The sequence below is a fragment of the Ylistrum balloti genome, unplaced genomic scaffold, assembly GCF_031769215.1.
Source record: "Ylistrum balloti isolate Yb309-2 unplaced genomic scaffold, AGI_CSIRO_Ybal_v1 Utg370070, whole genome shotgun sequence".
Taxonomy (NCBI): Eukaryota; Metazoa; Mollusca; class Bivalvia; order Pectinida; family Pectinidae; genus Ylistrum; species Ylistrum balloti.
The window spans coordinates 627,850-699,938 of NW_026782112.1; the positions used below are offsets into that span (position 1 = coordinate 627,850).

The 72,089-nt window shown below is 36.2% G+C and overlaps 3 protein-coding genes and 1 long non-coding RNA gene across 4 annotated transcripts; 2 read left to right on the forward strand and 2 right to left on the reverse strand.

The window, feature by feature from the left end:
• The first annotated feature begins 2,027 nt into the window (after nucleotides 1–2,027).
• LOC132549629 (uncharacterized) lies at nucleotides 2,028–10,813 on the forward strand. Its single transcript, XM_060213576.1, has 15 exons — nucleotides 2,028–2,203; nucleotides 2,907–2,996; nucleotides 3,322–3,481; nucleotides 3,741–3,907; nucleotides 4,607–4,757; nucleotides 5,001–5,191; nucleotides 5,652–5,747; nucleotides 6,046–6,196; nucleotides 6,446–6,603; nucleotides 7,924–8,077; nucleotides 8,664–8,830; nucleotides 9,013–9,100; nucleotides 9,417–9,641; nucleotides 10,092–10,221; nucleotides 10,719–10,813. The coding sequence occupies exons 1-15, from the start codon at nucleotides 2,028–2,030 to the stop codon at nucleotides 10,811–10,813; spliced, it is 2,199 nt and encodes a 732-aa protein (XP_060069559.1).
• A 296-nt stretch (nucleotides 10,814–11,109) lies between these two features.
• On the reverse strand, nucleotides 11,110–12,421 carry LOC132549637 (uncharacterized). Its single transcript, XR_009554186.1, has 3 exons — nucleotides 12,311–12,421; nucleotides 11,823–11,951; nucleotides 11,110–11,704 (listed from the first exon to the last, which is right to left on the reverse strand). It is a non-coding gene; the product is annotated as an uncharacterized LOC132549637 (long non-coding RNA).
• Nucleotides 12,422–12,485: 64 nt separating this feature from the next.
• On the forward strand, nucleotides 12,486–42,187 carry LOC132549635 (GRAM domain-containing protein 4-like). Its single transcript, XM_060213585.1, has 18 exons — nucleotides 12,486–12,586; nucleotides 16,697–16,847; nucleotides 17,358–17,484; nucleotides 22,198–22,307; nucleotides 22,691–22,853; nucleotides 23,973–23,998; nucleotides 24,404–24,495; nucleotides 25,911–26,002; nucleotides 26,265–26,316; nucleotides 26,522–26,587; nucleotides 27,200–27,243; nucleotides 27,870–27,976; nucleotides 28,807–28,961; nucleotides 29,345–29,462; nucleotides 30,990–31,080; nucleotides 35,135–35,216; nucleotides 38,194–38,259; nucleotides 41,143–42,187. Exons 2-18 carry the CDS (start codon nucleotides 16,706–16,708, stop codon nucleotides 41,353–41,355), a joined length of 1,746 nt encoding a protein of 581 aa, XP_060069568.1. The 5' UTR covers nucleotides 12,486–12,586; nucleotides 16,697–16,705; the 3' UTR covers nucleotides 41,356–42,187.
• Nucleotides 42,188–42,255: 68 nt separating this feature from the next.
• LOC132549636 (glutamate receptor-like) lies at nucleotides 42,256–58,620 on the reverse strand. Its single transcript, XM_060213586.1, has 7 exons — nucleotides 58,136–58,620; nucleotides 49,488–49,523; nucleotides 48,726–48,908; nucleotides 48,127–48,261; nucleotides 47,513–47,717; nucleotides 44,349–45,076; nucleotides 42,256–44,101 (listed from the first exon to the last, which is right to left on the reverse strand). The coding sequence occupies exons 1-7, from the start codon at nucleotides 58,193–58,195 to the stop codon at nucleotides 43,985–43,987; spliced, it is 1,464 nt and encodes a 487-aa protein (XP_060069569.1). The 5' UTR covers nucleotides 58,196–58,620; the 3' UTR covers nucleotides 42,256–43,984.
• Nucleotides 58,621–72,089: the final 13,469 nt, after the last annotated feature.

The following is a 72,089-nucleotide window of genomic DNA, read 5'->3' on the forward strand; positions in this document are numbered from 1 at the left end:
GAATGCTGTGCGATCCTTGGTGAACCGATATTTTATTCCTGTCATTGCTCAGACTCTCACAGACATACAGCCTTACCAGGTATATAATTATCTCTGTCATTGCTCAGACTCTCACAGACATACAGCCTTACCAGGTATATAATTATCACTGTCATTGCTCAGAATCTCACAGACATACAACCTTACCAGGTATATAATTATCACTGTCATTGCTCAGACTCTCACAGACATACAGCCTTACCAGGTATATAATTATCACTGTCATTGCTCAGACTCTCACAGACATACAGCCTTACCAGGTATATAATTATCTCTGTCATTGCTAAGACTCTCACAGACATACAGCCTTACCAGGTATATAATTATCTCTGTCATTGCTCAGACTCTCACAGACATACAGCCTTACCAGGTATATAATTATCTCTGTCATTGCTTAGACTCTCACAGACATACAGCCTTACCAGGTATATAATTATCTCTGTCATTGCTAAGACTCTCACAGACATACAGCCTTACCAGGTATATAATTATCACTGTCATTGCTCAGACTCTCACAGACATACAGCCTTACCAGGTATATAATTATCTCTGTCATTGCTAAGACTCTCACAGACATACAGCCTTACCAGGTATATAATTATCTCTGTCATTGCTTAGACTCTCACAGACATACAGCCTTACCAGGTATATAATTATCTCTGTCATTGCTCAGACTCTCACAGACATACAGCCTTATGCTCATACCTTCAGAAATGATCATGTCACACGTCCAGAAATGAACAAGTCATATCTCCAGAAATAATCATGTCATACCTTTAGGAAGAGTCACGCCATACCTATTTAACTCAAGTCGATGATTACAGTTGAACAAATAAATAACGAGAAAACAAGTTCTTGGACGACAAGGCTTTGCCTCAATAGCGACGACAAGGGTTTGCCTCAATAGCGACGACAAGGGTGTGCCTCAATAGCGACGGCAAGGGTGTGCCTCAATAGCGACGACAAGGGTGTGCCTCAATAGCGACGACAATTGTGTGCCTCAATAGCGACGACAAGGGTGTGCCTCAATAGCGACGACAAGGGTGTGCCTCAAGAGCGACGACAAGGGTGTGCCTCAATAGCGACGACAAACGTGTGCCTCAATAGCGACGACAAGGGTTTGCCTCAATAGCGACGACAAGGGTGTGCCTCAATAGCGACGACAAGGGTGTGCCTCAATAGCGACGACAAGGGTGTGCCTCAATAGCGACGACAAGGGTGTGCCTCAATAGCGACGACAAGGGTGTGCCTCAATAGCGACGACAAGGGTGTGCCTCAATAGCGACGACAATTGTGTGCCTCAATAGCGACGACAATTGTGTGCCTCAATAGCGACGACAAGGGTGTGCCTCAATAGCGACGACAATTGTGTGCCTCAATAGCGACGACAAGGGTGTGCCTCAATAGCGACGACAAGGGTGTGCCTCAATAGCGACGACAAGGGTGTGCCTCAATAGCGACGACAAGGGTGTGCCTCAATAGCGACGACAAGTGTGTGCCTCAATAGCGACGACAAGGGTGTGCCTCAATAGCGACGACAATTGTGTGCCTCAATAGCGACTGTCTTACCCTTTCTCTTATACCAGTGTTCTCTGCGTGATATGGCACTGGTCGACTAATGTTGAGATACATCTTCTCCTTTTTAGACTGACAGTATATATTTTCCATGCGTAATATTCTTTAATATCTCCACGGTATGGCATGGAAGTTACAATGCTGAAAAGTCAATGGCCCGACAGACAATGGTCTGAGCTTGTATTTTGTTGTCCCGTTTAAAGTCCGTTAGTCATTTATGCATTTGGGACTCGTTCTAGATTATTTCTATTTATGATGTGTAAATCATTAGACAGGTATTCGACTGTTTTGTTTTTATTTCTGGTGTAGGTGCTAAGATATTACTTAACATTTACACATGTCAATTGTTTCTCCCAGCTATAGTCTGATGCTGTTCAAACACTCTATTTTGTTTCCAGACGTATTTACCTTTTATGGTGTGGCAGTCGTCAGAGAGTGACCTTGACCTAGAGTTCTACTACGACCAGATTCGTAGAGACGTAGACGCTGGACGTGTTTTGATAACTCTTGGAGGAACACATTACTCTGTAGATAACCTGTACTACCAAGGAAGCTTCTACCAAATCTGTCCAAGACCTTGTCACCAAAAGTAAGCAAACGAACATTCTTTCTTCATGCGTTTTTCATACTCGTTTCTATTGGACAGAAAAAACATATGATAAAATACAAAGACATCATACTGGAAACTACATGTATCTTTTATCTATAGTTGCAACCATATCTCAATTAGGAATATTCTGTTATCATGGCTGGTGTCATCGATGAAGAGCAAGACGTTTTCCCTGCAGATAGACATGATCTTATTTTTTCCAGTGTTTTTCATGTACATCTTTCTCTTTTTTTCTTGTTCTGCCTTCGTTTCAAGGATTTTAAGTTTGGATTACAAATTTTCTATTTTGTCGGTATGTTCATGACATTTTTCTCATTGTTTTTAAATGTAACCTGCATGTGTTTTGTACTTACATACATACTAGCCACGTAACATGGATGTCTTTTATTGCTCTATTCCGACACATATACAGGGTGTATACCAGATATTTTTAGTTGTAAAAACAGACAAGCGTAAGTCCTATACAGCATATGACAACTCATATAGATATTTTGTACAGCTACAGCATGAAACCGCATCATTTAAGATAAGACATATTGTTGTTATTGAGCTAAATTGTAATGAGGCAATTTCCCTCGCGCTTTTCGGTTCATAATGCATTTCTTTAAAGCTCGAATTGTATAAACAACTGTAGTTCCTCACTCAAGCTTTGTCAACGCTTTTTTCCCGTGTTGTATTTCAGCCTAACTCGAAGTCTCTGTAACTCATTACCAAGCTGCAGTTGGTCACACCAGCTTGGACAATGTACCGCAAATGCCTTACTACCTGAAAAGTAATTATACTAATTGATCATCAATATTCTTTATCGTTTATATAATTCGAATATTTTGATTTGATTTCGATTTTATATTGTTGTCAAATTGATTAGGTTAAGATGCGGTAATGAATTGGATATATCAACATCATTAATCCCTGAAATTCAAACAAACCTTAGTGAACAGAGGGTCATGGAGACGGAAAACCTGATACTATCTGACAAATCAACGGCCATATTCATATATATCTTGTTTAAATGATCTATAGTACTGCTGATTCATTCATGTATATATGTATATTCTATTTAATCCAGTATAACGTTTTTCACTATTAACCTATAGACATGAGGTGACCGTTTTAGTTCCGTGTGATGTTTTACCTCACCAATCAGTCCAGGAAAAAGACGTCCTCATTGCGTCCTTCAGACAGAGAGTAGAGAGTGCCTTACATATGTATCCAAACATCAGCACTAGAAACGTCCACAGCTTCGGAGTCGGTCATGTAAGCTACTTGCTATCTGGAAGCATGTTCGGGTTACAACGGTTTTCTAAATGACTTAATAATCGAAGCCCGGTTTGCTATCATAATTGGTAAAGAGAACAAAAAATAGAACACAAAGAATCAGTATACTTCTGGTGACAACACAATAAATTAGGATCAGCTGTAACAAGATTTTTGACCAGAACCGGATCCACTTGTTATATAAATCACCTAATTCTCTAGCACGATGATTAAGTATTTCGTATGTGAATGTTTATAGGTGTACCCCAGCAGCCTGGTGTTCACGGTTCAGCGGTCAATGCAGAGTCCACCGCTGTCACGCATGGTCAAGGATCTCGAGGCCTGGATAGCCAACGGAGAGCTCAAGATCAATATGGGGCCAAATGGTACCCACATCACAGCAAGGGGTTTAGGTAACTTCACAGAGTAAGTAAAGTGTAAACCAACTGTACTTTTACCCACAACTAGAGGGTCGCAATGTTTGTAACTTTATAGTGTCAGTATTATACTTTAGAGAATCAGTATTGTATACGGCAACATTATTCTCCTCACATTTAGAAGACTACAATGTTGGTAACTTTAGAGAGTCAGTATTGTATAAAGCAACATCATTCTCCTCACATTTAGAAGATTACATTGTTTGTAACTTTAGAGAATCAGTATTGTATAAAGCACCATCATTCTCCTGGCATTTAGAGGATTACAATGTTTGTAACTTTAGAGAGTCAGTATTGTATAAAGCACCATCATTCTCCTGGCATTTAGAGGATTACAATGTTTGTAACTTTAGAGAATCAGAATTGTATACAGCAACAATACCCTTGCGATTGCAAGAGATATAAGTAACTTTTAAGAGAGTAAGCATAGAACAACTAGTTCAGAACTCTCTATAAAGCGATTCAAAAGTACTCACATGGAAGCAGATGCATTGAATTATGTAGCAACGTCAGAACAGAAAACAAGCATTAGTCACACAAAATGGATTAACTAGATTACTTCATTTTGAACAATGTCCCGACTACTTATCCGATGTATGTGTGTACACGTGTGAAGGTGTGTGTGTGTGTGTGTGTGTGTGGTGTGAGTGTGTGTGGATATTTATTTTTTTGCGTTTTGTTGTTGAAGGCTCGAAGTTTCGTTACTATATGAACTGATCGATTTTACGGATACTTCAAACTTGCCATTACGCCAGTCATCTGCTAAAAATATCACCAGGCTTGTCTCTGACGTGTTACCTTTGGATGCCATCTCTGTTCTTAACTTCAGATTTTCTCGGGTTTGCATTTTGTGATTTGTTTTGAAATGTACTCCATCTTATCTAAATTGTTTTCTGTCTTTGAATGACTGCAAATAATAAAAAAAAACCATCATGCTAAAGAAATGTACAGTCTAATATACTGAAATTCCGAAGCGATCTTGTTACATGATATGGTATCATATGATATGGTAATCGCAAGTTGCTAGCAACTTGAATGTATATCCCACAGTTCTTTTACATAGGATATATCGTTTTCTACAGAATTACGTCATACTCAACGCTGTAAAATCAGCGACAGGAACAATGAGCCTTAAAGATATTGAAAATGTCATACGAGATCTGTGGAAGCTCGGAGGATTTGGAGTAGTCAATGGCAACCTCAAACACATACCGAAACAAATTCTCTTCCAGGAGAAATTCTATAGTAATTGTACAATAGACTGTTCTACAAGGTATGTGTTACCCAAGCGAGTATGACCAGCTCCATATTGGACAGAACTACTTTATGGGATTAATATACAGGTTCTCTCAAAAATGTCCTTCTGTCTGCTGTTGAACATTACACTGGTTTAGCGTCAGAAAAGCTGATGGTCTAAACTTTACGGTAAACTTTGGGGGCTAAAATTCCAAAGTTGATAGCACATTTTAATAAAATTGAAATAAATAAAAATAGTACAAAATAAGGTGTTTTACTGCATCAAAGAATTATGTTGTCCCTTTAGACTCTGTACTGATGCTAAGGGCGAAGATTTCAAAACCTAGGAGGGACTGAGGAAAATCAAAATTGTTTGAAAGACATGCCAAACACTAGAGGGGGAGATGTACTAGCCATATCTTTCAATAAATTTCGTAATTTTTAACTGTATATTCAACTTTTTATAACTGTGTAGATAAGAAGACTTTCCTTTGCAGAACTGACCCTGATCACTGCAACAAATTGAAAGAGTGCGTTTGGTCTACCGAGAGAAACGTATCATTCTGTAAGACGGATCAGATGTTACCAGACAGGTAGTAAAACATTATTTCCCGAATGTTCACATGTATATCGACCAAATGTACAATATTAAGATATCACACAATGTACAGTATGATATGACAACGTACACCAGTATAATGTTCCCACGTAAACACATATCATATATCCCAATGTAAACCCCTACAATGCTCCAGTAATATATCCCATTGTAAACAAGCAAAATGACCCAAAGACCAACACCATATCCTATTTTGCACAAATACTTGTGTTCTGATATTATAAAAGTAATCTGTATATTGTTTCTAAGTGGCACTTAATATATTTATATAGATACCAGATTGATCTTTTCGCCCCTTGTATGGACTTAAACATGCTTTCCGTGGCCGAGGTAAATGATATGGAACGATTGCTTCTTGGAAACTTCACTGCCATTCTGGGTTCTCCTAAGTCAAATGTCATCAGAAATGTTACCATTACACAGGTAAGCTTTGATGGTAATAAATGACAGGAGTGATTTTTTAAGATGATCTACATATAAAATAAGCTCTATCAAAAGTTTATTAGACCAGGAAAAACGCCGTTAATACAATACCCGGGTGTTAACTGATGATTAATGTCTCGTTTGCTTGCATTCCTCGCAAACGTTATACAAAATAACCAATTTATATCATACTTTTACCTAACCCTGCAAATTCTCTCTCGAATCTTTCCGATTTTGTGTACCAAACAGAAAGGTGTGCGTGTAAGTCTACAGGCCAGCGTTCAGATGCCTTACTTAGATACATACATCGCCATTTTATCCAACTACACGGACTACAGAACTGGTTATAGATTTGGCGTCACATCACGTAAACCTCTGTCATTTAGAGACCCATTTGATTATACCAAGTAAGTACCATAGAACTTATCCAAATGTTACTGTGTTAACCATTTACATCTAACTGTCCTACCTATAACTGACTTCACCCTAACCACAAAATCTGGGCTAGTCACTAGACTGATTAGATATCAATCAGGCTGACGAAGTAGTTGTTGAATTGATCATATGTCAACCAGGCTGACGAAGTAGATACTGGACTGGGTATATGTCAACCAGGCTGACGAAGTAGATACTGGACTGGGTATATGTCAACCAGGCTGACAAAGTAGATACTGGACTGGGTATATGTCAACCAGGCTGACGAATAGATACTGGACTGGGTATATGTCAACCAGGCTGACGAAGTAAGATACTGGACTGGGTATATGTCAACCAGGCTGACGAATAGATACTGGACTGGTCATATGTCAACAAGGGTGACAAAGCAGGTACTGAATTGGTCATATGTCAACCAGGCTGATGACGTAGATACTGGACTGGTCATATGTCAACCAAGCTGACGAAGTAGATACTGGACTGGGTATATGTCAACCAGGCTGACGAAGTAGATACTGGACTGGGTATATGTCAACCAGGCTGACGAAGTAGATACTGGACTGGGCATATGTCAACCAGGCTGACAAAGTAGATACTGGACTGGGTATATGTCAACCAGGCTGACGAATAGATACTGGACTGGTCATATGTCAACCAGGCTGACAAAGTAGATACTGGACTGGGTATATGTCAACCAGGCTGACGAATAGATACTGGACTGGTCATATGTCAACCAGGCTGACAAAGTAGATACTGGACTGGGTATATGTCAACCGGGCTGACGAATAGATACTGGACTGGACATATGTCAACCAGGCTGATTACGTAGATACTGGACTGGTCATATGCCAACCAAGCTGACGAAGTAGATACTGGACTGGGTATATGTCAACCAGGCTGACAAAGTAGGTACTGAATTGGTCATATGTCAACCAGGCTGACAAAGTAGATACCGGACTTGTCATGTGTCCACCAAGCTGACGAAGTAGATACTGAATATATTAAATTTCAACTTGACTGACGACGCAGTTACTAGATTGTTTAAATATTAACTAGGCTGAAGAAATGGTCACTGGACTGGTTAAATATTTACTAGGCTGACCAAGTGGTTACTGGACTGGTTATATTTCAACCAGACTGACAAATTTGTGTATAGACAGGTTATATAATAACTTAAGAACTCACTCGTGTATTCCAAATATCTCGCTGGCTTTTATCAGTGAAGTCAACACACAAGGTTCTGTTTATAATATCTCAGCTAAGTATTGCATTTTTCATGTTTTATGTTGCAGTGTTCTAATCAAACTCACATTTAACAGCATTGACTTTGAGATACTGAAGATTAAGTACACTTACGATGACTTGACGGCGAAAGTTGTCCAAAGTCTCAATAACGTGTTACTGGGAGTGTTGGTGCAATCCTTGGAAATTGTTTCCATTTACAGGGTATGTTGTAAAGAAATACGTACCTGCAGGTTTGTTTCTAAGTGAATATAATTTTACAAGATAGTGTGCTTCCTTTCTGTTTATTAGAAATATCCGTTCCTTCAGAGTATAATGGAGTAAATCCATGATTTGCAAACTCGTCTTTCTGGAGACATAGTTTTTTTATAATTTTTTTTTACTTTTGAAAGATTTTGACACAAGTGCACAAAACAAGACATCCATACATCCATCCACCCATAGACACAGTAAATGAAGTAATGGCTTTAATGTAACATTACTTCTTCGTACGACTTTGTCTATGATAGATATATTTAACAGTTGCCATCAAACCCTATTTAGGATTATAATTTCTATCACATTAATGTTTTGCACCAATTTTATTCCTATATGGTGACTGATATTATTCACATTTTTTTCATCATGTTTGGTTCATTGAATGTTTCCTTTGTTCCATTTATTTATGCATTCATTTTCCCAACTATATATATATTGCCCTTCTTACTTTTGTATGCAATTACAATTGATACATCAAAAGTGACTTTTTTATTCAAAGAAACATGTGACATCTTATTTTGGATATTTTTAGGAAGTTGTGGAATTCACATTGCGAAAAGATGGGAATAGTAAAGTGAACATGGACAAGGAAATTCGTCTCCTATCCAACACGATAGAGAAAGGTGGACTCGTTCTGAATATACCTTTCGTAAGACCGGTTGTTGCCTCCAACATGTTCGTCACGGGCTCTTTTAAAGAGTGAGTTAGACTCAGAACTGTGCCCAAGTTATACAACAAATTGAACATATTTCTGTGAATAGCAAATTGATGTTTGTTAATGTTTAAACGTAGAAATATATTGAAGTCGATATATTGTGTAATAAAGTGTAGTAAATGATATTGTGCTATATGTCTATATGATTTATTTCTTTGTTGTAAAGATTGTGTCCTGATAAATACCCCGTGATCACTACAACGACAGTGAACGTTCCAATTACGGTCTCGGCAGCCAATATTACACCCTCACAGGTTCGTACAATTTACCATCAGATCATGATAGATACTTAAAAGTATTTTAAACACTTATTTATTCGCAACAAAGAATTTTAGTTCAAACACATGACTATGCCTTCGCTATACCATATTATAGAAATCTGTCTTATCACCATGTATACAGATATGTATATATATAACGTTGAATATCATTGCGTCATTAAAACTCACAAGAACAGGTGCGAGTATCTTTATATCTAAAGGTTCAATATGGATTGTTTTAGTCAAATAAAATTGATCGTGTGTACTTTTCAGTCACAATGACATTTTCCTTGTTTTGTTGATTTTACAGCCGATCACGATGACTTTACCTTTGTTACGTCCCTCAGTGATCCTCATCTACAATGACTCCGAAATTGACCGCTCCCGGTTAAAGAATCACATGGACAGCTATGGACTCAGCACGTGTCTCGTAGAAGTACATCGGTGTCCAGCTTGTTTGACCGCTTTTTCTCGAAACACTTGCCGTTTTGATTATTCTAATGTGGTCATTTCAACAACGCCTTCACCTGTTGTGGTAGGTTGTCTTCTACGTTCAACGCGTATACAGTTTACAATCGAACTTCCTTATTTCAAAGTTGGCGGGACCGTTGGAAAACTTCGAGTTATCAGAGTATTCAATTAAAGTGAAATCGAATGTTCGGTGAAACGTTGGACCGGTACGGACGAAATAATTCGAATAAAAAGGTTCTTGGAGTTATACCAGTTCGAAATAACGATGTTCTTCATTTGTAGTAAAACAGTAAGAGGGAAATTGATATTCACAAAATTTCTGTATTTTATTTAACTTTTAAAGAGGGGGATCGTTGAAATGTTTATTCTTGTTTTAAGAAAACATAATTCATTTTCATTATCATCGTTATTGATTGGATCATATTTTTAAATATCAAAATAAAGATGTTCATACGGCTTTAAGCTATCCGAACGTAATGACAAAACTGATCATGTCCTGTCGTACGTGTTCTAGACCACTCAAGATCAACCCCATGTAGTTCCTGTAGTAGAGGACGACTACCGCATCGGTCCGGTGGCTGCAACAACGATGGCTGTAGGAGGGATCTTTGTGTTGGCACTCCTAATGTGGGCGGTACAGTCGTGTACGTATCACATATGTTTGAACATACAGTAATGATAACAAAGAGAAGATAAATAAAATCATTTATATTAACATTAACTTTCATTAAATATGTGGATGATGAAAGGAGTCTAAATATATATCATCTTCAATTTCATCGAGCCCTTGGCCAATCTGTAATTTGTCATCACGGTATTTCATATTGATAATTACAAATATGGAAAGTATGTGTTGTATCGGCTATAGTAGGGATATCCGTGGTTATTACACTGTAGTATACTGGTTTCTGGGACACGTTTACCCTTGGTAAATGGTTTACATGTCTTTGACATTATTTAAAAGCTGCCGTCACCCGTATACATGTATACAATCATTTGGTCCTTGTCTGTCTTTCTACCTGACACTGTCTACCATTGCGTCTGGTACACACATCTGGTCTGGAACTAATTGCTCTTGAGCTTATTTAAGTGATACACATAAAGAATCAAGACTTTCTCACCACCTTCTTTCTACTTCCAGTACATAAAGCCATGAAGGAGAAGGAGAACAAGTCGGAATCAAAACCTGATTCACAAACAGGAAGAGGAATTGAAGAATTACCAGTGGATTACTGACAATATTATACTTGATAACATTTAATTATTAAAGCATCTTCTATTATAACCATTTTCGTAGTTTCTACATCAAGGAATGATCTACAAATCACTAAATGAAACGGAGTCTGATACTGGTAAAACCGTTAGTAATATTACGTATAATTGTGAAACGGAAGACAAGACTAGAAACTAACCCCTGTGACCCTATAAAAATCCATCCAATCAAGAGATGTTTAAGATGAAGGGTCAAGTAACCGGTTTCTACAAGAAAGAACCTTATAAGTCGAGATAAAAAAAAACCACAGAGATTATCATCATGGGGTAGAAATTGTTTAATAATAAATAACATTTATAAATAAAACATAAACTTCCATAATCACGTGACAGACAAGCTTCAGCAGCTGTTCCAGTGTCATAGCAACACCTTTATCAACAGTTACGTCATAATGTCGTCAGCAATAAGGAATATATGTATATACTACAAGTAAGAGTAAATGCATTTAAACTCTCGCCATCTTCATTATTGATTTCACTCTTTGCTCAACACATTTATTTGCACCTTAATTTTTTTCTAGTATTGAATTGAATCATAGAACAAAACATATTAATCTATGATGTTTGTGGTATTTAAATGACGATCTTGAAGTTTGCTGACTGAAGATAATACAGACTTTCAGGTTCTTAATCAAACTCTGCATCAAACCTATAATTTGACACTAACTTCACTTGATATTGCTACATCATTTTTCAATGCATGATGTTATTCCACGGTCGATTTTGTTTCCGTTGAGTAGATTTAGAACTACTGTGAGTGTGATAGATTTCCCGTGTCTTGAGCAATGGAACCATTGAACTGTCTGCCGTTGTCACAGTACTTGACTACGTCTGGACCTGGACTCGGCTTTTCTCCTGAAAAAGAAGAGCACGACACATTAGAGAGTTCTGTTCACTAACAACTTATTAATACTGATTTGAACTAGCGAAATATTTGACAACATTTGTGTTGTTTAGTTGCTGTTGTACACACCTGTAACGGTATCATGTTCTACTTTCCGCTCCCTGAAATCCTGTACTGGTGGTTTAGATTTTGTCATCTCCCCCAAACCTGAAGACCTGTTGACCACACGACCAACTTTGTTGGCCACATAGCGGCAGGCTGAAAAATAATATCGAAAACTTTACGATACTGTTGGAAGGGGGACAACTCTAATAAAAACAAACGATTATGAAACAGTCGATGCGATGAACCAACACATTTCTATCTAATGCTGTTTAATACCGTGCATATTGTATGATGTTCTCATCAGTACAGACGATCAACAGAAGAAAGGGTGTCTGTTTGATAAATTACAACTGTTTACTGCTTGTAAACTTACAACGATATTTAGTTACTATGATGTAAGTCGTGGCCAAGCATTCGGACCACGGTGCCAAGCGTACGGACCACGGTCCTGTTCCTCCCATGCTTGTGATAGAGGATCATGGTAGATAAATAATATAGTAATGTTTACTCACCATCAATTATTAATCAGACCATTCCGTCAAATAGTGTAAAACCTGTGAATACTAAAAACCAACAGTGCTGGCAGTTGTGACCTCTCTCTTCTCACGCTCTAACAAATGTTCCGAAAGCTTATTTGGATGTCATCGGGATTTTCCCTTTGAACACGTATATACAATGTAGTATTACACGCTCGTATTGTTTACACTCGGGTGAGAAACTTCTGATTTCCAGATGTGTTTTGTGTTCTATGGAGGACTCGAATAGTTTGATCCATTGAGTATATATAGGTAAGAGTATTGTAGAAAGTCTTTATCAGCTTGTTTTATGTAGATAGTTGTAGCAGTTGATCGTAAAGCACAATATTTCAAACTTTGACCCGCTGATAACAATACACAGTAGGCCTAAATGCTACATGTACAACCACCGGGTACATATACATGTATGTACGTACTAGAATTTGACCCAAGTATAGAACATAGCAAATTCGGATTGCAATATATATTTTCTGAACGGTAAATAGACTTAACGTACACATTGCTAATTCAGTAAGACGTTTTTAATTTATTTACATTATATTATTCTCATGGGGAAATCAAAGGGAATATATTAAGTATATATTGTATTATGTAGTCAGACCATGCTTTATCCTTCCTGATGAGGGTTGATGGGATAGTACTGTAAACTTAGCAGTACTATAGATAAGTGTATATGTAATAAAGATGGCAATAAAAAAAGTGTATATGTAATAAGGATGGCAGTAAATAAGTGTATATGTAATAAGGATGGCAGTAACTAAGTGTATATGTAATAAGGATGGCAACAAATAAGTGTATATGTAATAAGGATGGCAACAAATAAGTGTATATGTAATAAGGATGGCAGTAACTAAGTGTATATGTAATAAGGATGGCAGTAAATAAGTGTATATGTAATAAGGATGGCAGTAAATAAGTGTATATGTAATAAGGATGGCAGTAAATAAGTGTATATGTCATAAGGATGGCAATAAAGAAGTGTATATGTAATAAGGATGGCAGTAAATAAGTATATGTAATAAGGATGGCAGTAAATAAGTGTATATGTAATAAGGATGGCAGTAAATAAGTGTATATGTAATAAGGATGGCAGTAACTAAGTGTATATGTAATAAGGATGGCAGTAAATAAGTGTATATGTAATAAGGATGGCAACAAATAAGTGTATATGTAATAAGGATGGCAGTAAATAAGTGTATATGTAATAAGGATGGCAGTAAATAAGTGTATATGTAATAAGGATGGCAATAATATCGCAATATTTGGTAAATTTAAACAATGCTTTATTTAATAATCAACAATATAATACAAAAATGTAATATGTATTGGATAACAAGCTAATGTTAATTCCTTTCGCCATATTTATTTGGTGACCGTATATTGCAATATAAGTTTCAGTATCGCAGTCGGTTACAGGAAATTTCTACAACCTTTTTGAGGGATTGACCCACAGACTTTTGGATGATTTTATAGGGAACTTTTCAAGCTAAAATTTTACTAGTTAAATATATAACTTCAGAATTATGTATTTTTCAGGTCACTGCTTCATTGAAATAAGATAGTGCTCTCTTATGTACGTGTTTGTTATACAAAAGTTCATTTCAATATACTGAAGTGCATACATCAAAATACCGCTTTGAATTTCGCGATATGTTGCAATACTAAAACTATTAACAATACCCACTCTTTGTGTGTAACACTGCATGCATGGGAGTCCGTCAGTTTTTTCGTTTCTACACGTGTTGATGCACGTGTTACTGGCATTTAGTCACACTGTTGGATTCAATGATATACATAAGTTAAGTGGGTTTGACGGTATTACACACTAAACAGTTATGTACAGTATTCTTACACAGCATACTGTAATGGTACTACGCTACGTACCTGACCAAAACACATTATCTTACCAGGATGGGAGGAGGAAATATTGTGGATATTAGTCGTAAACTAACATAAATCTTAATATAAAATTGTACATGTATAGTATATCTTAAGTATGATACAAGATAATACTTCGTTACTCTGTATCACATACATATGCATGTATATGTAGTATGCACGTGAAAACCGTTGTTGAAATACCTACCGATACATATATGTATGTGTAAATAGTTATCTTGACATACTTCTGATGTTTACAAGTGACCTAAGTGTAAACCACTTGTGGCGTGAAGTCGATAGTAAATAGAAAACTTACATCTACATTTTAGTTGTAGAAAAATTAGGGACGATTTTATATGTAGCAGAAGAACGGAAATCGTCTTATCTATTTGTAGTGTAGATTTAGTAGTGGTGTTGATTTGAAAAAAAATACTTCCTGATAAAAATGACTTTCTTATTTACAAATTGTAATGTCCAATAAGATATTTAACGATTTCTGCAAGGTTAGATATTAAGTGACATAAATAGCTAAATTACATACAGGTTCCAACGTAGGACTATGATTCGCACAGTTATACAATCTATTTTATGCAAAAAGATGTGAGGAAATGACAGAATAGCAAAGGAAGTGCCACGGAACGTAAAACTTCCGTGATGTGAAATTTTTTTTCAATCTTTTTTTATCCTTTTTGCCATAATAAAGGCTGTTCGATATCTTTGGTGTTGTAAACCTGACGATCAGTAGCTACACTTACGGTCTCTTTTTGATCAATTTTACCAACTGATACAAATAATCTCTGCCTAAAATCAAGTAAAAGTTCAGGAAGATTTGTATATCAATATATGCTGTATATATCAATTTGAATTGCCTGTTCCGTGGCTTCACTGAGGTGATTTGTACTTCATTTGAAATGATTTTATAGCGATTTACTACAAACCCACTGGGCAAGGAAGAGTAGTGCCAACCTTATACGTCAGCTGTCAAATTTCCTGTAAATTTCGACCCGATATAGCGTTACCTAAATCGAGTGTGTATGGTTGAAGTTGAATACTTCTGGAAGATCGTTTTTATATGGGAGTTTCTATAGGCCCACCAAGGCACCAGTTTCTTCCTGGGTCACCCATTTCATAGATCTTGCTTTTAACAATGAAATATGTATTATATCTGCTGACTTAAATGTAAATATATTTAACGATAATTTGCTATGCCTACATAATTTAATTATCTAGTTTTAATCTTCCTTAAAGTGTTGTCAGTCCTACTTTCTACACTGAATGGTCTTTATTCCTCTTACATATAGTCTGCGCGAGTGATCCATCTTTATTTGACTTGTTTCAGTCGTGTATTTGTGTAACGTAAGTATGTACATTGTAAAGTCAGAATGCTGACGACTGGTCGAAATTCATGAAAGTCCGAAATACGTGTAGAAATGCCACTAGTAAATCTAAACTTAATCACTTTAACAAACTAAGTGTAAAGCTTAATTTTACTGACACGAATGGCGGGATCTATTTAACAAGTTAAATGGCAATTTCAGTCTTTTATCTTGTCAGTTAGATTTTAGATCTGGCGATTACACTATAAATCAAATTCTATCTAACTCTAATGATATATTTTCCGCATTAGATAATTGCCTTCTGTGATATAAGTACGACATATGACCGAATATGGTCTTCTTACTGGTAATTGATTTGATTGGTTCTCGAGCTATTTATCAATGTCACCACGTCATCGATGGTAAACAATCAAACTTGACCTATACTTCTGCTAGAGTTCCGCCAAGGTCAATTCTAGGACAATTATTGTTTCGTATTTTTATAAATGATATCGTCGGAGTTATTAGTTGTATTATAAAGTCTATATACCTTATATCGGATTTGCTGGACCTGAACGCCGATCTTTTGAATGATAATATAATACAATTCAGGAATAGTTTTAAAAAATGGCTTGTCGGTTTCAATCCCAGGAAGACAGTTTCAACATTACAGTAAGTAGAAAAAATGCCAAACCACTCCATTCCGCTTTGTCTATGAACAACATCTCACACAGGGAGGTATCGCCAACACCTGTCGTCATTTCGTCTCATAGACAGGCAGCCATCTTGGATTTCGCCTAGTAAAGTTTTTTATCCCTATTTCTTAAGAAGTATGAATGTGTCTCTCTCAAATTTCATGTGTAGGTTTCACACACAGCTCATAACTTCAAGAAAAGTGGTAGATAATCGCCAGCGTCGATGTGTAGGAAATATAGTTCTTTTGATATTTTTTTCTTTATTCATTGAAGATGAAAATACTCCAACCTTTTCTTTGAGGTTGTCAACATTTCATTTACCATATTTGGACATGTATCGTAACCCGAAGTATTATTGAATCTGTTTAGATAGTATTGGTTGAATTGGCGATTGAATAAATGTTTACATGTATGTGATATCATGTATATTTAATTACTACAATTTTGACAAGTATCAGCTTTGATTCCAGTCATTTGAGATGTCTGCCAACGGGAAGGTAAAGAAACCTGGACTAGCAGGTTCCAGCGGGGATGGAGAACCGGACTTAGCTGTGTTTGAAAGTCAGCTGATCACACTTCAGGAACAGCTGGTAGCAGTGATGATTGAAAATCAGGAATTACGTGAGTATTGGACACAATGTTTTGTGATAAATGACAACTTTTAATACTAGGGTTTTGTGTGCGGTAGAAGAGTCCGGCCTTTAACATAAATTACATTTGCCTTTATTATCATATATTGTAATATTCGAATAAGTTTTGCCATCATTTTTATATTCAGCGTTTGGATTGGTTTTTTTTTTTTTTTTTTTTTGTGTTTTTGTATATGTTTGGTGTACTTTCTTTCTCTTTTTCATTAAAAACACAAAATACCCGGATGATAGATATATTTCTTTTGAGATTCAGTCGAACCCAACACTTTACGTATAAGTGGTCCTCAATGATGTACCCACGTGTGAATTCCAAAGTATGCAATACCTTGTCCCTGAATAAAATGTATCCGATACATTGCTAGAATGGTCTGCAATGGTACTGTGTTACATCTGATTTCAGGTTCCAAACTACCTGATATATTGTCGGTGAATGATCGGGGATTGTATGATAATGTACATACATGTCTTGTATGAATTTCAGAATCCAAACTACGGGAATATGATGACACAACGTCAATGCAGAAGCTTCGACTAGAGATCGACATTGAAAGGAAGCGTTATAGAGAATTGGAGAACAGATACTCTTCCCTCGTGACGAAATCAGCCAGGTAATAGTATAATTAAAGAGCAGAGTGTCTTAATGATGTTAACTTCGCCAATATGTTCTCTCCTCTTGTGAAACATTCGATTAACTCTGATTGTAGAGAATGAAATTGTTCCTTGTTTGGTCGAAAACAAGATGGTTACTATGGCATTGAGTTGAAAGTTCAAGACAACACTACGTTACTTACCATTGCTATGCAAATTATTTTATCAATGTAATGGAATCGTGATGTAAATCAATAATACACTGATGGTCAGGAATCGTGATGTAAATCAATAATACACTGATGGTCAGGAATCGTGATGTAAATCAATAATACACTGATGATCAGGAATCGTGATGTAAATCAATAATACACTGATGATCAGGAATCGTGATGTAAATCAATAATACACTGATGATCAGGAATCGTGATGTAAATCAATAATACACTGATGATCAGGAATCGTGATGTAAATCAATAATACACTGATGATCAGGAATCGTGATGTAAATCAATAATACACTGATGGTCAGGAATCGTGATGTAAATCAATAATACACTGATGATCAGGAATCGTGATGTAAATCAATAATACACTGATATCAGGAATCGTGATGATACACTGATGATGATCAGGAATCGTGATGTAAATCAATAATACACTGATGATCAGGAATCGTGATGTGATGTAGGAATCGATGTAAATCAATAATACACTGATGGTCAGGAATCGTGATGTAAATCAATAATACACTGAATATCGTGATGTAAATCACTGATGATCAGGAATCGTGATGTAAATCAATAATACACTGATGATCAGGAATCGTGATGTAAATCAATAATACACTGATGAACAGGAATCGTGATGTAAATCAATAATACACTGATGGTCAGGAATCGTGATGTAAATCAATAATGATCAGGAATCGTGATGTAAATCAAAATACACTGATGATCAGGAATCGTGATGTAAATCAATAATACACTGATGATCAGGAATCGTGATGTAAATCAATAATACACTGATGATCAGGAATCGTGATGTAAATCAATAATACACTGATGATCAGGAATCGTGATGTAAATCAATAATACACTCGTGATGTAAATCAATAATACACTGATGATCAGGAATCGTGATGTAAATCAATAATACACTGATGATCAGGAATCGTGATGTAAATCAATAATACACTGATGGTCAATCGTGATGTAAATCAATAATACACTGATGATCAGGAATCGTGATGTAAATCAATAATACACTGATGATGAATCGTGATGTAAATCAATAATACACTGAATCGTGATGTAAATCAATAATACACTGATGATCAGGAATCGTGATGTAAATCAATAATACACTCAGGATCGTGATGTAAATCAATAATACACTGAATCAGGAATCGTGATGTAAATCAATAATACACTGATGGTCAGGAATCGTGATGTAAATCAATAATACACTGATGATCAGGAATCGTGATGTGGAATCGTGATGTAAATCAATAATACACTGATGGTCAGGAATCGTGATGTAAATCAATAATACACTGATGGTCAGGAATCGTGATGTAAATCAATAATACACTGATGATCAGGAATCGTGATGTAAATCAATAATACACTGATGGTCAGGAATCGTGATGTAAATCAATAATACACTGATGATCAGGAATCGTGATGTAAATCAATAATACACTGATGATCAGGAATCGTGATGTAAATCAATAATACACTGATATCAGGAATCGTGATGATGATCAGGAATCGTGATGTAAATCAATAATACACTGATGGTCAGGAATCGTGATGTAAATCAATAATACACTGATGATGTAAATCAATAATACACTCAGGAATCGTGATGTAAATCAATAATACACTGATGATCATCGTGGAATACACGTGATGTAAATCAATAATACACTGATGATCAGGAATCGTGATGTAAATCGTGATGTAAATCAATAATACACTGATGGTCAGGAATCGTGATGTAAATCAATAATACACTGATGGTCAGGAATCGTGATGTAAATCAATAATACACTGATGATCAGGAATCGTGATGTAAATCAATAATACACTGATGGTCAGTGATGGTCAGGAATCGTGATGTAAATCAATAATACACTGATGGTCAGGAATCGTGATGTAAATCAATAATACACTGATGTAAATCAATAATACACTGATGGTCAGGAATCGTGATGTAAATCAATAATACACTGATGATCAGGAATCGTGATGTAAATCAATAATACACTGATGGTCAGGAATCGTGATGTAAATCAATAATACACTGATGGTCAGGAATCGTGATGTAAATCAATAATACATACGTGATGTAAATCAATAATACACTGATGATCAGGAATCGTGATGTAAATCAATAATACACTGATGATCAGGAATCGTGATGTAAATCAATAATACACTGATGGTCAGGAATCGTGATGTAAATCAATAATACACTGATGGTCAGGAATCGTGATGTAAATCAATAATACACTGATGGTCAGGAATCGTGATGTAAATCAATAATACACTGATGGTCAGGAATCGTGATGTAAATCAATAATACACTGATGATCAGGAATCGTGATGTAAATCAATAATACATCAGGAATCGTGATACACTGATGGTCAGGAATCGTGATGTAAATCAATAATACACTGATGGTCAGGAATCGTGATGTAAATCACTAATACAGTGATGGTCAGGAATCGTGATGTGATGTAAATCAATAATACACTGACAGGAATCGTGATGATCAGGAATCGTGATGTTCAGGAATCGTGATGTAAATCAATAATACACTGATGGTCAGGAATCGTAATGTAAATCAATAATACACTGATGATCAGGAATCGTGATGTAAATCAATAATACACTGATGATCAGGAATCGTGATGTAAATCAATAATACACTGATGATCAGGAATCGTGATGTAAATCAATAATACACTGATGATCAGGAATCGTGATGTAAATCAATAATAAACTGATGATCAGGAATCGTGATGTAAATCAATAATACACTGATGGAAATCAATAATCACTGGAATCGTGATGTAAATCAATAATACACTGAATCAGGAATCGTGATGTAAATCAATAATACGTGATGTAAATCAATAATACACTGATCAGGAATCGTGATGTAAATCAATAATACACTGATGGTCACGTGATGTAAATCAATAATACATCAGGAATCGTGATGTAAATCAATAATACACTGATGGTCAGGAATCGTGATGTAAATCAATAATTCACTGGAATCGTGATGTAAATCAATAATACACTGATGGTCAGGAATCGTGATGTAAATCAATAATACACTGATGGTCAGGAATCGTGATGTAAATCAATAATACACTGATGATCAGGAATCGTGATGTAAATCAATAATACACTGATGGTCAGGAATCGTGATGTAAATCAATAATACACTGATGATCAGGAATCGTGATGTAAATCAATAATACACTGATGGTCAGGAAAATCAATAATACACTGATGGTCAGGTGATGTAAATCAATAATACACTGATGATCAGGAATCGTGATGTAAATCAATAATACACTGATGGTCAGGAATCGTGATGTAAATCAATAATACACTGGAATCGTGATGTAAATCAATAATACACTGATGATCAGGAATCGTGATGTAAATCAATAATACACTGATGGTCAGGAATTGTGATGTAAATCAATAATACACTGGAATCGTGATGTAAATCAATAATACACTGATGGTCAGGAATCGTGATGTAAATCAATAATACACTGATGGTCAGGAATCGTGATGTAAATCAATAATACACTGATGGTCAGGAATCGTGATGTAAATCAATAATACACTGATGGTCAGGAATCGTGATGTAAATCAATAATACACTGATGATCAGGAATCGTGATGTAAATCAATAATACACTGATGATCAGGAATCGTGATGTAAATCAATAATACACTGATGGTCAGGAATCGTGATGTAAATCAATAATACACTGATGGTCAGGAATCGTGATGTAAATCAATAATACACTAGTGATCAGGAATCGTGATGTAAATCAATAATACACTGATGATCAGGAATCGTGATGTAAATCAATAATACACTGATGATCAGGAATCGTGATGTAAATCAATAATACACTGATGATCAGGAATCGTGATGTAAATTAATCTGATAATACACTGATGATCATGAATCGTGATGTAAATTAATCTGATAATACACTGATGATCATGAATCTGTATTGGTCACGTGTCTACTATTACAGCCGTTATGTCTATAAATCAATTTGGACTAATTCCGAGTTTTAGCTGTCGCTATGTTTCAACAAGTTAGGTCGCCTTGACGCTGTTCTAAAATAATATCATATATGAAAACTTAATTTTGGAGCTTGTTTACCTTCTCGTCTACATATTGACATTTCTGTCGATCTCTTTTCATTTATTTTCTTTATTTTATTCACAATTTGTAATAAATTTTGCTTTTCGCCTGACAATGTACAATATCAAATGACTATTCATGGGTTTCATGTTTTGAATGTTATTTCTTGAATCATATTGAAGTCATTTCCGTAACCTGTTGCTTGCATGCTTTTAAGTTGAAGTTGGATTTATCTCCCCTGTGTGTCACATTAGAAGAAATCGGTGATCGTAATGTGTATTTATATATATCTTTTAAACTTCCTTTCGGACTTTCACTTCAGAGACCACCAGATATATCGGCAACGTACCGGAAGTGGAACTGAAAACATTTCTAGACCGGCACTAGAAATAGCCGAAGATGCGTCAAAAGTCGCAGAAAAAGAAGAAATCGGTAACTTGTGTATTATTCCTCCTCCTGGTACGAATGGTAAGGACAGTACTTCATATATCGTACTGTATATACTATATGTTGTGTGTGTTTTATTATTACACTTCTCAGTGGAATATATCTCGTCCTGTCGCCTGTTGAGAACAAGTTTACACGGCGGACGTCGTCGATGAAACAGAATATGCCTACTCTTCCTGAACACCTGGTCCTTGTTCATTTTTAGAATACCAATACATTAAACAGAAAGCTGGAAACATTTGAAATGCAGAAGGAAAATAAGACAGGGTGTTCTGAAGGATAAGCGTCCTTTGCTACACAGACGACATCCTATATGAAAATACTATAAATGCTAGCAAGGCTCTATTTTTCACGCTTTTGTGATTTAGAAAACTTTAATCAGCGAAGGCAAAAGTTCCTGCCTGGTGCCGTGGACAGGATGTGGACTCGGTTGGTACGATTTAGTTATGAGACAATGGATGACTTCACAGAGGACATGCCAGGAGGCAAGGAGGAAGAACAATCAGATGGAGACCCCCTCACTGTGAAAACGTAAGTAGTCTACGTGAATACAGAAGAACTGGTTTATGGACTTCAGGAGAGCACGGCATGATATAGGATAATCATTTAAGTTACCGTTAATACAGATTTACATGTACCTGGAAATATTGTGTGGGATCAATCAAGAGACAGGGGGATAACTATATGTCTAATGTAACAATATCGATAGGAGTTGAGAGACAATAAAGCAGTATGATGCAGTTTAATGAGACTAAATTGTCACATTGTTTACCATGCATTGGATTTAGCTTTGTAATACTTAAATTTAGACCGTTCATAAAATTGTGATACTTTTTGAGAAAAATAATGAAGATTGTCGGCATCAAAATGACACTGGTCGACAATCGCTGTTGCGTTTACCGTCATTCGCTGTTTAGATCGGAGATAACTGGAGTTAACCTCGTTTTAACCCACCGTTTTGTTAGAATTTCTCATTTTCCCGCGTCACGCATGCGCAAACACATTGTTTACGCTTTCCAAACGATATTGATATAAATTAATGTTTTGTCGCCCCTATTTTGTTTGGATTTTTTGAAGATTTTAATAAAATGGTTATGCAAACTTTTAACTGTTATAATTAACAGAAAATGTACAACTTTTAAAAGATATGTAGATATTAAAATACTTTTTATCAGTTACGCAATGAAAATTTACCATTGACAACCTGTCATTCACTATTTAGCTGTACTCTATCTATGAAACTCTAAAATTGTATTGAAAGGTACTAGTCACATGTTTCTGCAATAATCTTTGACATTACGCATGTTAGAGACATTGCCAGCCGAGTTTAGTACCTCATATTTGTCGTAAACTGTCATGTTTTAATTCATTCATATAAAGGCATTGTTCAAAATCAAGTACTTAACTGTCTTCTCCAATGATCAGGTATATAGATTCCCTATTTAGATTTTACCTTTTATTTCGATCTAATTTGATATATCAATTAACCTGTCAGTACTTTTTCATGTAACAGTTAGCCCTATATTCTTTTTCGTGTACGATACCGAATAATCAATGAAAGCGGAGATTAATCGGAAACTTAAAACAGATACTTGTCGACAGAAATATACTCTCCTTGTACTTGTTTTACACGTTTTTTTTAATTTACAGTTTGAAAGAAAACATCAACAGATTTGGTATGTAGTTGTGATCATTGTTTTCCTGGTTTAATTGTTATCTGATACATTCATCACATGTGTTAAGTTTAAAGCAATATGGCTTGAGAATGATATTATACTTTTGTGATGCGTGGTTTAATTATTGATGTACCGCAGTTCATTAAAAACTACAAAATTACTTCATTGTGCTGTGAATAAAATATTACACTTTGTTAAAGTGTTAAATCATTGGAAAAGAAACATATACACAATTTGAATTTAAATTAACAATATTTCTAGGTTAAGGTGATAGTATACCAGTTCTATATTTAGAACGCTCTATCATGCAGATAAACATATTGTTCAGTCTACTGTTTATAACTCTAAATTTGTATCAACAAGTGTTATTATACATTTGTGTGTCTTTTATACCACTAATCTAAGGTATCGCACTGAAGCCTTACATAAGTACTGTAAAAGGCGTGAACAACTTGTTGACGTGGAAGTCGCCATCTTACACAGTACTCGTATTTCTGGTAAGTCAAAGTCTCACACAGTACTCTTATTCCTAGTAAATTACCATCTCACACAGTACTCGTATTCCAAGTTAACTACCATCTCACACAGTACTTGTATTCCTAGTAAACTACCATCTCACACAGTACTCGTGGTCCTAGTAAACTACCATCTCACACAGTACTCGTGGTCCTAGTAAACTACCATCTCACACAGTACTCGTGTTCCTAGTAAATTACCATCTCACACAGTACTCGTATTCCTAGTAAATTACCATCTCACACAGTACTCGTATTCCTAGTAAACTACCATCTCACACAGTAATTCCTAGTAAATTACCATCTCACACAGTACTCGTATTCCTAGTAAATTACCATCTCACACAGTACTCGTGGTCCTAGTAAACTACCATCTCACACAGTACTCGTATTCCTAGTAAACTACCATCTCACACAGTACTCGTATTCCTAGTAAACTACCATCTCACACAGTACTCGTGGTCCTAGTAAATTACCATCTCACACAGTACTCGTATTCCTAGTAAACTACCATCTCACACAGTACTCGTATTCCAAGTAAACTACCATCTCACACAGTACTCGTATTCCTAGTAAACTATCATCTCACACAGTACTCGTATTCCAAGTAAACTACCATCTCACACAGTACTCGTATTCCTAGTAAACTACCATCTCACACAGTACTCGTATTCCAAGTAAACTACCATCTCACACAGTACTCGTATTCCAAGTAAACTACCATCTCACACAGTACTCGTATTCCAAGTAAACTACCATCTCACACAGTACTCGTATTCCTAGTAAACTACCATCTCACACAGTACTCGTATTCCAAGTAAACTACCATCTCACACAGTACTCGTATTCCTAGTAAACTACCATCTCACACAGTACTCGTATTCCAAGTAAACTACCATCTCACACAGTACTCGTATTCCTAGTAAACTACCATCTCACACAGTACTCGTATTCCAAGTAAACTACCATCTCACACAGTACTCGTGTTCCTAGTAAATTAACATCTCACACAGTACTCGTATTCCTAGTAAATTACCATCTCACACAGTACTCGTATTCCAAGTAAACTACCATCTCACACAGTACTCGTATTCCAAGTAAACTACCATCTCACACAGTACTCGTATTCCTAGTAAACTACCATCTCACACAGTACTCGTATTCCAAGTAAACTACCATCTCACACAGTACTCGTATTCCTAGTAAACTACCATACTCTACACAGTACCTCTACTACTGGTGGGTCACTAATTACACAGTGTGTGTGTTGGGGGGTGTGGTGTTTGTGTAGGTGTGGAGTGTGTGTGTGGGTTTGTGGGTGTGTGAGTGTGGGTGTGTATGTGAGGGTGTTTGCGAAGAATATTTTTGTATACATCAATGCTATGTATGTGTTGTAGATATATATGTACACCGTTTGGAAAGGCTGGTTTCTCCCTGTTGTCGTCATCATGCTCCTTGCCAGACTTTTCATCACATATCTACAGCATCAGTAAGTTTTTTATTATTTTTAGACAATAATAATAATGATTTCTGACAACAAAGGTTTGATCCTTGCAATTATCTTACTTTGTGGTAAACAATCATATTCCTTAGATACTGTAATAGTTACACATTGCATATAAAGTTATCACAACATAATATACATATACAACATTGTAGTATTCACATATCATTTTCGTGTATCACAACATTATATATATATCATTTGCGTGTAACGAAATAGTTATGCAAGATCCTTGTGATTTTTCCAGTGGCTTCAAAATAGAGTTTACTTACTTTGATCCCGGCACAGAATCTGAAAAGGTAGGTCGCAATCAAATTTAATGAACAATCGCAGAAATAATTAACGACCGGAAAGATTTGAATTGCATCATATCCTCATCCGAAATTATTGTTACGAACTCAAACTCAGATGCATATAAAGAAAGCGTATTTATGATAGACGTTGTTGATAGAATATCACCTTTTTCAGTTTTAAATACTGCATGGATTTAAACCTTCTTTACAGCCTGAAGAGAGTTTGGGGATATCGGACAAGTTTAATCTAGTGTTACAAGTAGCGAGGAAAGTTCAGGTGAGAAAATATTTACAACACAAACAACACTATCGTCGTTTGTTGTTAGCGATATTTTTGAGTGAAAACTTTCCCTCAAGGTAGAATGTTGGTATTAACGGAAACAAGAAAGAAAGAATTGACATGCACAATTATGACGAATACACTAATTTTGTTTAAGTATAAGCCCTGACGAATACGCGATTTCCTACTTAATTGATATATTTGACCAGATTTTATGGTTTTGTCCTAATGCATTGTTGATAATGTAAGTTTTAAGCAATGTAGGTACTTAAATAGTTTTTGACAATTTTATTACGTAATGTAGCATTGCATTGGCTACGTAACGTCATCGGTTGTGACACAGTTTCTCAAAACAACAATACAATGTACGTGACAGTTTCAATTTGAATACACCTGTTAGCACTGGATGATGTCTCGTGATTCAATTTTAATTGCTGACTACTTCCTATTTTTGACATTCTTCAGTTATCAATAAAAGAAGTATTTTCAAATTTGAAAAGCAAACATTTAGCCATACTGTCTATATGAAGTAAATGTGAACAACGCTTTGCCTACTTAACACAATAAAACCTGAAAACCACATTTTGGAAGATTCACTCTCTGTTCTAGAATGGTCTTAAAGGCGCTGCTGATAGCCTTGAAAAAATCAAAAGGTGAGTCTTTGAAGCGTTATTCAGGGATGTCCTAATTAACGCACATCAGCAATGTTTTGTTTGGTTAACACATTGATAAGTAGAGTTATGAAGGTTGGTAACGACAAGTTTGAAGCTAAGGTGTATCTAGAACTCGAAGCATTGGGTACATATATATACAAATATAGCATGTCAATTTATTTCTGTCCTGTAGCTATTGCCCTCATATTTAGACTTTTTAATTAGAATTGTTTAAGATAAATATTCCATAGAGTAATACGATGTTTACCAATAAACTTGTTAAAGTAAATGGTAGGTAACATATTGTTACTGGAGAAAAAAGGTCAATTTCTTAAATCCTAATTTATAATTGGTTAAGTTTATATTTCTTGACGTCTTATTAACAGCCAGGGTTATTTGAGGACGTGCTCGGTTTGGTTGGTTGAGGAAAGCCAAACTTCCTGGAGAAAACTCTCCAACCTGCCTAATCAATAATCTATATTACACCATAACAATGTATTTAAGATGTCTTGTTTGCTCTACAGCTATATAGCTCTTAGCTATCCAATGTACTGTATGTGTGTATGTACAAAACATTATATTTATATTAATATAGAGAGTATTTCCATTTGTGTAATCTTCAACAGTTTATTGACTTGGCGACACCAAGCCACACGACAATTGTTCTTTGGACTGACGTTTGTCTTCATCATGTCTTGTTTCGTGCCGTCAATGCATCTGTTAAGATTAGGAGGTAGGTATTCATACCCTGTTATATGTTTCTTGCTGGTCTTTTTATTCGAAATGTCCAACACCACATTATCTGTTTGTCGCTGTGATAAGTTTATCAAAAGTCATTTGCTTGACAAGTAACACTTCAATGGAGACACTGTTCCTTGCTACATGTATTTATTACGCTATTTCTTTATTGGTGTGTGTTTCATACTATCACAAATATAATGACTTCGGCGAAGGAGCGACGTTGACCGTGGATACTGGTAAAAGGAAGACCATGAGAAATATGGTTATATGATAGGGATTGTGATATCGAGAGGATTAGGTCTGTACTTGCAGATGATGTGCTACTGTTTTAGAGATCGAAGACAAGCGTGTATAGGACATATTGAATAATGTATCAACAAAATTAGCTACGTACAGTGAATTGTTACGCTTTGATATACGACCTTGAATCTGATACACTCACGCGGGAACTTTTCCCAAGTCACTACGCTTTGTATATATAAATATGTGGGTGAAGTTAGACGTTTTTTTAAACTGTACAGAAAACACACAAGATAATTACACACATTAACTTATAAATTTAGATTAAGTCATAGTATAGCCAAATCAGAATTCGCTGATTGGTGTTAGGACCTAACGAAATCCTGTAGGCGTAAACGTCTGGGGTTGGTGTCCCGGGATGAAGTTATCATTAAGTCTCTTATATCTTAGCGGTGAACATTTGCAGTTAAATTACCACTCTTCCTGTTTACTGTACGTACAGTATTAAAGTGTAGTATTTGTTGAATTATGTAGCTTATTAGAGATTTGAGTGGAGGTATTAATGACTTGTTATACGTACAGGTCTGATGTTTGGAGTGAAGGTATTTATTATCAACTACTTCTACAATAAATATCCACGACTACAGCGAAAGTATGACTCTGCCCACAAGACGTGGATGTCTCTGCCAACGGATGTGGAATATCAACAGGAATGTATGAAGACGGAGTTGAACAAAGTAAATAATTCGGGCTTTTGTAACCTCTTGATCACTCGTCACTCACGGGAAAAATATATCAAGTTAACGTTTGAAAAATAGCAGTGAAATTGAGGAAATTATGAAACGTAGAGTGCAAAGTGATAACAACGATACTGTTATTGTAAACGTAGTAACCAAAAATTATATTTTTACTTTTTATTTTTCGACAACCGTTATATCATATTTAATGTCATACCATCAGATAGATGAATGAATTGCTACGAATGGCGTTTATCTGACTCTCTTCCCAAACAACTGCCGACACCACTATCAATGGGAGATAATTTCATTTTAAAACCGACGCATAACCTGTCCAATCTGTGTAATACAATACAATGATGTATTTAATGTCTATTTAACAGTACGTGTTTGTTGAAACCAGGGAGGAGTTAGATGAATGTAGTACAGAAGTTATTTCTAACCAAGACAAACAATTCTGTGAATTGTTTTCACTCCCTCCGGCAGAGTCCCCTTTATCAGGTAAGTCTAAGTCGGCTATGGTATGTAGTATATTTATGATACAAATCTCTAGATTGTAATCACTTCCTAACAGACTGTTTTATCAGGTCCCTTAACAAGGCTGATCTGGGAGCGTTTCCGCATTCCCTTTGACCGTATCCATTCTATCTGGTCACATATGTAGTAGTAGCCTCACGCAAGTCTTCACGTCTCTCTTTTTTTTCAACAAAAGCAAAACTACCCCGACATCATCTAGTAGCCCCTTCATAACGCTTGTCTAACCAGATCTCACACCCTCCTACAGTAATCTCTGTACCATACACTGTTCAGTAGCCCCTTTATAACGCGTTTCTAAACAGATTTCACTCCCTCCTACAGTAATCTCTGTAACATACACTGTTCAGTAGCCCCTTTATAACGCGTGTCTAGTCAGATCTCACTCCTACAGTAATCTATACCATACACTGTTCAGTAGCCCCTTTATAACACGTGTCTAACCAGATCTCACACCCTCCTACAGTAATCTCTATACCATACACTGTTCAGTAGCCCCTTTATAACGCGTGTCTAAACAGATATCACACCCTCCTACAGTAATCTGTTCCATACACTGTTCAGTAGCCCCTTTATAACGCGTGTCTAAACAGATCTCACTCCCTCCTACAGTAATCTCTGTACTATACACTGTTCAGCAGCCCCTTTATAACGCGTGTATAAACAGATCCCACCCCTACAGTACTCTGTACCATACACTGTTCAGTAGCCCCTTTATAACGCGTGTCCAAACATATCTCACTCCTACAGTAATCTGTACCATACACTGTTCAGTAGCCCCTTTATAACGCGTGTCTAACCAGATCTCACTCCTACAGTAATCTCTGTACCATACACTTTTCAGTAGCCCCTTTATAACTCCTGTATAACCAGATCTCACTCCTACAGTAATCTGTACCATACACTGTTCAGTAGCTCCTTTTTAACACGTGTCTAACCAGATCTCACTCCTACAGTAATCTCTGTACCATACACTTTTCAGTAGCCCCTTTATAACTCCTGTATAACCAGATCTCACTCCTACAGTAATCTGTACCATACACTGTTCAGTAGCTCCTTTTTAACACGTGTCTAACCAGATCTCACACCCTCCGACAGTAACCTCTTTAACATGCCTTATTCAGAGGCCACTTTCTCGTATAAGTCTACGAAAGTTTCTTTTTCCCTTTAAAAAATCCTCAGACACATTTCAGTACACTTTTTTTCAAGTGAATCTCAGACGATTTCTTGTTTTTTCTCCGACAATACCCTACACTGGCTCTTTGGACAGTGATCCGTTTCTGAGTACAGTCAGACAATAGATAAATATATCTGTAATCCATAGATACTATAATAATGACTTACATGGCCATACCTGAAATGCCAAAAGGTCACAATGTCTAGAAAGACGGTAAGGTGAGTTGAAAATGGAGTAACATTAAATAATGAATTTTTAATACCCAGCCAAATGCTATCATAATATATGTTTATACAGTTCGTTTATAATTTTCTCAGGCTGGAAAGGTGGTCGACGTTGCACGCTGATAAATAAAGAAAAGGCTTTTGCAGCAGGATTCAAGAATGGCAAGATATATCTCACGAAAAGGTGATAAAGAGTTACTAAAATTTCCTTTGTCAACTTGACCACTTTTTCTTTTATCGCTTATATCTGTTACCATTAGGCCTATTCGTGTATGAGGACGTTTTACGGTCGTCATAGTATCGCATTGATCTCATTTCTTAGTACTATATGAAGCTATACATATCTGATGCTCGTTAGTTTTCCTGTTGATGACATTACTTGGATTGATCAAGTTTACATGACGACTGTCGTCGCTGAAGCATGGGACGCTTACTCTTCCGGAACACCTGGTCCAATTCTCCTGATACTTTTTCAGGAGTCCTCGTGTTAATCGTTCTTTTGTTCATAATTTACCCAAGTGTTAGTTCTCATTTCTTACTGTTACTATTACCATTAAATTATAGCCGTAATTTCTGACCGAATCTCTACAAATATATCAAGTGAATTTTGTTAAATGTTATTTGTGTACGATCTTCATATAATATTACAGAATAATATGTGATTGAAAGAACAACACTCGCCATGGCATTAGAATCTTACTGCAAAATAAGATTTCATGAAACTGGTGGATGAAATAAACAAAAGAATGAAAAATTAAATGAAGAAGAATATTAAGAATAAGAACAGAGGTTCCGGTAGTGTAAGCGTCTTATGTAGTACTGACGAAAATGTAAATGTTGGTCAATTCAAGTAAGTAATGTAACGTGATCAATTGAGAACAACGTTCACATTACCGGCATTATATAACTAGGATTTACCATGATTAACGTGTCGCTTGCTGATAAAGGAGAAGACAAAACTCCTTCCGCAACACCTGGTCTTACACTTTTTAAATGTTCCTTTATTTATAAATTTTGCTCTCGCTCCATCGATTTTAACTTTTAATTATGCTTTTGGTAACACTTCGGTGTTCTGCTTTTGATATATGGTATAGGTATATTAAACATTTTTTTATTCTCATAAAACAGTTAATGTTTACTTATTTCATCTTTTAAACTCCACCTTAAGTCTGCAGCTACAATGAGATTGATGTCGCCATGATATTGTTACATGATATCACAACGATAATGTAACAAGTCACCACGATAGTGCCACGTGATATCCCCACGATAATGTAACAAGTCACCACGATAGTGCCACGTGATATCCCCACGATAATGTAACAAGTCACCACGATAACGTGATATCACAACGATAATGTAACAAGACACCACGATAGTGCCACGTGATATCCCCACGATAATGTAACAAGTCACCACGATAGTGCCACGTGATATCCCCACGATAATGTAACAAGTCACCACGATAGTGCCACGTGATATCCCCACGATAATGTAACAAGTCACCACGATAGTGCCACGTGATATCCCCACGATAATGGAACAAGACACCACGATAGTGCCACGTGATATCCCCACGATAATGTAACAAGTCACCACGATAGTGCCACGTGATATCCCCACGATAATGTAACAAGTCACCACGATAGTGCCACGTGATATCCCCACGATAATGTAACAAGTCACCACGATAGTGCCACGTGATATCCCCATGATAATGTAACAAGTCACCACGATAGTGCCACGTGATATCCCCATGATAATGTAACAAGTTACCACGATAGTGCCACGTGATATCCCCACGATAATGTAACAAGACACCACGATAGTGCCATGTGATATCCCCACGGTAATGTAACAAGTCACCACGATAGTAACAAGTCACCACGATAGTGCCACGTGATACCACGATAGTGCCACGTGATATCCCCATGATAATGTAACAAGTTACCACTATATGTAACAAGTCACCACGATAGTGCCACGTGACATCCCCACGGTAATGTAACAAGACACCACGATAGTGCCACGTGACATCCCCACGGTAATGTAACAAGTCACCACGATAGTGCCACGTGACATCCCCACGATAATGTAACAAGTCACCACGATAGTGCCACGTGATATCCCCACGATAATGTAACAAGTCACCACGATAACGTTACCACGATACGATAGTGCCACGTGATATCCCCACGATAATGTAACAAGTCACCACGATAGTGCCACGTGATATCCCCACGGTAATGTAACAAGTCACCACGATAGTGCCACGTGACATCCCCACGGTAATGTAACAAGTCACCACGATAGTGCCACGTGACATCCCCACGGTAATGTAACAAGTCAACAAGTCACCACGATAGTGCCACGTGACATCCCCACGATAATGTAACAAGTCACCACGATAGTGCCACGTGACATCCCCACGATAATGTAACAAGTCACCACGATAGTGCCACGTGACATCCCCACGATAATGTAACAAGTCACCACGATAGTGCCACGTGACATCCCCACGATAATGTAACAAGTCACCACGATATGACATCCCCACGATAATGTAACAAGTTTGCCACGTGATATCCCCACGATAATGTAACAAGTCACCACGATAGTGCCAGTGAATTTTGACACCACGAATGTTATTTGTAACAAGTCACCACGATAGTGCCACTTCATATAATAATGTAACAAGTCAACGATAGTGCCACGTGATTCCCCACGATAATGTAACAAGTGCCATAGTGCCACGTGATATCCCCACGATAATGTAACAAACCACGAAGTTGACATCATGTAACAAACCACGATAGTGCCACGTGACAAATAATGTAACAAGTCACCACAAAAGAACGTGAAAAATTAAATGAAGAAGTGAATATCCCCACGGTAATGTAACAAGTCACCACGATAGTGCCACGTGATATCCCCACGATAATGTGTAAGCGGTAATGTAACAAGTCACCACGATAGTGCCACGTGACATTAATGTAACAAGTACTGACATCCCCACGATAAAATGAAATGTCCCCACGATAATGTAACAAGTCACCACGATAGTGCCACGTGACATCCCCACGATAATGTAACAAGTCACCACGATAGTGCCACGTGATATCCCCACGATAATGTAACAAGTCACCACGATAGTGCCACGTGATATCCCCACGGTAATGTAACAAGACACCACGATAGTGCCACGTGACATCCCCACGGTAATGTAACAAGTCACCACGATAGTGCCACGTGATATCCCCACGGTAATGTAACAAGTCACCACGATAGTGCCACGTGATATCCCCACGATAATGTAACAAGTCACCACGATAGTGCCACGTGACATCCCCACGATAATGTAACAAGTCAACGATTTTCCCCACTAATTTAATAGTATGATATCCCCACGGTAATGTAACAAGTCACCACGATAGTGCCTGCTTTTGATATATGCCACGTGATATCCCCACGATATATTACGATACATTTTTTTATCCCCATAAAACAAGACACCACGATAGTGCCACGTGACATCCCCACGGTAATGTAACAAGTCACCACGATAGTGCCATGTGATATCCCCACGGTAATGTAACAAGAAACCACGATAGTGCCACGTGATATCCCCACGATTATGTCACAGCCACAATGAGATATGATGTAACAAGACACCACGATAGTGTTACATGATATCACACCACGATAATGTAACAAGACACCACGATAGTGCCACGTGATATCCCCACGGTAATGTAACAAGTCACCACGATAGTGCCACGTGATATCCCCACGATAATGTAACAAGTCACCACGATAGTGCCACGTGATATCCCCACGGTAATGTAACAAGTCACCACGATAGTGCCACGTGATATCCCCACGGTAATGTAACAAGTCACCACGATAGTGCCACGTGATATCCCCACGATAATGTAACAAGTCACCACGATAGTGCCACGTGATATCCCCACGATAATGTAACAAGACACCACGATAGTGCCACGTGATATCCCCACGGTAATGTAACAAGACACCACGATAGTGCCACGTGATATCCCCACGGTAATGTAACAAGACACCACGATAGTGCCACGTGATATCCCCACGGTAATGTAACAAGTCACCACGATAGTGCCACGTGATATCCCCACGATAGTGCCACGTGATATCCCCACGATTATGTCACATGATATTTAACTCTTACTCTAATTCTAAGGAGATCATTTTTTTCTTTTCAGTTTTGTCTGTTTTGAAAGAAAAACATCACCGTCGCCAAAAAATATTGTAATTCCGTTAACAGATATTGTCAAGTTCCAAAAGGTAAGCCTACCAATACCTGCGGATAATTATACAATTAATATGGCGGTTATAGCTACCTCAGGCTTTGATGTAGTCTTAGATTTCCTACATATAAACCGACTCTGTTACTGTAATATGTATAAATAGCCTACTTTCAATTCATATTTCCTATAATTATTCGTTTTGTGGAGAACCAAAATATTGAATAATGTTTCCCTATTCTGTCACGTTTTAATTTAATCGTTATTTTATAGTATAGAAAATAAAGTGTACATGCTCGACTACGGGACTAAGAAGTCCATTAGATATACACAAGGGAGACAACTCCAATGTATCTATAATTACCTAATGCAGTTGACTTCATGCTATCATTCCTGGGTGTGTTGTAAATATACAATGTTGTACCATTCATCACATATAAGTAATTCTTTGGTAAAACAATTTCACCACGAGCATGGTTTCTTTTCAGTGACCGAGTCTGTTTGAATTCCCGTTGATTCGTTTTTGTGCTGATTATATATCATTGTTTTCTTTTATTATTTTTCGGTTGAATTTGAAGACTATAAATGCTGTCGATGAGTTAGATATCCTGGTGTTACTTGGTGAACTGCCAGCATGCACTGCTGTGTTATTTCCGAGTCAGAATTCTAGACTCACTAAAGGATTAATTGCCATTTCCTTGCTATCATTATGACTTTTCTGTATCCAGGTTTGATATTGTGTAACATGTTGTAAACCAGCTCAAGGTTAACACTCCGGATGATGCATTGTAGTTCACTGTTGTAATTGTGTTGACAATAGTGGAAAGAAGTTTTTGGATGTTTATCCATGTGTATAACGAATGTTAAATGGAGGGAACTGCACTTAAAGTGAAGTTAATGCCGGGTTTGATTTACGTAAATGATGACAATTTTACCGTTCAGTTTAATTTGTTTGATTCTAAGTATTTAGATATAAACTAACTTCGGAATTAGACGTTTAGATTTTAATTCTAAATTCGCTTGATGTTTAGAAGTTGATACAAGAGAGTATAGATCTACCTTACACTTTTTAACCATGACTTTTCGTTCTTCTTTCCTGCTTATATTCCTAATGATGCGTATCCCCAAACATCTTATTTTCAGTATCCCGGTCCTTGTTTTTTGGTATATCTTAGTCCTGCATTGTAAAGATATTAATGGTGTCTGTGCTCGTTTTTAAATTATTCTCTGCAGTATTTGTATTATGTATCAGCAGTTTTATAACAAGATTGTGATAATGACTGTAAGGTGGCGATTTTAAAGTCTATATTAAGAAATAAATTTTGTAACATAACCAAACCATAGTGTAAATATGTGAATGTGAATACTCCTGATTCCGATGATATTTTATAACACTTCGTCCTGCTTTATTCTAACACCATATTTATGTCGCTATAATGATCATATTTAACTTCTTCATGGCGGGATCAATTCTCGTTAGATATAGAGAGCTATGAACAAACAAGAGCAATTGTGCGTCTGCCTATTGGCAGCTGATCGTAGAAATCCTGGCAACACACATAATGTTTTTATCGTATAATGATTTTGGCTTATGTTACAATATAATAACAAGCTACCATAGATAGCAATCAGAACACCCAGCTTTAAAATTATCAAATTTTGAATTTTATTACGTTACCTGAGACAAAACCTCCTGGCACCTATTGTCGTCGCCTCTTGTCCGGCGTCGTAGGTCGTGCTCTCGTAATTTTTTAACATTTCCGACTTCTCCTAAAAAACTCTAAACCGATTATAATGAAATTTTGTAGAACCATTACCTAGCCATTTATGAATCAGAAAAGTGAATTATATGGTGCCTATCCCGAAGGTCCTGAGGGGCGGGGCCAAAAGCGGTCAAATTACCTCATTTTTTTTTATAAATCTTCTTCTCAGCACTAGATATAGTAGGATCAAATGTTCTGTGGTAATGCAAGCGCCATAAGGTGCTTAGGTGTCTCTCATTTCCCTCTTGTATGGTGTAAAGTTTGCTGTAATTTATATGAGAAAATTGTATTTTTGAGCATAACTTTCTTTATTTTTCATTGGAAATAACTTGATAAGAATTATAGGATGTCAGGTTTGATTGAATGCATATATTGGCACTGACTTACTCTGAAGAAGGACTTAAAACATTTCAATTACGTCTTACAATCATCAATGTTACAATTTCTTTTGACACTTGAAAGCTACTTACCCTACAACCTTTATATTCCATATCGATTTTCTCAGGTGATCGTCTAAGCTACTTGGCCTTATGTTTTATTTAAAATATTTCATTCATAACTAACAATATTTATTGTGTGTTTCTTTGTTAAGTTTCCAGCTCATCTGTCAGAAATATCCGAAATGCATGTTATTCCATACCATGGCATAGCGTCCGTTGTCCGGCTATCATCGTCGTATTCCTTTCAGAAACTGTGTATTTTTTTTTTTCTAAATCTGGTCAAACGTTTCAAACTGTATGAAATGAATTACAGTTAGCCAATTTTATGGTCACTGATGTCAAATATGAAAACAACCAGATGTTATAAGAAGATGGTCGATTGTGAAAGGAAAAAGTTTCATATTAATTGTTCTTAACCAAATCACCCAGTTTGATATAGGGCAATACCGTTCTTAGATACAGTGCTGTCAGATTTGTTTAAACAAATGACCTTGACCCAATGTAAACGTTAATGCGATCATCATACTAGAGGGATGGAGGTTTCCTACATGAATAAAAACCTGATTAAACATAGTTAATTTTTTTAAATCTGCAGAACATGTGAGCGATACTGGACAATGGTACCTTTTGTTATCTATTAGTATAAATCATTCTGTCCTTTTGTATTTAATACAGTGTTATGTCGAGTCACAATGTCAACTTTACTCCACTGGGTTGTCTGTTGTGCATTGTCTTATTAATATTGTTTATGATACGTTGATCAGACATAGACAGCTGTGAGTTCACTAGACTAACAATTCTAATTATTTTGCAGTGTAAGCCATACGGTTTACTTCCAGGAAATGGAATGGCATTGGAAATAGTGGTAACAGGAAATAAGGTGCGTAGTTCTGTATCGGTAGCTACACATGTATAATTATCTGTGCTGGAACACCGAGTAGATGTGATACCTTTTACACAACTCTGATATATAGAAGGTGTAGAACATTTTCTCTCTTGAAATTGAATTAGTCAGAATGGAATTGCCTTTCCGTTTAACTGTCAAAGTATGTTCCTTGAAGACGTTTTACAAACCACAGCGCCAAGCGGTTTAAGAAAGCCTGTCAGTGTTCTATAGAACACGTTTCAGTCGCCAATCTTGAGATAGTTTTAGTAATTAGTATGACACCTTCACCACAAACCTCCTAATGAGACGAGAGGAAATCTGTGAATCGTCGATCTTTTGGGATTCTAGGTTATACTTTAGAGCCTCCGACCGTGATTGTTCCCAATAACCAGAGCCGGGGATACTGTGCAATATCAAATGTTCAAAACGGTTTATGTCTAACGTCATTTCAGTAGTAAAAATTATCGTGGTTACCCCACAAGAGTGCACTTCATTCTTAGTGTTGTGTTTTATTTTCATGGTGAGGGTGAAGAAGATATCGAAATTATTCTACTCAAAAAACATTTTGTGCTATACAGTATACCTGCTAGTCTTTAATAGATACCAGTGTGCTCGTTATCCGATCTAAATATATATATATATATATATATATATAGGTGTCTGTATATCCATTCTAAATACCAACACACCAAACGACCTGTTCAAAATACAAACACATCAATTGACCTGTTCAAAATACAAACACATCAATTGAATTGTTCAAAATACCAACACATCAATTGACTTGTTCAAAATACCAACACATCAATTGACTTGTTCAAAATACCAACACATCAATTGACCTGTTCAAAATACCAACACCTCAATTGATCCGTTCAATATACCAACACATCAACTGACCTGTTCAAAATACCAACACATCAATTCACATGTTCAAAATACCAACACACTAAACGACCGGTTTAAAATACCAACAAATCAAGCCACCTTTTCAAAATATCAGCAGATCAATTGACCTATTCAGTAATCAGCACGTCCGTTTATCTGTCCCTTGTACCTGCATTTTGGTTAATCTATTCAAGATACCAACATGTGCTTCACTCCTCTTTTAATTCATCACCACATCTTTAAAACAATTCCATATATCAGAACATTTATTTATCCATTCAATGTATCAACGGGTCTGTTGAGTCGTCTTATGATGTAACTGTTCAAGATAGTAGAGTGTCACGTCTGTTCAAATTTTCACAACTTTTGTTATTCCGTTCAAGATATCCATGTATTCGTTAATTCGGCCTAGATGTGTCTTTATCAATTAAATACATCAAAGTGACGGTTTATCCCTTGAGATGTCAGAGTGTCGTTGCACGTTCCAAATATCAGAGTACCTGTTAAACCGTATTATATATTAGCGCGTCTCTCTATCATAATTATAATGTTTCCGTATTAGATATAAGCGCGTCTCTCTATCATAATTATAATATTTCCGTATTATATATTAGCGCGTCTCTCTATCATAATTATGATGTTTCCGTATTAGATATAAGCGCGTCTCTCTATCATAATTATAATGTTTCCGTATTAGATATTAGCGCGTCTCTCTATCTATCATAATTATAATGTTTCCGTATTAGATATAAGCGCGTCTCTCTATCATAATTATAATGTTTCCGTATTATATATTAGCGCGTCTCTCTATCATAATTATAATGTTTCCGTATTAGATATTAGCGCGTCTCTCTATCATAATTATAATGTTTCCGTATTAGATATTAGCGCGTCTCTCTATCATAATTATAATGTTTCCGTATTAGATATTAGCGCGTCTCTCTATCATAATTATAATGTTTCCGTATTAGATATAAGCGCGTCTCTCTCTCATAATTATAATGTTTCCGTATTATATATTAGCGCGTCTCTCTATCATAATTATGTTGTTTCCGTATTAGATATTAGCGCGTCTGGCTATCATAATTATGATATGTTTAGGATATCGTCGTCTACTCCGTCCCAGACCCGAAGTGACCATGTTCATACCGTAGACCTAGCTGTTGCAATGACTCGAAATTTAAACCATCACGAGGCTTTTATATCTTAAAGTCCTTTTGAATAACGGACTCTAAATGACCATATCTCAGCATATTTTAGTTTAAATTGCTCTTATCGTTTGCAACTTTGATGAAACATTCCTAATGTGTATATAGGTTAATATCGGTACATTAATGAATGTATAATGAACTTTAACATTGAAGGTTAAAACTGGTTTACAATGTAATATAAAATATTGTTCTGGAACGCCTTATGCAGGCTCCTTTTTATTTCACTTTGCTTTAGCGTATTCTACACTAATAGTGAAGTGTTTGGAATGTATCATAACCCTTCTATAGTAAACACTGACTTTGTCTCTGTTGAGACAACCTTATTCGTAATTGCTGCTCAACACCATAATTCGGATTTCGTTCCCGAAACAAAAATCGACTGTTTGACCTGTGCAGACAATGATTACCATAAAACCATTGGTCCTCCAGAAAGTTGAAAAAACTGTTTGTTATGAAAGGGAGATACAGACATATTTGGTACCTACTTTTAATTGACTGGAGATTCTTTACATTATCATGATGTTTGTCTGTCAGAGGTCCACGAGATTAGTTAGAGCAGAATTTCGATTTCCGTTTAAAAGCCTAGTATATAAGTCATTACCATATTTAGCTTAAGCTGATCACAAGATCATTTTTCTGAATACGATGCCACTTTTCGTTAAAAATTGTCTCAGTTATGGTTATTTCAGATCATCAAATTGTATATTTAATCTATATAACATCGTAGTTTTAATATGCTATCCTTATTCTGTTACCAGTGTCGTTCCGTATTTTACAGACATTTGTCTTCGGAGGTATCCTGAACAGGGATGAAGCTTATGACCACATCGTAGAAATAGGACTAGAAAATATGTTACCGTGGGCCACTGGTGAGACGTTATCAGTACAGCAAGAGGATATAGGGGCATCGTCAACCACTCTAAGGAAAAGAAACAGTGGGCAAAAGTTCCGGAATTTCAGTTTGGCGTCAGAATATAATGACTCGGATTAACGTTGAAAGTGAAATACAGAGACATGTACTGTACGTGTTAACGGATATTGTTTACTAAAAAGTTTCGTTTTTCAGTAGATTTGTATTTTTTTAGTTTCAATAATCAACCTGCAAAAATTGTCTTTACTGTGTTAGTTGTACATGAAGTGAAGTGTTAGCATTTCAAATCAGTACAGATAAACGTATCATTTTGATATTGCTAATCTTGTGTTTTATATATAATTCGCACTTGTTTTTGTTTACTTTAGATATATGCATATTTAGCATTTTACATCAGTTTTCTTTTCATATAAATTACCTGAAAAGTGTTTTAGATTTTTTTATTTACACAACTTCTGGAAGACTAGAATGAAAATATCTTAACTGTTCCGCATATGTGAGAAATCATTGAATTTCCATTTACATGACGTCAAAGCAGAGATGTAGCCTGACTGTGTTTCATATTTACGGCGGAAATTCGTGATTAAAGCGTAACAAATTAAGATTTAATGGCGACGCGTACAGACAGCAGCATCGGTTTTAATAATCTAGAGAGACTACTGGCAAATGTATAGCGCTATTTCTATAAATCTACCTTCATTTTTATATTTACAGAACGTTTTGTCGTAATATTTACAAGAAAATGTCAGATTTCTTACTTATTCCTTTCATCACCGTACATATATCAATTGGCAGCGAAACGAAGTTCAATTTAATTACGAAGATTGATAATGTCATTGAAACATAACTTTCATTTACATTGTATGATACAGGCAAATTAAACCCATAACATAAATTATTCTGTTACATTTGTATTTTTGGAACCTTTTCAATAAAATGCCTTTTTTCTGTTCTTGTAATTTTATTACTTTTTTTCAGAATTTCCTATTAAGACATGCATTATATTCTTAAACAATGATATTGATAAGTATACTGTTTTAATGCAATTACAATATCAAAACAATATACACTATTCTGTAATGTATAGCAATCATGCAAATCTTTCACGTCGTAAAATATATTGATATAAATAAACAGCTGGATTATTGATAAAGATAGGTTTGGCCAATGAGAGTATAATACGGACACTCCAACATACAGATTTCTTACACTTAATGCATACGGGTTCATTGATCACGTATTTCACACTTTTCTAAAAAGTAAGATAGAGCACACTTCAGCGTATATCTAGTTGAAAAAAAACACTTGTATAAGTACAATATACATGTGTAGTTTGTTACAGTCATAATCTTTGTACAGATACGCGTGCAGAAAAGTACAGGTCCGTGCATACAAAATTACACTCCTGTACCGTGTGAAGATATGAATACACCTGTACCAGTTTGTGTGTAGATATGAACACTCCTTCCTGTACCGGTAAGCGTGTAGATATGAACACACCAGTACCGGACGTGTGTAGATATGAACACACCTGTACCGGTACGTGAGAAGATAGGTACACCTGTACCTATATCTCTATATAGTTAAGTGTTTCTATGTCGTTAATAATTTCTGTAGATATAAAATGAAAGGGACAGCCCCGGACTGAGATTACTGGAGAGGCCACGTTGTGCTATAACATTATTTCATCTAGATAGACATGAAGCTTGTTAACATTACAAGAAGCGGCACATTATATCTCCCGCTTGGTTGATTACGTCCTTGCTATATTACAACAATGCTGTAGACATGCGAAGTATCAGATTGATGGTTTCATTATATACAAAAATATATATGTTTACAAGGAATAACGTGTACATACAACAATGCTGTAGACACAACACCTGAATATGTTGACATGGCAGCCCAAAGTTTGCACCGTAAACCTAAATCTGTGTCATAATATTAAACTTTAACCAAATTAAAAATTGTTTATGAAAGCAGACGAATCACACCTATATAATACCTATGTTTTACGCTGTTATACAGATATCGGCAATGTGTGATGATTGCGTCGTGAAACCCTTGTTAACGTCACTAGGACGCGGCAGTGTCTACCTGGAGTTATTCTAATGTCCTTACCCTTAGTGAATGTGCATCTTCTCTGAAAATATATTTGGCATTTATGACTATTTAATTGTGCCTTGGACTCAATCATTCTGTATAGGACTTTTTATAAAACGTTTTTGTTCTGTTCTAAAATGATCGACACGTTCCACACTGAACAGAACAATAAGGATATTGAACTATCAAAATTGTCGATATTTTGCTTTCTTGATATACATTAATTTGCGTTCACTGTTACATTACATACGAACACCTATATTGGTTCCCATTTGCTGAGGCTTTCCGAATTTTTTTCTAATGCGTGGTCACAATACTTAATTTCATAATAGTGACAAGCGATTAAAAAATGAACGAAATATCTTTCTAAATAAGACACTGTGTCACTTGATGTTAATTTCTGTCGTTCTCGTTTATGACGAATTCCCAGTAATTCTGTATCGTTAATTATTGAAGTCACTGATAGATGATCCCACATAGTATCACTAATGTAGCTCCTAATAAACAGAGTTTGATGTTGGTGGTACTCTGAGTTTGTTTGACTCCCAAAAAACTTAAATTTGAAAACACATTATGAGTATTTTGGCTTTTGTAATGTTGACCCTGTAGATACACATATAAGCACACTGATTGTCGTTCACATGCATCACGGTTCCGCGGCTGCAATCGGAGCTTTGTCACTCTCATCGTTGTCGGGTGTTTCAGATTGGCCTCGTCCGTTGGCGGCTGTCATGCGGACGGGCTCCATGTTTCGGCCTGCCTTCTACAATAAAACAAAGGAAAACGATATGTTTCTTTGATAATGATCAACGTTACTTCCATATACCTGTAAATAAAATGTTCTTTGATGTTTCTTCAATAATCGATGGCATTCGAAAGATGTTTGACAAGGAATTCAAACTAAACACTGATATGAGATGACATGGAGATAAAGTCTTACTGTGTAACCAGTAGTGAATCGTAGAGAAAGTTATCTCATATCATACGAACAAGGGAGTACACCATCTTACCTTTTTCCTGTACCTGTGTACCAGTATTTCAACCACCAGCATAATCACCCCGACAACAAGGCCAAACAGGAGAACCACAAAGGCGAGTGAGAGATCGGCCAGCGTGAGAGGTCGGGCTGTAATCTTAGCCGTCTCTTGTCGACTGATGTAGTCGTCCAAGTTTGGCGGTGTACAAAGCCCACTGGTGAACCATTTACTGTATAGCATGTACATGCTCCCATCCTCTCGTATTTCCCTAACAGCCTCCGAAAGTTCGTTACACAACCCTCTTGTAGACTTGCTACATGCAAATCCAATCTGACTAATACTGATCATTTCTCCGACCAACATGAGGTCGCAGTTTTTAGATGCGATGTAGTCGGCTTCCGTACTCTCAACAATTGCAGCATACCCGTTAGGCGAATTTCTAATTCTCTGTATGGCATCACTAATTTGTTTAAAGTTGTTATCCCCGAGGTTCATGTAAGCCAGTATCTTATGAAATACTGGGTCGTTTGAGTCCCTCAGCTTGTTGATCAGATGGACGTTCTGCATGGTCCCGTATGGAGTCAGAGTTTGTGCTGCCATTTCATGGAATGTTTTGAAAGGAACGGTTTGTTGGTTTGGTCCTCTAGCGATCAGTAACGCCGTGAGGTTAGCAGTGTAGGCAATGATCATGAAGAAGATAAAACTGAACCACATACAGACAATAATCCTTCCAGCTGGTGACTTCGGTACCTCTTTGTACCCTACAACAAAAACATACAGACAATAAGTCTTCCAGCTGGTGACTTCGGTACCTCTTTGTACCCTACAACAAAAACATACAGACAATAATCCTTCCAGCTGGTGACTTCGTTACCTCTTTGTACCCTACAACAAAAACATACAGACAATAAGTCTTCCAGCAGGTGACTTCGGTACCTCTTTGTACCCTAAAACAAAAACACATACAGACAATAATCTTTCCGGCTTGTGACTTCGGTACCTCTTTGTACCCTACAACAAAAACATACAGACAATAAGTCTTCCAGCTGGTGACTTCGGTACCTCTTTGTACCCTACAACAAAAACACATACAGACAATAATCTTTCCGGCTTGTGACTTCGGTACCTCTTTGTACCCTACAACAAAAACATACAGACAATAAGTCTTCCAGCTGGTGACTTCGGTACCTCTTTGTACCCTACAACAAAAACATACAGACAATAAGTCTTCCAGCTGGTGACTTCGGTACCTCTTTGTACCCTACAACAAAAACACATACAGACAATAATCTTTCCGGCTTGTGACTTCGGTACCTCTTTGTACCCTACAACAAAAACATACAGACAATAAGTCTTCCAGCTGGTGACTTCGGTACCTCTTTGTACCCTACAACAAAAACATACAGACAATAAGTCTTCCAGCTGGTGACTTCGGTACCTCTTTGTACCCTACAACAAAAACACATACAGACAATAATCTTTCCGGCTTGTGACTTCGGTACCTCTTTGTACCCTACAACAAAAACATACAGACAATAAGTCTTCCAGCTGGTGACTTCGGTACCTCTTTGTACCCTACAACAAAAACACATACAGACAATAAGTCAATAAGTCTTCCAGCTGGTGACTTCGGTACCTCTTTGTACCCTACAACAAAAACATACAGACAATAAGTCTTCCAGCTGGTGACTTCGGTACCTCTTTGTACCCTACAACAAAAACACATACAGACAATAATCTTTCCGGCTTGTGACTTCGGTACCTCTTTGTACCCTACAACAAAAACATACAGACAATAAGTCTTCCAGCTGGTGACTTCGGTACCTCTTTGTACCCTACAACAAAAACATACAGACAATAAGTCTTCCAGCTGGTGACTTCGGTACCTCTTTGTACCCTACAACAAAAACACATACAGACAATAATCCTTCCAGCTGGTGACTTCGGTACCTCTTTGTACCCTACAAAAAAAACATACAGACAATAAGTCTTCCAGCTGGTGACTTCGGTACCTCTTTGTACCCTACAACAAAAACACATACAGACAATAATCCTTCCAGCAGGTGACTTCGGTACCTCTTTGTACCCTACAACAAAAACACATACAGACAATAATCTTTCCGGCTGGTGACTTCGTTACCTCTTTGTACCCTACAACAAAAACACATACAGACAATAAGTCTTCCAGCTGGTGACTTCGGTACCTCTTTGTACCCTACAACAAAAACACATACAGACAATAATCTTTCCGGCTTGTGACTTCGGTACCTCTTTGTACCCTACAACAAAAACACATACAGACAATAATCTTTCCGGCTTGTGACTTCGGTACCTCTTTGTACCCTACAACAAAAACACATACAGACAATAATCTTTCCGGCTTGTGACTTCGGTACCTCTTTGTACCCTACAACAAAAACACATACAGACAATAATCTTTCCGGCTTGTGACTTCGGTACCTCTTTGTACCCTACAACAAAAAACACATACAGACAATAATCTTTCCGGCTTGTGACTTCGGTACCTCTTTGTACCCTACAACAAAAACATACAGACAATAAGTCTTCCAGCTGGTGACTTCGGTACCTCTTTGTACCCTACAACAAAAACACATACAGACAATAATCTTTCCGGCTTGTGACTTCGGTACCTCTTTGTACCCTACAACAAAAAACACATACAGACAATAATCTTTCCGGCTTGTGACTTCGGTACCTCTTTGTACCCTACAACAAAAACATACAGACAATAAGTCTTCCAGCTGGTGACTTCGGTACCTCTTTGTACCCTACAACAAAAACACATACAGACAATAATCTTTCCGGCTTGTGACTTCGGTACCTCTTTGTACCCTACAACAAAAACACATACGGACAATAATCTTTCCGGCTGGTGACTTCGGTACCTCTTTGTACTCTGCGTGTTAGATTTTAGTTTACTTTTCTTACCATGCAAGTGAACATGTGTGATGTGAGTGTGGTTACCTTCTCACGTAAATATACAGGTGGATTTTTTTAGTTTTAATTACCTTGTCGTTTACAGGAAAGGTGTAAGTTTTCATTCCTTGGCTTGTGAGTGTACAGTTGAGATTTCAGTTCAATTGTTACACTGCTAGGCGAGTGTACATTGTATATGTAAAAAATAGCTTTCATCACCTTGTCACGTGAGTGAACATATGATATTTCAGTTTAATTACCTTGCCAAGTCAGCGTACTATGAACGAAGAAGAAAGCGTTGTTTGCTGCGAAGCTGTTCCTGGAAAAAGTCGGATCCTCGTGTTCGGGTAACTGACCCCATTCTGATGGACTAAATTTGTTGATGATAATAAGGACCCCGCCCATGAGCCACGAGATGACCACCACTAAAATCCACACCGGAAGTGAGTAGGGTTCAAACAATACCTACAAACCACATAACATATCATTAACTGCATTGTTGATATCGATAGTGTATTATATTCAAGATATCACTACCCTTCATTTCTAATAATTACATAAGTAAAAATATATAATTGTAAATAACTCTCTTTAAAATGGGTTTTATTTTTTCGCAAAATATTTCTCCAAATTCATATCTAACGTGTTAACTCATAGAACACAAGCACTTGCTATTAACCTACATATTTTACTTGGGAGTTTTCCAGGCTGAAAATAACACGCTAAGATTTCATTGCGCCACTTACAGTTTCTGTGTGTTGTTCATATTGTGAATTTAGAATTTCATCATTGGCTAATTTGCAAAACATACATGACGCGTTAAAATTTGATTGCACCAATCAGCACGTGCTCAATGTTACTGTGTCTTTTTTACCTTTAATGGATCGTTGTGTGTGACTGGCTTTTTTATAAGTATCCTGTGTCCGCTGTTGATAATGGGTGTAGAAAAATCAACTACTGACTGTCGCTTCTCCGTCACAATCATCGGCATTGCTGCAATATCAGCTTCCTACACATCAAGTCATGATAAATGTATAGCATATTGTGGACAGGTACCGGTCACAATCTATATCAGAAAGCTGAGGTTCCGCCTTATGTACATTGAATAGTATACACTGAGATTAAGTCTCCACACAGAATATAAATTGTGACCGATGTTTGTGTTTGTATACACAAATAGTCCCATAGTACAGGGGTTGTTTTGCTGAAGAAACATGTCCCAGTGACAGCAACAAACAAGTAACGCGATTTCTTAATTAAAAAACAGATTTAGTAAGAAATAAGTTAATAGATATAACAAGGCGAGGAGGAAGAAATATCCTTCATCAGATTATTTTTGATGTGTGGTCATTATCAAATGGAACATAATCATGCATGCAACTGATACCGAGTTTCAATTTTCGATCACAAACATATTGATAGATGTCAATATAGAAAGAATATTTGAACGAATCAATGTTATGAAGAACTTACTCCAGCGAGGAGTTCGCCTATTGCCCCGTCCCATCTTCCTCCCATTTCACTGCCGTACTTGCCGTCCTTGACAAAGGCAAGAGAGAAATTGAAGTCCGCTACCCTGGACACCTTCTCCAACAGGTCAATCATGAAGCCCTCCTGACGTCGACCACCGTCACGTTCCATCACCCATGGGGGAGCCTTACGTTATTAAATGAAATCGTTTTACTCTATGTTGTTCCACAGTAACAGCCTAGTCACGGCACCTTAATTATGTTGGGATTTAGTTTGATTACTAATTAATTGAAATTTCATGTAAAGTGCCGTCAAAGAAGCAGAATACGCTTACCATTTGGAGACACTTATCAATTATCATAGTACTTTTCATAAAGCTATGTATAAATCTTCATTGTCCAAAATTACTTTTTTATTTACAACAAAGAAAAGACAAAAGGGCAAATATGCAATGTACGTTCCAATAAGGGGTCCATTTTAACTGTAAATCTGATGCTGAACACTACCTTGAAAAATATATATAGATTGATTGGAAGATGATACTTGATACTGGCTTTGTTCTAAGAGAAATAAACACGGATGCTGCTTTGGAAAACAAATTTCTCTCAAGCATATTAAAACGGGAGGAGGAGATACAACATAATCTGGAGCCGGTTTTGATATCAGGTGAATGGACTTAAATTCACTGATCGGATATGTATTTTATAATTAGAAATTATGAAGTGAGTTAAACCCCAGATAATGAAATCAGGAAACTGTACTTACCAGTAATGTGACGACTTTGTATGATGCATCCTGAGCCTAAAAATAGATATAAACAATTAAAACTTCATTACCTGTCTACATGTAAATAAATCGCTATATAATTTTAATTGAAGCAGCAAACTAATGTCTCACTAGATCAGCTATTTCTCCTGTGTTATGTAATAAATCGACAGGATATAAACCTACTGGGCGCTCTTCTGGTAAATAAAGCATTGATTTCTCTATACAATAAGTCACAATCGTACACTGTATCAAACATTATCCTTTACTTCAAACTGTCAACAATGTATATTTCCTTATGTCCATCTGTCAACAATGTATATTTCCTTCTGTCCATCTGTCAACAATGTATATTTCCTTATGTCCACTTGTCAACAATGTATATTTCCTTCTGTCCATCTGTCAACAATGTATATTTCCTTATGTCCATCTGTCAACAATGTATATTTCCTTCTGTCCATCTGTCAACAATGTATATTTCCTTCTGTCCATCTGTCAACAATGTTTATTTCCTGATGTCCACCTGTCAACAATGTATATTTCCTAACGTCCACCTGTCAACAATGTTTATTTCCTTATCTCCACCTGTCAGCACTGTATGTTTCCTTCTGTCTACTTGTCAACAATGTATATTTCCTTATGTCCACCTGTCAACAATGTATATTTCCTTATGTCTACCTGTCAACAATGTTTATTTTCTATGTCTACCTGTCAACAATGTATATTTCCTAACGTCCACCTGTCAATAATGTTTATTTCCTTATGTCCACCTGTCAGCACTGTATGTTTCCTTCTGTCTACTTGTCAACAATGTATATTTCCTTATGTCCACTTGTCAACAATGTCTATTTCCTTATGTCCAACTGTCAACAAAATATATTTCCTTATGTCCACATGTCAGCAATGTCTGTTTCATTATATTCACCTGTCAACAATCTGTATTTTGTATGTCCACCTATCAACAATATATATTTCCTTATGTCTACCTGTCAACATTGTTTATTTCCTTATGTCCACCTGTCAACAATGTTTATTTCCTTATGTCCACCTGTCAACAATGTTTATTTCCTTATGCCCACCTGTCAACAATATATACTTCCTTATGTCCACCTGTCAACAATGTATGTTTCCTTATGTTCACCTGTCAACAATCTTTATTTTTTATGTCCACCTATCAACAATATATACTCCCTTCTGTCTACTTGTCAACAATGTTTATTTCCTTATGTCTACCTGTCAACAATGTTTATTTCCTTATGTCCACCTGTCAACAATATATACTTCCTTATGTCCACCTGTCAGCAATGTATATTTTCATCTGTCTACCTGTCAACAATGTCTATTTCCTTATGTCCACCTGTCAACAATATATATTTCCTTCTGTCTACCTGTCAACAGTGTATATTTTCTTGTGTCTACCTGTCAACAATGTTTATTTCCTTATGTCCACCTTTCAACAATGTCTATTTCCTTATGTCTACCTGTCAACAATGTCTATTTCCTTATGTCTACCTGTCAACAATCTATTTTTTATGTCTACCTGTCAACAATGTTTATTTCCTTATGTCCATCTGTCAACAATATATATTTCCTTATGTCCACCTGTCAACAATGTTTATTTCCTTATGTCCACCTGTCAACAATGTTTATTTTCTATGTCTACCTGTCAACAATGTTTATTTCCTTATGTCCACCTGTCAACAATATATACTTCCTTATGTCAACCTGTCAGCAATGTATATTTTCTTCTGTCTACCTGTCAACAATGTCTATTTCCTTTTGTCCACATGTCAGCAATGTATGTTTCCTTATGTTCACCTGTTAACAATCTATATTTTGTATGTCCACCTGTCAACAATCTTTATTTTTTATGTCCACCTATCAACAATATATATTTCTTAATGTCCACTTGTCAGCAATGTATGTTTCCTTATGTCCACCTGTCAACAATCTTTATTTTTTATGTCCACCTGTCAACAATATATATTTCTTAATGTCCACTTGTCAACAATATATATTTTCTTCTGTCTACCTGTCAACATTGTCTATTTCCTTATGTCCACCTGTCAACAATGTTTATTTCCTTATGTCCACCTGTCAACAATGTCTATTTCCTTATGTCCACCTGTCAACAATGTCTATTTCCTTATGTCCACCTGTTAACAATGTTTATTTCCTGCTGTCCACTTGTCAACAATGTTTATTTCCTTATGTCTACCTGTCAACAATGTTTATTTCCTTCCGTCCACCTGTCAACAATGTTTATTTCCTTATGTCTACCTGTCAACAATGTTTATTTCCTTCTGTCTACCTGTCAACAATGTTTTTTCCTTCTGTCTACCTGTCAACAATGTATAGTTTCACAAGCTTACCTGTAGATATTTGATATTTTTCGATGTTAACTGGTCAAAGTTACACCTTTCATGTATTTATATTACAATGTATTTGTATGTGCATTTAGTATTTCACAACCTTCAGACACTGTAAATCATGAGGAAAATCTTGGCAGAATGTGAAATTAAAGAAGTTCAGATAGCAGTACGCCGATTCTAAAATCAAACACATGCAGAGTAAAGGCCAATTCTGTGCCCTACAGGAACACAAACAACAAAATATGTATAAAAGATCCCACGTGATAAGCGCGTCTTCCCGCACGCACAGACAGCCATGGCTCTGTAACGAATAGACAGATAAACCAACTGGTGAAAAGTAATTCATGAGAAGTAGATTTATCTAAGTTTCAATCTCTCTATAAAATCATAATGTTAACAGGATGCTGGCTGCTTGAACAGGCTACTCACTGTTCACCGAGTGGTTTCATTTATATGTCTAGTCTGTTATACTTGATACAAGTGACGTGTTATATTTCATTTTCTAAACTGAAATAGTTTTATTTATCAGACACGAACGTTTTGACAAAAGAAAATACAGTCTACAATTTATTCGCAAGACAAGAAAAAATATACATAATCAAAGATTTTCAGCAAAAGATTCTTACATGATACAGCCAATTCAAATGTGTTTACAACCGTCAGTTATTGTACAGTGTTCTTTAAATTTGATATCTGGGGCTGGTCCCCTTCTGGTCATTTAGTCAGATGATGTCACAGTGTTTGTCATTATATCTTAGTCCACCGAATCAGTAAATCCGACTGAGCTATTTGTGGAGAAATCTGGTGTGATAATATGTATCATTACTACAGTAACAACATCTTTTCTCTCCATAATGTATTTCCCAAACACACATAAATATTAAGACATATTGATATACAGATATACATTTACAACCGCACCACAGACCTCAGTCAGGCTCAGAAAATTCGGTGAAATACTAAAATTGTTTTTTGTTAGTTGCAGAGATGCATACCTCCTAACGAAAGCTTTCTTAGTTCATACTGATATCATGTTAGGTTCGCTGTTGTCAGTTTCTATTTATAACATTGAAATTTCACGTGTCTGTGACGACACAGCAACTTTGAACTCACCCGATTAAAGTTATATCATCATAGAGAGAGAAATTGATTACAGCGACGCATTTCATACAGCTTATCTTATATACTGGCTGTAGTTGCAAGATGGAGTGTGTTAATGTACACAGGGGATGTGAACACTGAGCTTACTGGTAGGGACTTTCGATAACAAGGGTGACTTACATTGTAAAGCTAGAGAAAAGTATCACTATTTAAGTTATTTCATAGAAATATTTAATGTAACCATTTAAATATAACAGCGCCAGACGGTTGTGACTTAGGTCCAATCCGAATCATCTGCTCTCAAACTTTTAAATATATTTAGTAGTAATATTAAAGATAACTTTGAAATTACGTCTTTTAAACATATCATGTTACCAGGATTGTTGCTAGGCCCCGTCTCTCAACAAACAAATAATTACCTGTACTTTTTTAACGCCTGCGTATTATGAATACGATACAGATTTTACCGTAGTTTACCAAGGTCCGTTCTTACTGTCTTATCTATCGCACGAAAGACTTTTCAGAGGAATGTTTGCCAGACTCGTAGTAATAATAAATACTTCTAAATAGTGTATCAAGTAGATACATCGGTGAAATCACATTTGTTTACAAACATGTCTACCTACACTGACGGACAGACCAGGCAAGTCGTATAAAGATGAAGTACACTAAACTTTCTACCTCGCGCCATCCAGTGACCAGATAATGACCATGTGCTATTTTTACAACCACAGAAAATTTTCCACTTGTTAGAGACGCGCCAACGTGTGTAACTTTCATATATAAATAGTACAAATCGCCCTTCCTCATTGTTTAAGGTAAATATGGCCACTCGAAAATTCAAATGAAATAACGAGATAGCGTGTTTGCAACTTGTCGTAGTTATAGAACATATTTAAATCGACAGAATGAGAGTTCTTCTTTACAGCAGTGAAACAGTAATTCACCGCGGCAGGTGTCTGTTTTTTATATAAATCTACAGACGCAGAGATACGGATCACTTTCCTGAACGCGCATCTTTCCTTAGAGGATTAGTAAAGCTCCATGTTAGCCGGAGAGGATTTTGATGAGAACCCGTGCTGTGAACGATAAACAGAGATTGAGGACGTTAGTGTTGGGCAGGAGTCCTTGGCTCGCTGTACCGAATCTTGTGTTAAAGTCATTATTTGCCATTTTATAGATAAGCGTTCTTATGATTTCAAAGTATTGTTGGATACTCGCCAGAAATGTTTAGCGTTCCGTGTTGTTATCAGGGTAATGTTTGCTATACTTTTCCGTACAGGCAGCTTGATACACAGGTATCTTGTGGGGTCTTGAGGTCAAACAAAATCAATTCAATCAAAATAACTGGTTATCTAGCTGCTAAATCAACAATATTCAAAATAACGAGATGTTTACCTAGCTGTCTCTAACGACATAACTCATGGTAACGAAATATCTATCAAGCTGTCTCTAACGACAGAACTCATGGTAACGAGATACCTGTCAAGCTGTCTCTAACGACAGAACTCATAATAACGAGATGTCTACCTAACAGTAGCTAACGACAGAACTCATGGTAACGAAATGTCTACCTAGCTGTCTCTAACGACAGAACTCATGGTAACGAAATGTCTACCTAGCAGTCTCTAACGACAGAATACTTGATAGAAAAATGTTTACCTAGCTGTCTCTAACGACAGAACTCATGGTAACGAAATGTCTACCTAGCTGTCTCTAACGACAGAACTCATGGTAACGAAATGTCTACCTAGCTGTCTCTAACGACAGAATACCTGATAGCAAAATGCCTACCTTACTGTAACTAATGACGGAACATACAGTAAAATAAATTCTTTATAAGTCAGTCTGTTTACGTTATACGTAAGTAGTGATATTTGGCAGGGTAAACTACAAAACGTAAAACTACACATGTTTACTCGAGAAGGAGTAAGATACGCAGTTAGAAAATAAATAACCTCAAATATGTAAACAAAACAAAACAACTGATGGTTCCATGTGTTAAACATTTGAGTTATATTTCAGCTTTTGTTTTGTGCTGATGGTTCCCAATGTTATATATAGGGGTACAAGGTTATAGAGTTACATGCCCTACTTTGTACATGTGAGCATGTTATTCAAGTGCAAAGTAATTCGTGTGTTTTTTTCTGGATCAAGATATAAATGTGACCTTTAACTAAACATAAAAATTAATACTTATTAACCTATGTTTTTATACCTAGCAGTATAATCTTGGCGCTATAGATAACAAAATATTTCGTATCTCTAGTGCAAAACCATTCATCAAATGTGCAAACTGATTACATTTTTCATTTATCAATATTATTATATTATGTCTTTTTTTAATTTCAGAGTTATAAATATATAAAGTTCCGGTTAATTATCATTAGCTATATCGGTGAAAAGACAGCACTTGTTTTGTTCACGACCGCTGTTGGATCTGTGACAAGAAACTACCATCTCCGTTTTTGAGTCAATGCAGAAATTGTTCGCCGTGAGATAAGTGGAGTGTGAAATTTCAGATGGTCGGCAGTAAAATTGAATGCTGCATGGCAAATTGTGGACTGGTTGTATACTTAGACATTGCTGTAAGATACGGTCGGTAAAAGTCATATCGGAAAGAAAACAAGGACGTCCACTCTAAAGAGAACGGCATTGTAGCACGTCTGGTGAAGCTCGTGGAAAGGTGACCGATCTGTGTATTTCAAAACCACAACGGACAAGAGACGCTTTAACCATAGGGAGTTTATCATTGACCATCCTATGCATATATCGCATGCCAAATACTTCTGGCTGTGGGCTGTGATTAATGACAGCCGTTAGCGTTAGTGCAAGCTCTGTCTCTGTATTACCTGACCGGTCAGCACGTTCAACAGAAATTGGCATCACCAATGGAACGCCCACTTTAAAGAACGTATACTAATTCAAACAATTTGCAAGAAACTTTTAAGCTCATCCAATCAAATTATCAAAGAAGTTCATGTAGAGATAAAAATTGTAAAATTATATGCAAATTATGGTGTCAAAAAACAAAACAAAATGTGAAAATACAAAATAAAGTGAAAATACAAAAACAAAACGTGAAAATATGAAATACAATGTGAAAATAGAAAAATAAAACGAAAATCCAAAACAAAACGTGAAAATACAAAACAAAATGTGCGGATGCAAAACAGAAGTGAAAATACAAAACAAAAATGAAAAACACACAATACAACTATATGATACAGAAAAGACTTGACATTTTAAAAACAGAAAGTCACGTCTAAAGCATTAGAACATGGTTTTATTATTTTTTGATATCAACATGAAAGCCTTCCTTAACAATGTTTGCTTCTGCGTCACACGATTAAAGTTGATCTGGTTTATGGTAAGGAGAGTGACTCCCAGACAGATGATATAGTCTTATCGGTACTGAGGAAAATGTGGGGGACACGCCACGCTGTAAGGGCTTGGTCCAACTGATAAAGAGGAGTCGGCTGGTACAAAAATGACCCCTCCTCACAACAGCGTGACTATTCAATATACGAATGGGCGCTGTCAAAACACAGTACAGACTATCTTAGTGAAGCTTTGTTTCCACATTAGGTTCTATGTTCACAACAGTCCTTTGTTATATCACAGTCACTGTATCATTTAATCAATAGGAAACACCTAGGCTATATATAGAAATCATCGACTACAAAAGTTAAATAATGAAATACAACTTGTACGAGACACACCTGTTACTAAACAAGTGCATCAACTGTCTTAGATACGTAATAACGTAAAACAGGATCTTTAGATATGTAGGTATTGATTGGACGTGATTAATGCAATAAAACTGCAATTAAATCCCAATATGTTCTTTGTTGAATTATTAATTTAGTACTTGCATATTCATATACACACAACTGACGTCATATAATTTATTCGATGCACTATTTGTTGAAAACTTATATTTACACAAAAGAGTTTTACATGTAAATGGCTTGTTAACTCCAATAGTTAAAAACGTGATCAAGAAGTGGAAGGTAAAAAGACATCCAAGTCAATAGTATCTTTAATTACAATTTTAGAGTTTAATAAAAGTATATCCAAATAATTCATTATACTGTATCATTTCGTCCTTTTAGGAATCGTCAGTGATGCTTTGGGCCTATGAACCTCTAATTCATTATACTATATCATTTCGTCCTTTTAGGAATCGTCAGTGATGCTTTGGGCCTATGAACCTCTAATTCATTATACTATATCATTTCGTCCTTTCAGGAATCGTCATTGATGCTTTGGGCCTATGAACCTCTAATTCATTATACTATATCATTTCGTCCTTTTAGGAATCGTCAGTGATGCTTTGGGCCTATGAACCTCTAATTCATTATACTATATCATTTCGTCCTTTTAGGAATCGTCAGTGATGCTTTGGGCCTATGAACCTCTAATTCATTATACTATATCATTTCGTCCTTTCAGGAATCGTCATTGATGCTTTGGGCCTATGAACCTCTAATTCATTATACTATATCATTTCGTCCTTTTAGGAATCGTCAGTGATGCTTTGGGCCTATGAACCTCTAATTCATTATACTATATCATTTCGTCCTTTTAGGAATCGTCAGTGATGCTTTGGGCCTATGAACCTCGGAGGCGCCTAGTGAAAATCAACATTAATCAAATAAATAACAATGAATGTCAAATACTACTTTTTTTTTCAGGAATCGTCAATGATGCTTTGGGCCTATGAACCTCGGAGGCGCCTAGTGAAAATCAACATTAATCAAATAAATAACAAGAATGTCAAAGAGGGGGGGGAGAGAGAGAGAGAGAGAGAGAGAGAGAGAGAGAGAGAGAGAGAGAGAGAGAGAGAGAGAGAGAGAGAGAGAGAGAGAGAGGTTGCATTAACTCCAAACCCGATTTTTTTTAGATTTAATTTGTTTTAATATTGCATAATTTCAAATAAGAACATCAAGTATACAAGTATATTCTGAACAAACAAACAAATTTAAACTGAGAGGTGGAAAGTATATATACACTTACCAAAGACTACAATGTGTATAGTCAGTAATGAATTAATGTACGATGGTCAGTATACAAACAAATATCTATAAACAAACAAATAGCTGCACTAATAACAACAAGTAAACACAATTGTGTACCTCCACATCTGGTATAGATGATGAACTTTATACATACCTCAATCGAAATAGAACATCCAACCACAGCGATCAGGCACGACAGCTTCCAGAATTTCATTTTGGTGGAAATAACTTCACTGAAAATTTCAACTCCGTCTCAGTAGCAGATACCCGATGTGTAAGAGAACTGGAATGCACTGGACGGGGCAGGGAGACTGGGTTTAACCAAGGTGTAACCTGATACCACGTCGTTATCAATGCACGCGTTAGAACCGGCAACCAGTACTGTTCTTAAACAGTTTTCTCTACTCTCGCCAGAGAGATTTTAATATCCTAAAATCAGACTGACAGAAAATCACATGTAACCTGTTAGGATGATACGATTTAATTTTGTACAGCAGCTGAGTCCTGTGAGGCAGGCAGGTGGAGTAGCCCCGCTGGTACAAAGCTTTATCTTCCTCCTCTGTGAACCAGTTCTGCAGCGCAGTATCATCCCTCGCTAAAGTCACAACTGATTTTGATAATTAACGATACAGATATAAAAGTGTTTATATCAAGCATTCTGTTCACTATATTACTTAAGTTGCCCTTTACAGAGGAAGGTATACAGTTGGAGATAAGTGCCCCTTACAGTTCAGGATGTATGGGAAACTACATGAAGTAGAAATAGAAAACAAGATGGAGTTAGGACAATATGTCTATTATTATAACAATGAGAGGTCAGCGGTGACGTGCGCCGCCAGTCTTTTGTAGGATTTAGAGGGAGATCACACATTTTATCTGTTTGGCGTGTTCATTAGTATGAACAACTATCGGATATTGAAAATGCTTTAGAGGAAGCTGGTTAAGAATAAGAAGATATTTTACATATCTGTACTTGTTTTAGTCTGCTACATCTGATTGATGATAAGCAGGATGAGGTTAAGCTCGTTACCGGTACTGTACTATAATGTATTAACTCGGACTGTTCCCTGTAACAACCTCGCCAAAAATGTCTGTCAGTATGATATTTATTTGGTATCCATGATACACAAATATATGTAAAACATATAACGTGGTACGAGGATACATCAAAATAAATCACATCATTTTGTTGGCCATCGTATGACCCGTTAACAGTACACATTCAGATTGGACAAGTAAATACCGATATGTTTACCAAATTGTAGCTAAACACGATCAACACGAGGACAGATTAGAAACATTGTCGCAAATATCAGACCAAGTGTTTAGGAAGGTTCAACTTCTATAGTTTGCCATTATAAGTATCGATACATCATCCAGATGACAAAACGGCTTAAAGCAATAAAACCACAACACATACTTATTAAACTTTTACTTATTTTAAAGGGCATAAGGAAATCGAATTTGAAACAATGAAATAATGATGAGGAGACGACTATAACAATTGTCGGTAATCAAACTCTATCCATCCCTTAAAGAAAATTAATAAAGATATTCAGAACGATCCCCAAACCTCCCCTCAGCGTTACTCCAGGGGTAACAATCACTACATCCCCGATACTTCAGGGGTAACAATCACTACATCCCCGATACTCCAGGGGTAACAATCACTACATCCCCGATACTTCAGGGGTAACGTCCACTACATTCCCGACACTCAAGGGGTAACAATCACTACATCCTCGATACTCCAGGGATAACTATCACTACATCCCCGATATACATCCCCGATACTCCTGGGGCTGCGATCACTACATCCCCGATACTCCAGGGGCTGCGATCACTACATCCCCGATACTCCTGGGGCTGCGATCACTACATCCCCGATACTCCAGGGATAACTATCACTACATCCCCGATACTCCAGGGGCTGCGATCACTACATCCCCGATACTCCAGGGGCTGCGATCACTACATCCCCGATACTCCAGGGGCTACGATCACTACATCCTCGATACTCCAGGGGCTGCGATCACTACATCCCCGATACTCCAGGGGTAACTATCACTACATCCTCGATACTCCAGGGGCTGCGATCACTACATCCTCGATACTCCAGGGGCTACGATCACTACATCCTCGATACTCCAGGGGCTGCGATCACTACATCCCCGATACTCCAGGGGCTACGATCACTACATCCTCGATACTCCAGGGGCTGCGATCACTACATCCCCGATACTCCAGGGATAACTATCACTACATCCCCGATACTCCAGGGGCTGCGATCACTACATCCCCGATACTCCAGGGGTAACAATCACTACATCCCCGATACTCCAGGGGTAACAATCACTACATCCCCGATACTCCAGGGGTAACAATCACTACATCCCCGATACTCCAGGGGTAACAATCACTACATCCCCGATACTCCAGGGGCTGCGATCACTACATCCCCGATACTCCAGGGGTAACAATCACTACATCCCCGATACTCCAGGGGTAACAATCACTACATCCCCGATACTCCAGGGGTAACGTCCACTACATCCCCGATACTCCAGGGGCTGCGATCACTACATCCCCGATACTCCAGGGGTAACAATCACTACATCCCCGATACTCCAGGGGTAACAATCACTACATCCTCGATACTCCAGGGATAACTATCACTACATCCCCGATACTCCAGGGGCTGCGATCACTACATCCCCGATACTCCAGGGGCTACGATCACTACATCCTCGATACTCCAGGGGCTGCGATCACTACATCCCCGATACTCCAGGGGCTGCGATCACTACATCCCCGATACTCCAGGGGTAACAATCACTACATCCCCGATACTCCAGGGGTAACAATCACTACATCCTCGATACTCCAGGGATAACTATCACTACATCCCCGATACTCCAGGGGCTGCGATCACTACATCCCCGATACTCCAGGGGCTGCGATCACTACATCCCCGATACTCCAGGGGTAACTATCACTACATCCTCGATACTCCAGGGGCTGCGATCACTACATCCCCGATACTTCAGGGGTAACGTCCACTACATTCCCGACACTCAAGGAGTTATGATTATTACATCCCCGATACTCCAGGGGCTGCGATCACTACATCCCCGATACACCACCGGCTACGATCACTACATCCCCGATACTCCAGGGGTAACTATCACTACATCCCCGATACACCACCGGCTACGATCACTACATCCCCAATACTCCAGGGGTAACAATCACTACATCCCCGATACTCCAGGGGCTGCGATCACTACATCCCCGATACTCCAGGGGTAACAATCACTACATCCTCGATACTCCAGGGGCAACGATCACTACAACCCCGATAATCCAGGGGTTACGATCACTACAACCCCGATACTCCAGGGGTTATGATCACTACATCCCCGATACCCCAAGGGCTGCGAACACTACATCCCCGATACTCCAGGGGCTACAATCACTACATTCCCGATACTACAGGGACTACAATCACTTCATCCCTGATACCCCAGGGGTTATGATCACTACATCCTCGATACTCCAGGGGTAACATTCACTACATCCCCGATACACCACTGGCTACGATCACTACATCCCCGATACTCCAGGGGTTACAATCACTACATCTTCGATACTAAAAGGGTTACAATCACTACATCCTAGATACTCCAGGGGTAACAATCACTACATCCCCGATACTCCAGGGTCTGCGATCACTACATCCTCGATAATCCAGGGGTTACGATCACTACATCACCAATACCCCAGGGGTTACGATCACTACATCCTCGATAATCCAAGGGTTTCGATCACTACATCCCCGATACCCCAGGGGTTACGATCACTACAATTCCGATACCCCAATGGTTACGATCACTACATCCCCGATACCCCAGGGGTTACGATCACTACATCCCCGATACTCCAGGGGCTATGATCACTACATCCTCGATCCTCCAGGGGTTACAATCACTACATCCCCGATACTCCAGGGGCTATGATCACTACATCCTCGATCCTCCAGGGGTTACAATCACTACATCCCCGATACTCCAGGGGCTATGATCACTACATCCTCGATCCTCCAGGGGTTACAATCACTACATCCCCGATACTCCAGGGATCACGATTACTCCATCCCCGATACTCCAGGGGTTACGATCACTACATTCTCGATCTTCCAGGGGTTACAATCACTACATCCCCGATACTCCAGGGGTCACGATTACTACATCATCTATCCTCCAGGGGTTATGATCACTACATCATCGATCCTTTAGGGGTTCTGATCACTACATCCTTATTACATATACGACATCTTTTGGACCTCTGTGTCGCGAATTCGAGACTTATATCCCAATGAAAGGCTCCTGCCATTCCATTGGTGGTAGGATATATTTATGTTCAATTTGAAACTAAACAAAGAAATAGAAGAATATTTGTGCTTCAGGTACTATAGAAATGGTCACAGTTGTATCATCCCTTTCAACATCAACATTGTAGAATAATTTGTAACGTTAGATACCAAATTTGCAATGTTAGATACCAAATTTTTAATGTTAGATATCAAATTTGTAATGTTACATACCAAATTTGTAATGTTAGAAACCAAATTTGTAATGTTAGAAACCAAATTTGTAATGTTACATACCAAATTTGTAATGTTAGATACCAAATTTGTAATGTGTGATGTTAGAAACCAAATTTGTAATGTTACATACCAAATTTGTAATGTTAGATACCAAATTTGTAATGTTGCATACCAAATTTGTAATGTTAGATACCAAATTTGTAATGTTATATACCAAATTTGTAATGTTAGATACCAAATTTGTAATGTTTCATACCAAATTTGTAATGTTAGAAACCAAATTTTTAATGTTACATACCAAATTTGTAATGTTAGAAACCAAATTTGTAATGTTAGAAACCAAATTTGTAATGTTAGAAACCAAATTTGCAATGCTACATACCAAATTTGTAATGTTAGAAACCAAATTTGTAATACCAAATTTGTAATGTTAGAAACCAAATTTGAAATGTTAGAAACCAAATTTGTAATGTTACATACCAAATTTGTAATGTTACATACCAAATTTGTAATGTTAGAAACCAAATTTGTAATGCTACATACCAAATTTGTAATGTTAGATACCAAATTTGTAATATTAGATACCAAATTTGTAATGTTAGATACCAAACTTGCAATGTTACATACCAAATTTGTAATGCTACATACCAAATTTGTAATGTTTAGATACCAAATTTGTAATGTTACACACCAAATTTGTAATGTTACTTACCAAATTTGTAATGTTGCATACAAAATTTGCAATGTTAGATAGCAAATTTGAAATGTTAGAAACCAAATTTGTAATGTTACATACCAAATTTGTAATGTTACATACCAAATTTGTAATGTTAGAAACCAAATTTGTAAGAAACCAAATTTGTAATGTTAGAAACCAAATTTGTAATACCAAATTTGTAATGTTAGAAACCAAATTTGAAATGTTAGAAACCAAATTTGTAATGTTACATACCAAATTTGTAATGTTAGAAACCAAATTTGTAATGTTAGAAACCAAATTTGTAATGTTACATACCAAATTTGTAATGTTAGATACCAAATTTGTAATATTAGATACCAAATTTGTAATGTTAGATACCAAACTTGCAATGTTACATACCAAATTTGTAATGCTACATACCAAATTTGTAATGTTTAGATACCAAATTTGTAATGTTACACACCAAATTTGTAATGTTACATACCAATTGTACCAAATTTGCAATGTTAGATAGCAAATTTGAAATGTTAGAAACCAAATTTGTAATGTTACATATCAAATTTGTAATGTTGCATACCAAATTTGTAATGTTAGATACCAAATTTGTAATGTTATATACCAAATTTGTAATGTTAGATACCAAATTTGTAATGTTACATACCAAATCTGTAACGTTAGAAACCAAATTTGTAATGTTACATACCAAATTTGTAATGTTACATACCAAATTTGTAATGTTACATACCAAATTTGTAATGTTAGAAACCAAATTTGTAATGTTAGAAACCAAATTTGTAATGTTAGATACCAAATTTGTAATGTTAGATACCAGATTTGTAATGTTACATACCAAATTTGTAATGTTAGAAACCAAATTTGTAATGTTACATACCAAATTTGTAATGTTAGATACCAAATTTGTAATATTAGATACCAAATTTGTAATTTTAGATACCAAACTTGCAATGTTACATACCAAATTTTTAATGCTACATACAAAATTTGTAATGTTTAGATACCAAATTTGTAATGTTAGAAACCAAATTTGTAATGTTACATACCAAATTTGTAATGTTACATACCAAATTTGTAATACCAAATTTGTAATGTTAGATACCAAATTTGTAATGTTATATACCAAATTTGTAATGTTTCATACCAAATTTGTAATGTTATATACCAAATTTGTAATGTTAGAAACCAAATTTGTAATGTTACATACCAAACTTGCAATGTTACATACCAAATTTGTAATGTTATATACCAAATTTGTAATGTTACATACCAAACTTGCAATGTTACATACCAAATTTGTAACGTTGCATACCAAATTTGTAATGTTAGAAACCAAATTTGTAATGTTACATACCAAATTTTTAATGTTAGATACCAGATTTGTAATGTTAGATACCAAATTTGTAATGCTACATACCAAATTTGTAATGTTAGAAACCAAATTTGTAATGTTACATACCAAATTTGTAATGTTAGATACCAAATTTGTAATATTAGATACCAAATTTGTAATTTTAGATACCAAACTTGCAATGTTACATACCAAATTTTTAATGCTACATACAAAATTTGTAATGTTTAGATACCAAATTTGTAATGTTACAAACCAAATTTGTAATGTTACATACCAAATTTGTAATGTTAGATACCAAATTTGTAATGTTATATACCAAATTTGTAATGTTTCATACCAAATTTGTAATGTTATAAACCAAATTTGTAATGTTAGAAACCAAATTTGTAATGTTACATACCAAACTTGCAATGTTACATACCAAATTTGTAATGTTATATACCAAATTTGTAATGTTACATACCAAACTTGCAATGTTACATACCAAATTTGTAATGTTGCATACCAAATTTGTAATGTTAGAAATTTGAAATGTTAGAAACCAAATTTGTAATGTTAGAAACCAAATTTGTAATGTTAGATACCAAATTTGTAATGTTACACACCAAATTTGTAATGTTAGAAACCAAATTTGTAATGTTAGAAACCAAATTTGTAATGTTACATACCAAACTTGCAATGTTACATACCAGATTTGTAATGTTAGATACCAAATTTGTGATGTTAGAAACCAAATTTGTAATGTTACATACCAAATTTGTAATGTTAGATACCAAATTTGTAATATTAGATACCAAATTTGTAATGTTAGATACCAAACTTGCAATGTTACATACCAAATTTGTAATGATACATACCAAATTTGTAATGTTTAGATACCAAATTTGTAATGTTACACACCAAATTTGTAATGTTACATACCAAATTTGCAATGTTAGATAGCAAATTTGAAATGTTAGAAACCAAATTTGTAATGTTACATACCAAATTTGTAATGTTACATACCAAATTTGTAATGTTAGATACCAGATTTGTAATGTTAGATACCAAATTTGTAATGCTACATACCAAATTTGTAATGTTAGAAACCAATTTTGTAATGTTACATACCAAATTTGTAATGTTAGATACCAAATTTGTAATGTTAGAAACCAAATTTGTAATGTTAGAAACCAAATTTGTAATGTTAAAAACCAAATTTGTAATGTTAGATACCAAATTTGTAATGTTACATACCAAATTTGTAATGTTAGACGTTAGAAACCAAATTTGTAATGTTACATACCAAATTTGTAATGTTGCATACCAAATTTGTAATGTTAGATACCAAATTTGTAATGTTAGATACCAAATTTGTAATGTTGCATACCAAATCTGTAACGTTAGATAGCAAATTTGAAATGTTAGAAACCAAATTTGTAATGTTACATACCAAATTTGTAATGTTAGATACCAGATTTGTAATGTTAGATACCAAATTTGTAATGCTACATACCAAATTTGTAATGTTAGAAACCAAATTTGTAATGTTAGATACCAAATTTGTAATGTTAGAAACCAAATTTGTAATGTTACATACCAAATTTGTAATGTTACATACCAGATTTGTAATGTTAGATACCAAATTTGTGATGTTAGAAACCAAATTTGTAATGTTACATACCAAATTTGTAATGTTAGATACCAAATTTGTAATATTAGATACCAAATTTGTAATGTTAGATACCAAACTTGCAATGTTACATATCAAATTTGTAATGCTACATACCAAATTTGTAATGTTTAGATACCAAATTTGTAATGTTACACACCAAATTTGTAATGTTACATACCAAATTTGTAATGTTGCATACCAAATTTGCAATGTTACACACCAAATTTGTAATGTTAGATACCAGATTTGTAATGTTAGATACCAAATTTGTAATGCTACATACCAAATTTGTAATGTTAGAAACCAATTTTGTAATGTTACATACCAAATTTGTAATGTTAGATACCAAATTTGTAATGTTAGAAACCAAATTTGTAATGTTACATACCAAATTTGTAATGTTACATACCAAATTTGTGATGTTACATACCAAATTTGTAATGTTAGAAACCAAATTTGTAATGTTAAAAACCAAATTTTTAATGTTTGATACCAAATTTGTGATGTTACATACCAAATTTGTAATGTTAGATACCAAATTTGTAATGTTAGATACCAAATTTGTAATGTTGCATACCAAATCTGTAACGTTAGATACCAAATTTGTAATGTTACATACCAAATTTGTAATGTTGCATACCAAATTTGTAATGTTAGATACCAAATTTGTAATGTTAGATACCAAATTTGTAATGTTGCATACTATTTTTCTGCAATTAATCGGCACACATGTCTAAAGGTGAAAGATAAAAGAATGTTGCTGTCAGTAATGGTAAGTTCACGACAAGAAAATCGCAGTCGTCACCGTCGACTTTTACGAAGTTTTACGAAGATATATAAATATTTTGTTGTCGTCATCTTAATCTTTTTGAGAAGTATTATTTTTAATTGTGTCGTTTGATGAACGCAGATATAGCTGATATTACCACAACGTGATACTTATTTGATAGTACTTGATATGATTTAGATTCTTAGTCTTTATCTTGGTTTTATTTCATGGGCCGGAAGTTCAAATGTTTCTTATTTTTCTATTTCCATTATGTAACGATAATACTGAAGAATTGTGGGGTGACAATGCCATGAATATTCACTCACTGGAAAAACCATAGATTTCGATTCTTAGTGTTGATCTTGGTGTTATTTCATGAGTCAGCAGTTCAGATATCTCTTTTGCTCACATTTTGCACGTTTAGTATGAATTAAGAATTTTGCAAAACAGTACTCTCTGTCATTTAAAAGGTAAGAAACCATGACGAGGTAACGATAATATTGAAGAATTGTGAGGTGACAACGTGTTAATATCTAGAATATTGACTAACTAGTAAAATGCCATAGATTTTCGAGGTGTTCAAGTATCAGGATTTTCCAAAACAGAAAAACGTGTGATCTCACTAAATCTAGAATGTAACTTTTAAATTTAAGTCATTTCGTGAACATATGGTTTCATTTAATAAGAGTGCTAACGAAAGAAACAAAAATGGAACCACCACGAAAATTAATAATTAACAGTAATCAAGAGAATGTGATGAGAACTGCCTAGACTAAGATCATCTTTAGTAAACAAATTTAGAGATTTAAAGAATCTCAACAGACATCATGGGGCAATTGGAAACAGGATGTTAAGAACAAGATGGTTTTATCGTTTGCGGTTTGACTGATGAAGTTACAACAGGGACTGGCACAATGAATTTATGCGAAAACGTCCGCGTATGCATAAAAATGGATTTGATTGTTGATAAAGAAAATGAGTGTTTTTGACATCTGACCTCACATCCGAGTCTTTTCCTGGGCTTATAAATGACTGTACATATACAATTGTACGCAATACAGAACATTCTGCACATATCTTATTCGGTATTTTAATTGCTTCGCCAGGCAAATAACAATTATCAGACGAGAGGCCATTCGTTTATTTCGGCAACATGTTTATCCTTCATTGGTGTATGATATGTTGCCTATTATTTTAGGTAGTATTGAGTGAAACATCCGTGATATATCTTACGCTTGATATCTAGGACGTCGGAACTGTTGTAATTAATTATCATGATTAAATACATTGACTTCACCATTGGAAGATAAGATATGCATGATGACCGGATTAAAAGAGCCTGTTGGGACTTTTTATTAAACTCCTGGGTCAAGAATCGAAACCTACAACAGTTCCTACTTTCAGTGTAAAAAAAATATATATATCAAAGGGGCGTTTATTGGGTTACATTCCTCGTTCTATTTTTCACTTAACTCGTCTGAGGTTCAATAAAACAGAGACAAATGACCTCAGTGTATATAACTAATATGTCCCTATAGAGCCCATCAGTAGTCATCTATTTGTTTAAATTAAACATTCGAATCATTTCATATCAACCAGGAACTCTCGGAAAATACTGCAGTGTATAGATATACACAATTGTAGATCTTTCTTGAAACGAATCAATATGAACTGCTAAATGATATAATGTTACATATTTCATTTTTGTCTTAATGTGTCGTGGACAAATGTGATACATGATGATATTGTCTGAATGTGTCGTGGACAAATGTGATATATGATAATATTGTCTGAATGTGTCGTGGACAAATGTGGACAAATGTGATGTGATACAAATGATATAATATTGTCTGAATGTGTCGTGGACAAATGTGATATATGATAATATTGTCTGAATGTGTCGTGGACAAATGTGATATATGATGATATTGTCTGAATGTGTCGTGGACAAATGTGATATATGATGATATTGTCTGAATGTGTCGTGGACAAATGTGATATATGATGATATTGTCTGAATGTGTCGTGGACAAATGTGATATATGATGATATTGTCTGAATGTGTCGTGGACAAATGTGATATATGATGATATTGTCTGAATGTGTCGTGGACAAATGTGATATATGATAATATTGTCTGAATGTGTCGTGGACAAATGTGATATATGATAATATTGTCTGAATGTGTCGTGGACAAATGTGATATATGATAATATTGTCTGAATGTGTCGTGGACAAATGTGATATATGATAATATTGTCTGAATGTGTCGTGGACAAATGTGATATATGATAATATTGTCTGAATGTGTCGTGGACAAATGTGATATATGATAATATTGTCTGAATGTGTCGTGGACAAATGTGATATATGATAATATTGTCTGAATGTGTCGTGGACAAATGTGATATATGATAATATTGTCTGAATGTGTCGTGGACAAATGTGATATATGATAATATTGTCTGAATGTGTCGTGGACAAATGTGATATATGATAATATTGTCTGAATGTGTCGTGGACAAATGTGATATATGATGATATTGTCTGAATGTTTCGTGGACAAATGTGATATATGATGATATTGTCTTAATGTGTCGTGGACAAATGTGATATATGATAATATTGTCCGAATGTTTCGTGGACAAATGTTATGTATCCTTTTTTCTGAAAGCGTTGGTTTGTCTGAATATGTTTTGAAATGAATCATTAGATCCTGGAGTGTTATTTAGTACTAATACCGTTGTACATACTGTAATGTAGTTAGAATCCCTCCATGTTGTGTCTTTACGTATACTCTGGTATCTTGCCAATTAAATTCCTTCCAACACTGAACTCGGAATAATGTACAACATCGTTCAAAACACAATTTGTGTGAAAAGCTCAGTATGCAAACGTGCATGTCAAATTATTGGCCTTTACTAGCAGACATTGTGAAATACAATGTAGTAAGAAATTCTTGCATAATTAAATAGAAGGAAAACCATTTAATTCCCTCTAGTGTATACATCTGTGTGGTTAATTCTTAAGAGTTGAAACATGGAGTAGATAAGATCCAACCAGATAAAAATCATTATTAGTGTTATTGACAGTTTTTCAAGAAATCTCAAGTCGTGCTTGCATTCTCTACTGTATACAGTCGAACTTCGATGTCTCGAACTCGTTTAATTTGAAAAATCCCGTTTAATTCAAAGTATTTCCTCTGCTTCAGCCATATCACTAAACATTCAATCTTACTTAAATCGACTATTCGCAAAAACTCGAAGTTTTCCAACGGTTCTGCTGATTTTGGAATATCAAAGTTCAACTGTACTATAATTCCACTTAAAATTGTCTCGTGTTAGTAAGAATCTTCTGTCTTACCAATGAAATAACATGACTATGTACATAAAATAAAATGTAGGTTGATTACAAAAATTACATCGCTACATGGAAAAAATAGTATTTACTACATAGTTAACTACCTCTTAACCATTTCAAACTTTTATGGTACCGTGGTTTACAGCGCACGCTCAGATATTCACGTGCATTGCATACAATCCATGGAAAATGTACACAAACTTGTATCAAATAATGTATATACGAGATAATTTTCCATACAGAGATATGTGTCGGTAGAAAATACCACCTGTATATAATTTCTGTAGGTGATGTCAAGGAGGGAATATTTTAAGAGGAATACACAAACGGAATAGGTCAGCCATTTACTATCTAGTCAGTATAAAGGTGACATCACCGACACACGGAGTGATTAGGTCAGCCATTTACTATCTAGTCAGTATAGAGTTGACATCACCGACACACGGAGTGATTAGGTCAGCCATTTACTATCTAGTCAGTATAGAGGTGACATCACCGACACACGGAGTGAATAGGTCAGCCATTTACTATCTAGTCAGTATAGAGGTGACATCAACGACACACATAGTGATTTTGTAAGTCGAGGATAGATCTGTAAGTCGAGGAGAGATATATAAGTCGAGGATAGATATATAAGTCGAGGAGGATAGATATGTAAGTCGAGGATATGTAAGTCGAGGATAGATATGTAAGTCGAGGATAGATATGTAAGTCGAGGATAAATCTGTAAGTCGAGGAGAGATATATAAGTCGAGGATAGATATATAAGTCGAGGAGGATAGATATGTAAGTCGAGGATATGTAAATCGAGGATAGATATGTAAGTCGAGGATAGATCTGTAAGTCGAGGATAGATCTGTAAGTCGAGGATAGATGTGTAAGTCGAGGATAGATATGTAAGTCGAGGATAGATGTGTAAGTCGAGGAGGATAGATATGTAAGTCGAGGATAGATATGTAAGTCGAGGATAGATATGTAAGTCGAGGATAGATATGTAAGTCGAGGATAGATGTGTAAGTCGAGGAGGATAGATCTGTAAGTCGAGGATAGACATGTAAGTCGAGGATAGATATGTAAGTCGAGGATAGATATATAAGTCGAGGATAGATATGTAAGTCGAGGATAAATCTGTAGGTCGAGGATAGATATATAAGTCGAGGATAGATATATAAGTCGAGGATAGATCTGTAAGTCGAGGATAGATGTGTAAGTCGAGGATAGATATGTAAGTCGAGGATATATGTGTAAGTCGAGGAGGATAGATCTGTAAGTCGAGGATAGATGTGTAAGTCGAGGATATATATGTAAGTCGAGGATAGATATGCAAGTCGAGGATATATATGTAAGTCGAGGATAGATATGCAAGTCGAGGATAGATATGTAAGTTGAGGAGGATAGATATGTTAGTCGAGGAGGATAGATATGTAAATCGAGGATAGATATGTATGTCGAGGATAGATGTGTAAGTCGAGGAAGATAGATCTGTAAGTCGAGGATAGACATGTAAGTGATAGATATGTAAATCGAGGATAGATCTGTAAGTCGAGGATAGATATGTAAGTCGAGGATAGATATATAAGTCGAGGATAGATATATAAGTCGAGGATAGATATATAAGTCGAGGATAGATCTGTAAGTCGAGGATAGATA

Bases quoted from the DNA above. Each gene is read 5' to 3' on its own strand.
- LOC132549629 (XM_060213576.1), top strand. From the start codon at position 2,028: ATGGTGTGGCAGTCGTCAGAGAGTGACCTTGACCTAGAGTTCTACTAC. The intron at 3,482-3,740 runs GTAAGCTACTTG...GAATGTTTATAG, and splicing joins ACAGCTTCGGAGTCGGTCAT to GTGTACCCCAGCAGCCTGGT. The intron at 6,197-6,445 runs GTAAGCTTTGAT...TGTACCAAACAG, and splicing joins GAAATGTTACCATTACACAG to AAAGGTGTGCGTGTAAGTCT.
- LOC132549636 (XM_060213586.1), bottom strand. From the start codon at position 58,195: ATGAAATTCTGGAAGCTGTCGTGCCTGATCGCTGTGGTTGGATGTTCT. The intron at 48,909-49,487 runs GTAAGTACAGTT...TAATAACGTAAG, and splicing joins ACAAAGTCGTCACATTACTG to GCTCCCCCATGGGTGATGGA. The intron at 44,102-44,348 runs GTAAGATGGTGT...GTTTTATTGTAG, and splicing joins TACACAGGTACAGGAAAAAG to AAGGCAGGCCGAAACATGGA.
- LOC132549635 (XM_060213585.1), top strand. From the start codon at position 16,706: ATGTCTGCCAACGGGAAGGTAAAGAAACCTGGACTAGCAGGTTCCAGC. The intron at 16,848-17,357 runs GTGAGTATTGGA...TATGAATTTCAG, and splicing joins GATTGAAAATCAGGAATTAC to AATCCAAACTACGGGAATAT. The intron at 26,588-27,199 runs GTGAGAAAATAT...TCTCTGTTCTAG, and splicing joins AAGTAGCGAGGAAAGTTCAG to AATGGTCTTAAAGGCGCTGC.